We start from the raw sequence: 72,089 nt of genomic DNA on the forward strand, positions 1-72,089 counted from the left end.
AAATGACAACAGTTTCCCAGGACTCAGATCTAGTGCTAACTCCACCATGGCCTAGATCAGTTAAAGTTTGAAATGAAGATGTCACTAGTGCTTAGGAAATAGGTAGCACAATGATGAGACTAAAAAGGGGGAAAGACAAAGAAGTTCTCAGTTATGGTATTTCTTTCTAGGGCTTGTCTAGGTTATGAGCAAAATAAACTGGAGATCTCTAATTCAGAGAACAGGAAATGAACAAAGTCTGCCCTTCTTATAAAAATAGCATCACATCCTTCCTGTGAATACTTTAAAAATAAATATTTTACTTGTTTATGGTGACTTAAGTGCCCTTCTCTATACTCCTTTGGAACAACTCTTACCCTGGGCTGAACCACCTTCTCACTGATAAACCTCTGCACTCCCTCTCACTGTATTTTCTCAGAGTCTCAGCCTGGGTGGCCAAGGAGCTCACATCACCAGATCCAATCTAGAGTAGGATCAATTAGGAACTGAGGAGATACCAAAGTATGGGCCAAGACTGGGTGCCCCATTCTTTCAGCTCAGAAGTACTGTGGGCAAATCCCCTAGGGGGCTGAGCTTATGGAGTTCCACATTCTCCACCTGTGCAGCATGAAAGGCGTGAAAGCCAACCCTGAGAGCATGTACCAGGGATGTGAAATACAGAGAACAAATCTAGGTCTGAGTTCTGGCATTCCTTGGATACCTTGGATACAGAATCCGAACCAGGCTCCAGGCTCTGAGCCAGACACTGTGCTAGGTACTGAGGAAAAAGAGATAAATGGTGAATGACGGAATGGGTCACGAGCCTCAAAAAGCTCACCATCTGTATTATTTTGTAAGATTTCCTCACATGTTTTTGTTTAGCAATTTTATAGTTTTCGCTCTTATATTTAGGTCTATGATGCATCTTGAGTTAATTTTTATATATAATGTAAAGTAAAGGTAAAAGTTCATGTCTCTATATACTGCTATCTAATTGCTCCAGCACCATTTGTTTAAAAGATCATTCTTTTCTCATTGGATTGCTCTAATACCTTTTCTGCAAATCAATTAAACATATATGCATGGGTTTGTTTATGAACTTTCTAGTCTGTTCCATTGATTTGTCTTTATACCAATGCCACACTCTTGGTTACTAGAGCTTTATCATAAGTTATGAAATTAGATAATGTAAGTCTTCCAATTTTGTTCTTTTTCAATTTTTTTTGTTTTTCTAGATCCTTTGCATTTCCACATAAGGTTTAGAATCAGTTTGTCAAAGAGAAAAGAAGAGAAGGAAGAGAGAGAAGAGAAAAGAGAAAAGAAGAGAAAAGAGAAAAGAAAAAGGAAAGGAGAGGAAAGGAAAGGAAAGGAAAGGAAAGGAAAGGAAAGGAAAGGAAAGGAAAGGAAAGAAGAGAAAAGAAAGCCTGCTGATATTCTGACTAGGTTTGAGTTGACTTTCTAAATCAATTCAGGAAAAACTGACACCTTCATAATATTGACTAATCCTACCATGAACATACAAATTTCCTTTTTGGTCCCTATGCATGGATTATCAATCTTTGTAAATATGTTTCTTGGAATTTTTTAGAACACTATCTCTAAAAGGCTCTGTTATATAGCATGAAACATTGAGGACATATATGATATTTAATGTCAAAAGTTAATAATACTGCCCAAGAAATGATATAAAAGTACATCATTATTACAACAAATAATAGAAAACTTAGATCATTACATCTAATTTTGCTAATATGCTTTTTTACTAATAGATTTCCTTCAACTGGTATGTTTGGTCCTCATGTATTTACTCTCCTTGGATTGTGTAAATAAGAAGTCTAGTTTCACTTTTACTGGAAGGATATTCACCTTCACTTTCAGTCTTTCAGTCCCTGAGAGGATAGATTTTCAGCTCTGACATAACCTGTGTGCAAAATTAGATCCTTGAATAGCAGAAAATCTACCTTCACATCTAGGTTCTTCCTAATGGAAACAAGAAAGGACTATAATTCTTTATGGGGCACCTGGGTGGCTCAGTGGGTGAAGCGTCCGACTTCGGCTCAGGTCACGATCTCACGGTTCATGAGTTCGAGCCCCGCGTTGAGCTCTATGCTGACAGCTCAGGGCCTGGAGCCTGCTTCAGATTCTGTGTCTCCCTCTGTCTGCCCCTCCGTCGCTTGCACTCTGTCTCTTGCATCGTCTCAAAAATAAATAAACATCAAAAATTAAAAAAAAAAAAAAGAAAGGACTATACCTCTTTAGATGTAGGAGGATGATGTATGTCTAGGATTAATATTCAACAATTCATACAGAATAGACCCAAACAATTAGGAAAGATGCCCTCCAAAAATAACCCACAGAGCAATTTTGTTACAAACCAACTGAATATAATCCCTGTTCATAGACATAAAAACAAATATCTCTATGTAATTTCAAGTGTCTCACAGGAAGAAAGCTGACCGTCAGTGAAACTTTAATGTATGCAAAAGTTGCCTTCAATTGCCCGCACTTTGATTTTCTGAATCCTTAGTACTTTTGGTCAGTTCCTCCTGCTTCCCAAAGACAAAGTAACATAGTGCCTTTTCCTCGCCACAACACCTAGAACTGTTCCATGCTTCTAATACTGCTCTCCAACAAATCCTAGAATTACAGGCTGTCCATGCTGAAAGGGATCTTAGAAATCACCTAATCCAAACTCTTATTTCACAACCGGGAAAACAGGGGCCTAAGAAAATCAAATTACTTATCCTAAGTCATACCACATAATGCTAATGCAGAAATTGAACTAGAACTCAAGTTTTCCGCCATTCACTGCCTTCAACGTGGTCACAGAATATCCCACTACAGAAATTAGTAGTTTAAGCTATTATTATGTTAAGGTACTAATTATCCCAGGATAATTCCATTTATTTTTTCTTTTTAATTATAGAATACACAAAAATTTATATTTAAAAAATATTTTTAAAGAATGCTCCAGACATTACAATTTAAAATGAAATATATTGAAAGAGATAAATTACTTAACTGCTCTAATGGATCTGGGGTTCCACATGTAGCTATTTTAACATGCACAAATATGTATGACCCTCTCTCAAGATTCAATAAATATAACAGGATAATCACAACCAGCATAAAGAGCACTAAATAAATTTAAATCAATTGACTGAATGTTACCCATCTCCCAAAGACATGGGACAGCAAGTGAAATGATAAGAATGGCATATGATAGCTAGAAAATTCCTCTGTATAAATTATTCTGAGCCAGATTTATTACTTGTCCCAAGATCCTGAGGCCAAAGTCCCTGGCATTAGTTATTATCTTTAGTTGTTCACTCAATTTTGTTTCTTTTGGATATCTACTGTTATCGGTTCCAACTCAAATTTCGAGTAGACAACTCCAGACTCAGATTCTTAATCATAGATGTCCTGTTTGGCATCTGACATTTTGTTTTGTTTAATATTATTTTAACATTTATTCATTTTTAAGCGACAGAGAGCATGAGCAGGGGAGAGGCAGAGAGAGAGGGAGACACAGAATCTGAAGCAGGCTCCAGGCTCTGAGCTGTCAGCACAGAGCCCGACCTGGGGCTCAAACCCACAAACCATGAGATCATGACGTGCCAGCATCTGACATTTTAAAAGCTTGTGAGCCATGAGTTCAATGTTTATTGTATGGTGAGATATGTAGAATCAGAAATTCATCTGCTTTCTAAAAATTATTATTCAATTTATTTAAACTAAAAAACAGGGGTGCTTGGCTGGCTCAGTCAGAAGAGCATGCAACTCTTGGTCTTGGGGTGTGAACTCAAGCCCCACATTGGGTGTAGAAATTGCTAAAAAAATAAAGATAAACTTCAAAAAATAAACTAAAAAACAAAAACTTCTCCCATTTTTCCCAGTCCCCCTGGCAATCCCCAGTCTGTTCTCTATGAGTTCGATTTTGTTGTTGTTGTTGTTGTTGTTGTTGTTGTTGTTGTTGTTGGATTCTACATATAAGAGCGATTATATAGTATTTTTCTTACTCTTAATTATTACACTCAGCCTAATGCCCTCAAGGTCCATCCATGTTGTGGCAGAAGGCAAGATTTCATTATTTTTTATGGCTGAATACTATTCCATTGTATGTATGTATGTATATGTATAAAATATAAACCACATTTTTTATTCATTAATCCATCAAGAGACACAGGTCATTTCTGTATCTTGGATATTGTAAATAATGCTACAATGAACATGGAATGCATATATCTTTTTGAGTTGTTTTCTTTAAATAAATACCTAGAAGTGGAATTTCTGAATCATATGGTAGTTCTGTTTTTAATTTTTTGAGGAATCTCTGTACTGTTTTCATAGTGGCTGCATCAGTTTACATTCTCATAAACAGTGTACAAGGGTTCCCTTTTCTCCACACCCACATTATTTCTAGTCTTTTTTGATATGAGCCATTCTAACAGGTGTGAGGTGATATCTCATTGTGGTTTTGATTTTCTTTTCCCTGATGATTGATGATGTAGAGCTTATTTTCATGTACCTGATGGCCATCTGTATGTCTTCTTCAGTCTATCCAGATCCTCTGCCCATTTTTTTAATAGGATTGTTTGAATTTTTGCTATTGAGTTGCATGAATTCTTTATATATTTTGAACATTAGCCCCTTATCAAGATACATGATTTGCAAATATTTTCTCCCTTTCAATAGGTCGCCTTTTCATTTTGTTTATGGTTTCCTTCGCTGTGCAGAAGCTTTTTACTTTGATGTAGTCCCACTTGTTTATTCTTGCTTTTGTTGCTTTTGCTTTTGATATCAGATTCAAAAATTGTCGCTAAAATCTAACTCCAGGAGCTTACTGTCTGCATTTTCTTCTGGAAGTTTTATGGTTTCATGTCTTACTTTCAAGTCTTTATACATTTTGAGTTAATTTTTGTGTTTGGTGTAAGACAATGGTCTAGTTTTATTCTTTTGCTTGTGACTGTCCAATTTTTCCAACACCATTTACTGAACAGACTGTCCTTTCCTGGTTGTATATTCTTGGCTCCTATGTTGTAAAATAATTGACCATATATGTGTGGATTTCAGATAACATAATATACAAGTTCTCTTATTCCTACAAAATCCTACTCCCACCCCCAGACATACATTTATTTTTAGATTGGTGTGTATCTTTTTTCCTTTGTATTTATATATAGGTATTTCTATATGTAATTTTGTTTTTAAGGTGATTTTATTTTATTTTTTTAATATGAAATTTATTGTCAAATTGGTTTCCATACAACACCCAGTGCTCATCCCAACAGGTGCCCTCCTCAATACCCCTCACCCACCCATCCCTCCCTCCCACCCCCATCAACCCTCAGTTTGTTTTCAGTGTTTAAGAGTCTCTTATGTTTTGGCTCCCTCCCTCTCTAACCTTTTTTTTTCCTTCCCCTCCCCCATGGTCTTCTGTTAAGTTTCTCAGGATCCAGATAGGAATGAAAACATATGGTATCTGTCTTTCTCTGTATGACTTATTTCACTTAGCATAACACTCTCCAGTTCCATCCACATTGCTACAAAAGGCCATATTTCATTCTTTCTCATATCCACGTAGTATTCCATTGTGTATATAAACCACAATTTCTTTACCCATTCATCAGTTGATGGACATTTAGGCTCTTTCCATAATTTGGCTATTGTTGAAAGCTAAGGTGATTTTAAAACAAATAATGTTTGGGGCTCGTGGGTGACTCAGTCAGTTAAGCGTCTGACTTTGGCTCAGGCCATGATCTCATAGTTTATGAATTCGAGCCCTGCATCAGGCTCTGTGCTGCCAGCTCAGAGCCTAGAGCCTCCTTCAGATTCTGTGTCTCCCTCTCTCTCTGCCCCTCCCCCACTCACACTCTCTCTCTCTCTCTCTCTCTCTCTCTCTCTCTCAAATATAAATAAACAGTTAAAAAATTTAATAAAAAAATTTTTTAAAAAACAAATGATGTTGTAACTACCTATTGTTGGCAATTTGGTTTGTTTTTTATATGTGGACTTGCTATTGGAGATCTGTCACTAATATTCTGCAGTGTTCTAGACGGTCCATTATCCATTCCACATCATAGCTTCTTTCTCCATCTTCTTATTATCACAAGGGAGAAGTCCAGAAATGAATTTCCCAGGATCCCTGTGAACTACGGTTCTGGGTTCAACTCTGTCAGTGAGAGGCACTCCCACACGACTGAAAAGGCAGAGCTAGTGGTTATTGCAGACAGATATGGAAAAAACATGAGAGTTTACAGCAGTTTCCTGAAAATCACCTACTGTCCAACATGTAAAAAGCCTTCTGTAGAACAAGGATATTAATGAATACTATTCAAAGAATATAAATTCCAACTATTTCTCTAGACACAGGTTTCAGTCCTTGATCCAATGGGGCCATCATCTGTCATGTTCTATTGTCAAGCTATACCTCCCACTCTCCTTCTTGATTTTCTTTACCTGAGGTTTGTTTTGACTCACTGTCCTTTTGGTTAATCTAGAGGCAGCACCGTGAACCCCATTCTAGTATTTTCTCTCTTTTTTTTTAATTCTAAAGTTAGTTAACATTCAGTGTAGTCTTGGCTCAGACTTTCTGATATTTTCTTAGGGATACTGCTGAGGACATCATTTCCTATATGAAAATCCATTGAGAAATTTCTTTCAGAACTAATTGCCAATGGAGCCATTTACACATATAAAAAATTGATGTATTAATCATTTAACTAATCACTTGGTTGATAATAAAATCAGAGTTAATTTATACTCATTTTTCAGGAACTGCATAGGACAGAGTGGCTCATGTGCATTGTATATTCACTAGGTCTTTACCTTCTACACTAATTTATGATTTCCTTGACCCTTGTTTTTTAATTTACTTATATTTTCCCATTTTTCACAGTTATGTTTGTATTTTTCACTACCTCTCCCAATTAAGAAATGCAATATATGCTAAAGTATAAAATTTTTTTAATACATGTAAGCCCAGGCTTCCTCAGACCTCAACATGTGCATACAAATGGGGAAACTTGAATAACTAAAATATTAATTTAATAAACATTAGTTTATATTCCTATTTATCAAAGTCTTTTTTTAATTTTTTTTAACATTTATTCATTTTGAGAAACAGACAAAGTGCAAGTGGGGGAGAGGCAGAAAGAGAGGGAGACACAGAATCCGAAGCAGGCTCTAGTCTCTGAGCTGTCAGCACAGAGCCCGATGTGGGGCTCGAACTCATAAACCATGAGATCATGACCTGAGCCAAAGTCGGATGCTTAACTGACTGACACCCACGTGCCCTGAAAGTCTTTGGGTTCCTATAAAACACACCATGTCTACTCCCAACTAAATGTTTCTGGCAATACCTAGTAGGTGTTTCACATGGACTTAAACACATCTGTTTTTCTATCAGGAACCACGATGGCAGCTGAACACCATAGACATGTATTTCTTCCCTCAACTGACAGTTCTAGATGAGTACTCAGATTAGCAGGGTAACTCACTTCTTCTTGGTCACTCATGAACCTAAGTTGATGTCTACTTTGCCTTTTTCAACATGTGACTTCCAAGGTTGTCCTAAGTATTGACATCCCAGTCAACTGAACAGTTTGAAAAAAAAAAAAAAAAAAAGGGCAGGAGAAATGTGTGGGAGAGTTTTAGGAGTCAAGCCTAAAAGTAGAATACATCATTGATGTTCACATTTCACTGGATAGAACTTATTCACATTGTCACACACAACTACAAGGGAGGCTGGGAAATGTAGCATGGCCGTATACCAGAAGAAGAGACAAAGGGATTCTGGTAAATAGTTAGCATTCTTCTCTTCAGTATATTTTCTTCTATACTTTTTACTGTGTTTTTTCAACAAAAATCAGAATCACACAAGAAACAAGTGTTGGCAAGCACATGGAGAAAAAAGAACCCTCTTATACTATTGGTGGGAATGCAAAGTAGTGCAGCCACTCTGGAAGACAGGATGGAGGTTACATAAAAAATTGAAAATAGAAGTATGCAGGGCACCTGGGTGGCTTAGTCAGGTAAGCATCCAACTCTTGATTTCAGCTCAGGTCATGACCCCAGGGTTGTGGGATCAAGCCCCGCATCAGGCTCTGCGCTGACAACACAGAACCTACTTGGAATTCTCTCTCCCTCTCTCTCTGCCCCCCCTTTCTCTATCTCAAAATAAATAAACTTAAAAAAAATAGAAGCACGCTATGATCCAGTAATCACACTACTATTTACCCAAAGAATACCAAAACACTAATTCAAAAGGATATATGCACCCCTATGTTTACTGCAGCATTAGTTACAGTAGTCAAATTACGGAAGCAGTCCAAATGTCCATAATAGATAGATGAATGCAGAAGAAGATGTGGTATATATATACACAATGGAATATTACTCAGCCATTAAAAAGAATGAAATCTTGCCATTTTCAACGAGGATGGAGCTAGACAATGCTAAGTGAAATAAGTCAGTCAGAGAAAGACAAAAATCATATGATTACACTTATATGCAGCATTTAAGAAATAAAGCAAATGAGCAAAGGAAAGAAAAAAAGAGAGAGCGAGAGAGAAATAAACCAGACTCTTAACTATAGGAACAAACTGATGGTTACCAGAGGGGATGTGGGTAAGAAAATGGGTGAACTAGGTGATGGGGATTAAAGAACGCACTTGTTATGAGCACTGGGTAATGTATAGAATTGTTGAATCACTATATTGTACACCTGAAACTAATATAACATTGTATGTTAACTATACTGGAATTAAAATTTCAAAAATCAGGATCATATTGTATTCTCCTATATTCACTTAAAATCATATTAAGCATTTGTCTGTTATAAAATTGCTTTCAAGAAATAGTTTTAAGAGGGGAAAGTGGGTGACGGGCATTGAGGAGGGCACGTGGTGGGATGAGCACTGGGTGTTGTATGGAAGCCAATTTGACAATAAATTATATTAATAAAATAAATACATAAACATTAAAAAAAAGAAATAGTTTTAAAAGACAGTATATTATTTTGTCACAGAGCACCTGGGTGGCTCAGTCAGTTAAGTGGCTGACTTCAGCTCAGGTCATGATCTCACAGTTTGTGAATTCTGTGCTGACAGCTCAGAGCCTGGAGCCTGCTTCAGATTCTCTGTCTCCCCTTCTCTCTGCCCCTCCCCTGTTCACACTCTGTGTGAAAATAAATAAATAAACATTAAAAATAAATAAATAAATAAACATTAAATAAATTATAAACATTAAATAAATAAATATTAAATAAGATTTAATAAGCATTAAAAATAAACATTAAAAATAAATGAACATTAAACATTTTTAATAAAATATATGTATAATTTTGTCACATATGTAGTATGACATATTTACCTATTCTCCTGCTGTTGGATATTTAACTTCTTTACAATTTTGACTTAATAAATGAATCTAACATCATCTCTAACCTTTTTTTTTTCCTTCCCCTCCCCCATGGTCTTCTGTTAAGTTTCCCAGGATCCACATAGGAATGAAAACATATGGTATCTGTCTTTCTCTGTATGACTTATTTCACTTAGCATAACACTCCCCAGTTCCATCCACTTTGCTACAAAAGGCCATATTTCATTCTTTCTCATTGCAACATAGTATTCCATTGTGTATATAAACCACAATTTCTTTACCCATTCATCAGTTGATGGACATTTAGGCTCTTTCCATAATTTGGCTATTGTTAAAAGTTAAAGTGATTTTAAAACAAATGATGTTTGGAGTCTCTAACTCCTGCTTGAACTTCTAGGCTACTACTGAAGTATGTACTACATTCACATACTACCCTACTTACGTGTTGAGCTGTCAACCTCCAAGTAACTTCCTTATTCATAAATGTCTTATATTATATTACTGCATTGTTAATGCATCTGGCCTCCTTAACCATTTCTCCCACTTATCATAATTTTTAAATTCCATTCCTCAATTTTGGTTCACAATTTATGTGCACCTATGTTTCAGTCACCCAAATTAATAATAAACATGTTAAGTGGCATTTTTCTCTCTGGAAATAGAGCACTTAAGTATTTTCACATAGTTGGTGAGCAGCACTACCGATATTTCCATTTCTCTTATTCTTAGTAAATGCTATGCTGTGTCTGTGTAGTTATAGTCATTTCCAACACAAAAGATTCTACAAATCCAGGATTACCTCATTCCAATAGAAACAAAGGGGAAAAAGAGTTAGACTTAAGGGAAAACTAAAGTAAAAACCATATCAAGGGGACTTAGAAATAACAAAGTTTTGGGGCACCTGGGTGGCTCAGTCGATTGAGCATCCAACTTTGGCTCAGGTCATGATCTCACCGTTAGGAGTTTGAACCCCACATCAGGCTTGCTGCTGTCAGCACAGAGCTGGTCTTGATACTCTGTCCTCCTCTCTTTGCCTCTCCCACACTTGTATTCTTTCTATCTCTCTCAAAAGTAAATAAATATTTTTTAAAAAGAAATAACAGTGCATTCCCTTCATATAAATATGCCCCTCTTTTAAAAGATTATTGTGGGGGCGCCTGGGTGGCTCAGTCGGTTGAGTGTCCGACTTCGGCTCAGGTCACGATCTCGCGGTCCGTGAGTTCAAGCCCCGCGTCGGGCTCTGGGCTGATGGCTCAGAGCCTGGAGCCTGTTTCCGATCTGTGTCTCCCTCTCTCTCTGCCCCTCCCCTGTTCATGCTCTGTCTCTCTCTGTCTCAAAAATAAATAAACGTTAAAAAAAAAAATTAAAAAAAAAAGATTATTGTGGCATAGAAAACTATCTTTAGAGTCCTAAAAATTGTCATGAAATGTAGAGTAAGATAGAAGGGGTCATTAACATTAAAAATCAATTAAAGACGGGAATCTGGGTGGCTCAGTCAGTTAAGCATTCGACTCTTGATTTCAGCTCAGGTTACGATCTCATATTCGTGGGATCAAGTTCCACATCTGGCTCTGCACCAACAGTGCAGAGCCTGCTTGGGATTCCCTCTCTCCCTCTCTGAGTGCATACATACTACCTCTCTCAAAATAAATAAATTTTAAAGGAATCAATTAAAGAAATTCTAAAATTTAAAGCATTTTCCTAAATCAAATAGCACAAGAGCAAACACATAGCTATTTAAGAAGTACATATAAAGCTGCAAGATATTCTTGTCTCCTAGTTAAACAGCTAGTTAATCACTTTTCCAACTGACGTAACAAGGATGTCCTTGCGTGTATTATTTACAAGACCAAATACATGATTAATAAAAAGAAGCAGTTTAAAACACCCTCTTTTAATGTTTTTGTTATACAAGTGGACCCAGATTTGTGATTAAAACTCGTCAGAGAAGCATGTGAAAAAGTGTATGAATCATTACTGATTTCCTGCCTTGCCCCTTTCCAAAGAAACTCATCCTTCTCCCCAACTAAAACCATATAAAACGTTGACATGTTACAAAAACCATGTAGAAAGAAAGTAATTTGTTTAAAAAAAAAAAATGTTAATCTGTAATACAATGCCTTCTTACCTAAATGCTCATATGTCACTTAAGTCTTTCCTGGAGGTACAAAAGTGATTCATAGTTTCATATAGCTGGAGATAATTTTAGAAAGTCTCTTTTGTTTAAATGAATATGAAGCCTTTTTCCAAGCCTTAGAAATGCTGCTTTCATTGGCATGTTGACTTTTAAAAGGTTAGATAGTCTTTGGTACTTTAACTAGAGTCTTGGGGTGGGGGGTGCAGGGGGTGAATCTCTGGAGACTTCTTTTACCTATATTACTATGACCCTACTCTTTGATGAAATCCAAAGATTGCTCAAGTAAAATTCAATTTTCAAAACTTCCCATAGTGTTGAAACATAGATCCATTTCCAAGTTTTTCATTCAGGAGTCCTTCCTAAACTAACATCCATCCTTTTGCCTTTTTTTCTTCCTTCCACATACTCTGATAATTACATATTAAATTTTCTCCCTCTCCCCCACCACCATTCCCAGCCCCATCTCTATATTCCCTTTATGAAGTGTAAGAACAGCATCTGTCTTTGACGTCTCTAATCTTCCCTTTGAATATCTGCTTCCTTAACTTTGCTCTTTTCTCCAGGAATCTAGCACCATATGCTGGGCCCTGTATTAGTTATCTATTGCTGTTAAACAAATTACCCCAAAACTTAGTGGCTTAAAAAGGTATTTATCATCTCACATCATTTCTGTGGCCAGGAATTTGGATGTGGTTTAGCTGAGTAGTTCTACCTTCAGGTCTCTCATGATGTTAAAGTGAAGATGTCAGCTGGGATTACAGTGTTCTGAAGGCTTCAGTAAGGCTGGAAAATCCACTTTCAATGTGGCTCATTCAAATACCTGGCAAATTTGTGCCAATTGTTGGCAGAAGGCCTCAGTTCCTCACCATAAGAAAGTCTCCACAGGGCTGCTTGAGAGACCTCACAACATGATAGATAGCATTCCATAGAATGACTGATTTAGCAAGTAATGCAGTAGCTTCAATGTCTCTTGTGACCTAGCGTTGGGAGTCATTTCCACAATGTCCTATTGGTTACAAAGGAAACCCTCATTCAAAGTGGTACAGACAACACAAGAGTGTGACTAACAGGAAGTAAGAATCACTGGGGCCATTTTGGAAGTTACCACAGACCCTAACTGTGCAAGGCCTTCCACAATGGCCTGCCTATACTCGTCCTGATGGGCCTCCAAAGCAAATCTTTAGCACAGTTATCCTCCTAGTTCCCTATTCTTTACTAAGGGTAGCTCTGCTGATCAGATAAGATAATTTTGTTAATATGTTCAGAGAATGCTGCAGGGAAAAAGTATTTATTACTTCTAACTCACATTTTCCCTCAGATTAGAGAATAAAAGAGCCAAGGCCTTAACTAAGCACTAACTCTAGTGGATGAAACATCAGGTATGCTACAAACAGATGGGGAAATGTCCTTGTATTAAGTCCTGGAAAATCTCACCACGTAAGCATATACCTGCTTCCACAACTCCTAAATCCAAGTTTGTAGGGATAATAGGATAATTCTGTCACAAACTTGTACTTCAGCTCTCTGACTTTTGGCTGAAACTAAGCAGACAATGCTCTGATCCCTGTGCACACTTGTGTATGCTCCGAGTCTGGCAGAGTAAGCATCCAATAAATACTAATTCAACGAAAGAAGGAAGATCCAGACAGACTTGATTTCTCAAAAAATGATAGCACTGATGTAGTTACCCACCTGCTTTCCAGAAATTCAAGAGGTACAGCTTCAATAAAGAAGAGCAGAAGGAAAACAAAAGAAAAACTGTTCAACACACTTTAAATCAATGCAACACAGTTACCATTAAAAGAGAACAATTAGAAGCAAAGCTCTCTGAAATTAAAAAAGCTGGACAGGGGATGACTTCATTCAAGTTATGTCTTTGAGATTAAAAATAAAAGAATTACAAACAGTAATTATCAGCATCCAACTTGGACATGCACTTTGCATGCATTAGCCACCCTCTTTCAACAACCCTGCAGAATAGATATTAGAAACCTCATTCCAAAAGAAAAAACAAGAGGCAAATGGCTAATTAGAGATAGGGCTGAACTTTAAATCCAGGTTTGTCTGATACCAAAGCACAAACTTTACCTTTAATTCTATGGTGACTAACTTGTTGTTGCCTCTAATCAAAAACCAGGTTCACAGGTTGTTACCAATGGAATTTAAGGAAGACCCATGGATCCTCTGTCATCTTCCTGGGCTCAAATGTACAGGTATTGTCAATTGGCTTAGGGCAACTGTAAGCCTGCCCAATAAGCAAACCTGCCAGACCCAGGGACTTTACACGGTTCATCACTGACTATAAGCTTTCCTGGAAAGTACAGAAAAGATATGACAGGGTCAAAGCTAATCTCAGCACTGAAGCCTGTAAACTGTGGTGTACAATTTGATTGGAGAGAGTAGAGAAGAATGCAATATTTATATTTCTTAAAAAATAATAAGTTAAATTTACTTTTCTCTATTGCGTATAGATATATGCAAAGGGTTGATTTCTCTGTATATCATTATTTTTTTTATTCTGTAGCCAACATTCATCACTGCATGAGAATTCTAAGCTATCATAAAGGATTTTAATAGGAAATAGAAGGAAATTATTCTCCAGACTCACAAACGACCACCAAGCACACAACCTCCGAAGAAAAATATCACCTATAACCTACAGATTTAGAGTTTCAAGAATGTTAGAAAAACATAATGTGCTGAATTCTATCATCTGATTACTCACTGCTGAACAACACTCAAATCCTTAAGAAAGGGGGAAAATTAAGAAACTCTCCTTAAGAGAATTATTAATAAACTAGCAATCCATCTAATCCTCATAGCAATCAGTAAGAAATAGTAGCTTTTTATTTCTTAAAATTTCATAACAAACTTTTGAAAGCGTTTTCATTCTCTTCTTTGCATGTCTTTGAGAGATTGTCTTAAAATTCAAGTTATCTAGAATTTTAATAACTTTGTTTCAGCTTTTCCCTGGCATTGTGGAAGATACAAAGAAACATAAGATTTGTCTTTTTCTTTACAACAGTGGTTCTCAAATGTGAACATGCATCCAAATCATATAGAAGGCTTGTTAACATACAGAGTGCTGGGCCCCACACTTGAAATTTCTGATTCAGCAACTTTGGGTCGAGACCTAAAAAATTATAGTTCTGACAAATTCTCAGATGTTGCTGATTGTATGGTCCAGGGACTACACTTGAAGAACCAATGCTACAGAACTAAGTCTCCAGTCCAGATATGGGGGCAAGACATAGACATCTGTGAAGTAAAGGGATTCTCTACAGCAGCATAAGATCAGGCACAAACTCAGAGAGACAAGGTGAGAGAGTGATGCAAGAACTCTAAGGAGAGAGTGATAGCATGGGTACTAACCATCAGAAAGGAAGTGAGACTGAGGTTAGCCCTCACACTGAATGAGTAGGAGAAAGAGGAAGAAGGGCATCTCAGACCTAAGAACACGTATTGTTTCTGGCAAAGCAACCAAGCCACTCTGAGAAGAGATTTTCCACTGGTCAGCAAAGGCTGATACATTTAAAAAGGTATGCAAGGACCAAAGAATGCTGAGAACCAGTGAATGCAAACTAAAGGATTCATGGGCTTTAGGAACCACTGAAGGTTATTTAATAGAAGAGTGATGATGACTGGGGTACCTGGGTGGCTCAGTCGGTTAAGCGTCTGACTGTGGCTCAGGTCATGATCTCACAGCTTGTGAGTTCGAGCCCCACATCAGATTCAGTGCAGAGCCCACTTTAGATCGATCCTCTGTCCCCCTCTCTCTCTGCCCCTCGCCTACTTGTTCTCTCTCTCTCTCTCTCTCTCTCTCTCTCTCTGTCTCTCAAAAATAAATAAAACATTTTGAAAAAATATGATGAGTTTAGTGAGGAGGATTTGGGTAAGGATTAAAAGGCAAAAACATACACTTTTTTTTTTTTTTTTTTTTTTTTTTGAGAGAGAGAGAGAGGGCAAGGAGGGGCAGAGGAACAGGAAGAGAGAGAACCTTAAACAGGCTCTATGCCCAGTGCAGAGCCCATTCTCACAACCTTGAGATCATGACCTGAGCCCAAATCAAGAGTTGGACATTTAACCAACTGGGTCACCCTGGCACCCCAACAACATACACATTTGATTGAAGCTCAGAGAGACTAGAAAGGGAAAGGCACGAGCCAGATGGTAAATGCTGTGATCTAGGCCTGACGCGATAAAAGCCTGAAAAGGGTTAAGACAATGAAAAGCAAGAGGAAGAGACAGATTGAAAGAGCTACAGAACTTAGTAACTTACCTTGATACGAAAACCAATGTAAAGGAGAGAGAGGGGAATCAAAGTTTACTGAGGTTATGAACCCTATAGACTGGGAGAAAGCTATAACAAAATATTTTACTTTGTTGGACAATACCCAAATATTTCTGCTGACAATACAGTATCAGAAGGTACTGATTTTTAGGGAGGAATGGGAGAGTCTATTTTGGCAAGTTTCAAACTTTCCCTAATCTTACAGGGTCAGGATTTCAAGTCTGAATCTCATTTGTGTCCAAACCCACCTAAACTCTTTAAAAAGTGATTTCCTGCTTTAAAGAGAAAATATATATATATATTTTAAAAATTATTCAAAGGGCTTAAATACTTCTTAGACATCAAACAACCCTTAAGAAATAATATTTTGATGATTTAAGTAAAATTAATCAAAAACATATGGGTTGAATTTCCCTTCAAATACACATCATATTTAGAAAGTAAGGTTAAGACTGCTTCATAAAATGAGCTTGCTCTTTTATCAAACCCAAAATGGCTGAAAAACTCTTCAAACATCCAAATTCCAGCCAGGTTTGTCGTACCCTGGTTTCTGTGTTATTGAATATTGGAATCTTTCAGGCAATTTTACTTCTTTTAGTCAATGAATCATGACATTGGTTTCCATTAAACATAATATTTATGGACTGTTTTGACATGTGCATCTGCAAAATAAGGTAATGCAGTTGAATCCATTGAATGCTCCAGTGAGAGCTTCCATACACATACAATAGTGCCCATTGCTTTCAGTAACCTATGATGGTGGTTTTCATATTTGGCAAGAGAGACTGTTCTCCTGAGTAAACCCTCTTCCCTAAGGAGCCATAAGGGAAGCTAACTAGCTTGCTAGCTGTGGCTGATTCAGCACCCCCACCACCAACCTGCATGCACATGTGCACATGTGCACACTTGCACACACACACACTTATACACAAAACAGCAAAACCGAATACTTTTTGTGTTTTCCTTGTACATTCTGATTTCTCTTTAGCACAAATTCCATTTCCCTTATCTTAGACTTTGTCATTCCCTAAACCCGGTTACTTATCTTCCCATACTTCTAATCACCTTTCTGATTCCTGCACTGCATTCCTTCAAAGCCTTGCTCCTCCTCTGTAAAAATAGGTAATAAAAGGCTATTCATTAGATAAACAAATCTGTAATTTCTTCACACACCAATGTTAGGAAGACCCTTATGGGTCACTTAGTTCATCCCCCTTGTTATCAGCCAAACTGAAGAGAAGTCCCCTACAAGACACAGCTGGTCAGTAGCTGAGCCAAGATTAAAATGCAAGCCTCCTGACTTCCTTTCCATTTTTGTTCCCATTACACCACATCACCTCTTGGACACCAGCTTTCTAAAAGTGACTGCATGACTCCTGAATGACTGTCTTTTTCTTTAAATCAAAAATGAACCATTTCCCTAGCTGATTGTTCAGTCATTTGCTCTTAACATTCTGTAACTATCCCAGCTACGATGTTTATGATCAGCTTTCCTAGAGGATGCTGAGGGCAGAAAAGGTATTATTGGTCAAAAAGGCATTGCCAGGGTGCTCCTATCATATTTCATTATTTACTACTGCTGACTCAACTCATGCCTAGAGCTAGATCTGCTCCACACAATCACACTTAGTTTAGGGCAGTGATTAGCAACTGGGAGTGACTTTTGCACCCCAAGGGACATTTGTCAATGTCTGAAAGCATTTTTGGTTTCCAAAACTGAGGGATGCTACTGGCATCTAGTGGGTAGAGGCCAGGGATACTGCTAAATCTACAATGCACAAGACAGCCCCCCACAACAAAGAATTATCCAGTCCCAAATGGCAAAGAGCAGTTGGGGCCATTTTTTAGGAGAGGGGTTTGTTGTAGACATCTATTCAAGAATTTCATGGGGCACCGGGGTGGCTCAGTCAGTTAAGCATCTGACTCTCAATTTGGGCTCAGGTCATGATCTCATGGTGGTGAGATTAAGCCCTGTGTTGGACTCTGTGCTGAGCATGGAGCCTGCTTGGGACATTCTCCCTCTCTCTCTGCTCCTCCCCTGCTAATGTGCATATATACTCTCTCTTTCTTTCTCAAAATAAATACATCTTTTATTTAAAAAAAAAAAGAATGTTAGATTTCTAGGCTTGCAGATAATAGCTAGACCCTTCTGTCTTGGAGCATTCATTCAGCACCTATTATGTGCTAAGTAAGCATTGCACCAGGTACTGCTGCCAAATCTACATTAGAAACATAGAATGCTCTTGTCCTATGAGGTTCTAGATACAGTGAAGGACACAATCTTCAGCCAGATATGTTCGTTAGCATGCTACATTACAGACAAATAAAATGCTGAACCTTTGAAAGGCATGATGTGCCTCACCCGTTCCTGGGATCAACAACATCCACTTGGACCTGGTAGAGAACTTTCAAAAGATGAATGCGGTGTCAGTGCCCTGAAGCCATCCAAGAACAACTAGACAGGCATCTGTAAAGAATGCTTTGCAAAGTGAAAAATGGCCACATGGTTTCTTTTGTTGTTGTTGTTGTTGTTGTGCCAAGTGAAAAACAAACTATGTTTTAAATATTTCAAGAAAGAAAAGTCTCCCTTTGATACCATGTCTTACTCACTTTCACCAAAATGTCATCCTGTCAGGCTGGGTGCTATCCGGGACATATCAAAAGCCTCTTTTATCAGTGTTATTCCTACTTTGAACACATTCCTTTAATTTAAGTCAGTATGACTGGTTTGTATTAAAAAATTGGAAAGGTTCTTAGGTTTCAGACTGATAGTAAATCCATAAAAAAGCAAATGGCTTTTCCATTTCCGGGAAATCTAATTAAATGTTGTGAAAACAAATGTGCTCTGGTGTGGCATATAATAGAATAATACTGAAGAATAAATATTGAGTGTCTGTTGTTCAGTAAGCTCTTTGAACCCTGAAGAATGTGAGAAAAATACCTTTCCAAGCTAGGGATCTGGAAACAAGGAGATAAAGAATGACAAATACTCCCTTGAAGCTATTCCACATCCTCCATGCTATAGAAACTCTAAATCAGTTTAAGGAAAGACTCCTCTACAGGCTCAGGTAATACAGCTCTCCTGCCAGGTGGCAAATTTTGTTATCTGAGTGGTTTTATCTCACCTACAGTCCCTACCAGAATCCTCAAGGGAGAAAAAACATATGCCTGGGGCTTTCATCTCCCTCTCAGCCCATCCCCCCGCTAACACCTCACACTCAATCTGACTTGGTAATGGTAGATCCCTCCACAAGATGGCGGTCAGAGTTTATCTCTGTTTTCAGTGTCTATCTTGACAAAATATTTGTGAGGTTCAGTGGTGGTGCCATAGGATCTCTTGGGGATGCATGTGGTGTTGTAGTGACCCATAATCTACACTCCTACCTTTCCTACCAACCCACACACAATCTAAACAAAAACAAGGTGTTTGCTATGCAAACACAACTTTGAACTGTGTTCTTTTCCAACCAGATTGCTGCTTATAAACCCATTCTATAAGTGACATTCTATGCTGGTGGCGGGGATTTATATTTTTACAGAAAATTATACCTATAAACCTCACAGTTTACAAGCTATTGCATGTACTATCACATTTCACAGTTTTATCATCCTTCTGACTCCCTCCTCCCTATCCTCACCATTTTTGAGGGTTCTTACCACAGTTACAGAGCCTGGAGGAGGGCATCATGCACTTCATTGTAATGACCTGACCAATAATCCTGCCCACTCCATACCTCCTTTCTAGTCTGTTAAACTGGGATTATGCTTAAAAAGAAATAAGACTACCTACTCTTCTGCCAACCTAAATTCACAGTGAGCTCATTCTCAGCAAATCTGAACCACCCCTTTTGCCTTCTGCTTTAAGAAGAGAATAATTGTCAGCGACTTTTGTACCAATAAGAGGAGTTTTGTTTTTTTTTTAACTTCAGTATAGTTAACATACAGTATTAGTTTTGTTTCTTGTGTACAATACAGTGATTCAACAGTTTCATATATTACTCAGTGCTCATCAAGACAAGTGTAATTCTTAATCTCCATCTATTTCACCCATTGCCCCACCCAACCCCCCTCTGGTAACCATCTGTTTGTTCTCTACAGTTAAGAGTCTGTCTCTTGGTTTGACTCTCTTTTTTTTTTTCTTTGCTCATTTTTTTTCTTAAATTCCACATGAGTGAAATCATATGGTATTTGTCTTTCTCTGCCTGATTTATTTCATTTTGCATTATAGTCTCTAGCTCTACCCATGTTGTTGAAAATGGCAAGATTTCATTCGTTTTTATGGCTGAATAATATTCCATTGTGTACATATATCACATTCATTTATCCATATCCTTCTTTATCCATTCATCTATCTATGAACACTTGGCTGCTTCCATAATTTAGCTATTGTAAATAATGCTGCAATAACATAGGGGTGCATATATCCCTTTGAATTAGTGTTTTTGAATTCTTTGGGTAAAAACCCAGTAATGCAATTACTGGATCATAGCATAGTTCTACTTTTAATTTTTTGCAGAACCTTCATACAATCTTCCACAGTCGCTACACCAGTTTGCATTCCTACCAACAATGTAAGAGGTTCCTTTTTCTCCACATCTTCACCAACACTTTTTCCTGAGTTTTTTATTTTAACCATTCTGACAGGTGCAAGGTGATATCTCATTATGTTTTTCATTTATTTATTTATGTTGAGAAAGACAGAGAGAGCACAAGCACGAGTGAGGGAGAGGGAGAGAAAGTGAGAGACAGAATCCCAAGCAGGCCCCACAATGTCAGCACAGAGCCTGATGCAGGACTTGATCTCACAAACTATGAGATCATGACCTGAGCTGAGATCAAGAGTCGGACACTTAACCGACTGAGCCACCCAGGCACCCCTCTCATTGTGGTTTTGATTTGCATTTCCCTGATGATAAGCGATGCTGAACATCTTTTCATGTGTCTGTTGGTCATCTCTATGTCTTCTTTGGAGAAATGTCTGTTCATATTCTCTGCTCATTTTTAATTAGATTATTATTTTTTTTTGGGTGTTGAGTTATACAAGTTCTTTATATATTTTGGATATTAACCCTTTATTAGATATGTCACTTGTAAATATCTTCTCCCATTCAATAGGTTATCTTTTAGTTTTGTTGGTGGTTTCTTTTGCTGTACAGAAGCTTTTTATTTTTATGGTGTCCCAACATTTTATTTTTACTTTTGTTTCCATTGCCTTAGGAGACATATCTAGAAAGATATTGTTATGGTCAATCAGAGACATTACTGCCTATGCTCTCTTCCAGGTTTTGTATGGTTTCAGATTTTACATGTAGGTCTTTAATCCATTTTGAGTTCATTTTTGTGTATGGTGTAAGAAAGTGGTCCAGTTTTCCCAACACCATTCGTTGTAGAGACTGTCTTTTCCCATTGCATATTCTTGTCTCCTTTGCCAAAGATTGATTTGACCATATAATTGTGGTTTATTTCTGGGCTTTCTGTTCTGTTCCACTGATGTAGGTGTCTATTTTTGTGTGAGCACCATACGATTTTACTGTTTTGACTACTACAGCTTTGTAATATAACTTGAAGTCTGGAATTGTGATACCTCCAGTTTTGTTTTTCTTTTTCAAGATTGCTTTGGTTATTCAGGGTCTTTTGGGATTCCACAAAAATTTTAGGATTGTTTGTTCTAGTTCTATGAAAAATGCTGTTGGGATTTTGATAGGGATTGCATTAAATCTGTAAATTGCTTTGGGTAGTATAGGCATTTTACCAATATTTGTTCTTCCAATCCATGAGTATGGAATGTCTTTCCATTTGTTTGTGTCATCTTCAATTTCTTTCACCAAGAAAGTTTTATAGTTTTCAGAATTTACATCTTTCATCTGTTTGGTTAAGTTTATTCCTAAGGGGGCTCCTGGGTGGCTCAGTTGGTTAAGCGTCCAACTCTTGATTTCAGCTCAGGTCATGATCTCACGGTTCGTGAGTTTGAGCCCCACATCAGGGGCTGACAGCACAGAACCTGCTTGGAATTCTCTCTCTCCCTTTCTCTCTCTGCTCTTCTACTCATGCATGTACACTCCCCCTCTCTCCCTCTCGAAATAAATTTTAAAAAATGCTTAGGTATTTTATTATTTTTGATGCAATTATAAATGAGTTTTCTTAATTTCTCTTTCTGCTGCTTCATCATTGGTGTATAGACAAATAAAATGAGTTTTTAAATTTTCTATTTTATAATCAACCCTCTTTCTAGACATAAGTAAGTCACCTACTATCCTACTAACTCACTCAGATTTCTATAGTGCTTAATAAACTGCCTCACTGATGTATTAAATCAGCTTTGTTTTAACTGGCAAATAGAGTTCTCATGTATGTGGGTCTCCACAGCTGGAGGATCCTCTTCACCCAAATAACAACCTAGTCACTAGCATTCGGTCTAGTCCTTTCTCATAATACCAGTTGGCTCAGCTGTGTCTGTGTAATTCTATCTGTGTGTGTCTGAATATGCCCGCTTAAATGTGTGCAGTGGAAGGTCATGGAAGCTGTCAAAGGTCTCTGATCTAGTTGAGTGAGAACATCACTACAATTAAAGATAGAGTAAAAAACCATTCTATATTAAAATGCTAAATTACCTCAAAGAGTCTTTATTATTAGTTCTATAACCTTAGGAAATAGTAGCATAAGCAATAATTACTGACTTAAATATGTAAACAGTTACATTTAAGGATAGAGCAATAAATTACTAGAGAGATGAAATGTTATGCCATTTTCAATTTTTCTCCCTCTCAGGTGACTGACTGATAAGCAAGTGCCACACAACCCTGTATTAAGGAGGTAATTCATCTAACAGCTGTAACATCTTATGGCATTTATTTTCTCTACAAGTCTTCATTCCCACCAATCAGACCACTCTTAAGAGGGCAGGTACTATATATTGTATATTGTATTGTGTTCTCTGAAATCCCAATACCTAGCATTATGCCTACACAATGTCAGTGGTTATTAGTGCTTGTTGATTAAACAAATGACTATGAAGAGCTTTTCTAAATTAAAAAAAAAAGTTTTTAAAAAAGGGCTAAAGATAAGAGATAGATAGATCTCCACTAAACACACAGATTCCCCTCCATGTTTTATTCAGAAAATTATAAACCAAAACAATAATGAAATATTTTCATCCATCAGGTGACATTTAATTTAAATAATTATTTAAATACTAGGTCTTGACAAGTAGAAACAAGCATTCTCAAACAGTATGTATTGACTCAATTTGACAATATCTATCAACATGTAAAATGTGCAAATTCTTTGATCTAGCAATTCCACTTTCAGGACTCCATACAGAGAAAAACTCAATATGTGCACCAAAGTAGGAGGTTCAATAAAGCATGGTTTATAATTGAAATAAAATGTAGAAACCGATATATGTCTCTTAATATCCACTAATAGAAGAATGGTAAATGAATGATAGTCCACCACATTATGAAGACCTTGGGTCTTACTACCATCTTCCGTAGTTCATTGGGCATTCACATGCTTAAAAAACAGTACTTCATGGTGGATAGAGATTTACAGGTGTGAGCATAGAAGCTGAGAGTGATTGAAAGGTCTAGAGTTGGTAGTAAGAGAAGCAGAGGCATGAGAGAAATTTGGTATAAGGCAGAGAGGCATGCTAGAGGCATGCTAGAGTTAGGTGGCTAGTAACAAAGCAAAAGAATGTGATAGCTAGGAGACATAGAAAAGTAGGCAGACAATGAGAAGTATTTGGAAAATAAAACAGAAAGGATTTGGAACTATATAAGAAAAGGGAGTGTCAAGGATGAAGCCTAGGTTCCAAGGCTTGCATAAGCAAATAGATAGTGGTGGTTTTCCCTGAACCAAGGAGCACAAGAAAAAGAGAATTGGGGGTAGAGAACAGTCAATAGAGTTCTTGAGGTTGATCTTCAATATGTCCAGATTAAATGAACGTTCTTTAAAACAACCAACTAGAGATACTAAGCAGGAGCTCAGAAAAGCAGTATAGGCTGGAAATGTAAGCAGGGACATCACAGACATATAGATGTGTGGGTGGTGCCAAGTAAGACAGAGAGGTGCAGAACAGAAACAAAAATGAGTGGTGGTCAGTGGCAAAAATTACCTAATTAGGCAATGACAATCTGGTGACCATAAAGTCCACTGAGATAAGGACCAACTGCCCTCTAGTGGAATCCAAGCCATTTTAACAGCCCGCACCAGGAAATACATTGAGCTTATTTTCAAATGACTGTGAGCAGAAACACTGCAGACTTTCTATGGAGGAGAATAGACTTCAAGGCAAACCACCTACCTTCCTCCACAAGGCTCTGGATAAAATAAAGTTTCTCTCTTAATGGAATTCTAAAAAATAAAGCTATTTAATAATAGTCTACAATACTTTTTTCATAGTCCAAATATCTAAAATTTTCTAAAAATCAAAAGGCATTTTTCCTAAATTCAAGTGCAAAACCTGACTTCACCTAAACTCATTTGTTGGCCAAATCTGACTTGACTTTCCATGAGGCTATTCACAGTCTTCATTTGTCTCTCTCCGTATAAATATGCATTTTATTACACAAACTTGATTGACTATGGATAATAGTCCAGACCCTGATGAGGGTGTCACATAACAGTAAATGTACCTTATTGCCTTTATTTAAAAAAAAAAATCTACAGTATAAAATCTAAAATCTCTAAAACATAAATCTAAAAATCCGAAGTTTCAAGTAGCCCTGAGGTTTTTAGCTAAAAGATCAGGCAGATTACCAATGGCAGAAGATATCCTAACATTTCAATTTCTGATCACAAGGATGTTCAAAAAAGAAAAATTACCACTGAGTAAACAAAAACATATGCAAGCTCTAGCTCTCTAAAGTTCAGTAGTGCAACAAAGAATCTTAGCTAAAGTTGCACTTGTCAGCATCAAGTTTAGTCATTGAATGAGCTGCCCCTGTCCTAATTATGTGTGTGTATATGTGTGTGTGTGTGCATGTGCGCACGCACACACACACACACGCAAGCCCAAAGGTGTGTATATCATGCTTATGAATCAAGACTCAGGCACAGACTGTAGATGCCTTCACCCTCCCTGAGCTGCAGGGCGAGGTCAGGGTACTCCCTGCTTCAAAGTCTCCAGGAAATATACAATGCAGTGGACTTAGATCCCATATCCTATATCTAGTTTTCTTCTTCATGTGAATCTTAAAAACTGAGGTGCAAAAAATCTAGATGAAGATTCTACACAATCATTCTCCTTTTAAAAGTACACAATAAACAGTAAAAAGCATTTTTCCACTAAAATCATACTGACGCTCTGAAAGGCCCCTCAGTACCGATATCAAAAGATCTATGATAATCTCATTCCTTGTGCTCTTCCGATAGTTGCATGGCCCAGGGCCAGAAGCAAGTCAGGGCAGAAATAATGTCAAAATTTTTTATTTTATCTTCTGTGTACTAAAAACAGACTAATTTAAAGTGCAACATCCTCTCCCAAAAGGCTGTACCTTAAATTCGTTTAGAATTGGAGACTTTTACATGATGTTTATCTATTCATTCAACACATATTTATTGTGTGGCTACTAGGCACCAGGAATTGTCCTAGATTTAGTGAACAAGGCAAAGTCCTCTCAATTCATGTGTAGGGTGAAGAAATAACAGAGCATTTTTCCCATTTTACAGATAACAGAAATAAGATTGGAAGAGTCTACATGTCAACAATAAAAGTAATGGAACCTAACTTGTCTGCAGACCCTCCACCATAAGTCTCTGTCTACTGACTCGTCTCCCTCCACGTGCCCCACTGCCCTGCAAACAGAGGCCAAGACAGACACCAGAGATAATAAGGCCTAGAGCAGAGGCAGAGGTGAGCACAGGAGGAAATCACAGAGCCAGCCAGAACACACACACGTGAGCCCCCAAATGAGAGGAACAGCACAACGGCCCCAAAGAAGCCAAAGCGGGGGAGGTTTAGGGAATGACTATGATTCCCAAAGCCAAACCCACCAAAATCCAAATCTAGATTATTTTTATGTCTTTTCCTACAATGAATAGAGTGGTAACATTTATTTATGGCTAGTATATTTATTATGATTTTCCTCCAGGGCTGTCTTAGGATGAACATTTGAGAATGGTCTTCCTCTAAAAACTAGGAATAACACACTTGATTTTAAAAAGTGCCTTTTTTTCATGCCAGGATTCTCAGGGCACTTTGTGAGGGTACCAGATTTCCAATGAATACTAGCTAGATAGGAGGTGTTTCTACAGCCTCTTGGAATTTCCTGAAGAAAGAGAAAGGCAAGGAAGGGGTCACCGAAGGCTACAGACACATTGTGTAAAGTCTGTATTCATGCATATTTTATAGACAGGTATGGTAAGAGCTAGAAATGTTACAGTTCTGTAAGCTTTTGGCTCCCAAAGGATTGAGACTGGCCAAAAATGCAGGCAAACAAAATACCAGCTGAAAACTCCTCTACAAGAATGCTTTGGAATATCACACCTGGATTTTGGCTCCAAGCCACCACAAACAGAGTATGTGGGCTTACTGGCATTGAAACAAGAATATCCGTGAGAGAAATCAGGGCAGTCAATGGCTTAGGGGCCTGATAATGGGATATGTTTTGCCTCTTATCTTCTGGCTCATATTCAGCCCAGGTGGAAAGTAACTAAAAATGGCTACCTCATTGTGGCCCCTGGGCTTAGGCGTCTCCACTCAGGTCCTAGTAAACAAGGATCCACCTCCCTCAAACAAAAGGCCCAAAATTAGAAACTAGAAGCAAATGTCTAACAGATCTGCCAAGAATTCAATGGGCCATAAATAACAACAACAACAACAACAACAACAACAACAATAATAATAATAATATATAATCAAGAGAAAAAAGAAAGAATGGGGATAAAAAGCCTCCTCATCCTAACAGGTGATTTGAAACTGGCAAAAAGCTATCCTTACGGTAAATCCATCTGGGGTATTGAAGAAAGGCTTGTGTAGAGAAGCACAGTTAAGGCATGAGGTCAGTTACCACATTACAAGGTAGTCAGCAACATGTCAGCCTCAAATAACTCTCAGGTGGAAGGAGATGAAACATAGACTTAACTGGACACCTGACTAATACATGAATGTTTGGAGCCACTTACTTCATCACCTCACCCATAAAGTTGTCCTTCATTTCCAAATTCCTAAGCTACTACCATGCTTCTAGGTCAAGTTTTCTCAACCTCAACACTAGCACCATTTTGAGGTGGATAATTCTTTATGGCTGTTCTGTGCATTGTTGAGCAGCGTTGCTGGCCTCACCCCACTAGACAGCAGTAGCAGTCCCAACCTATCTTGAAATTGTGACAACCCAAAACATCTCCAGACGTTGCCAGATGTCCCTGAAGGGGAAAATGTGCTCAGTAAAGAACCGCTGCTCTCAGATAAAAGACCAAATGAGGTAGTAAAAAGAGCATGAGCTCTGGAGCCAGCAGATATAGGTGTAAGTCCATATCTCACTTTCTGTCTATGTGACATAGGGCAAGTTAGTGACCATTCTGGGCCTCAGCCCCCCATATGTGCCACTACTACCCTGTCAGGAGATTGCTAAGATTAAATGAGATACAGCCTGGTGCATGGCAGGTGTTCAGTTTTCAGTTTCTTTCCCTCCTGCTAAGGCCCTCTCAACATACAGACACCTTCCATATTATTCTAACTTCTCTCCCACTCCAGCTGTCCAACAAATTTCTTAATTCTTTCTCCAGTCTGCCCCAGTGCATAAACACTGACCTGAAATCAAAGACTTGGGAATTATTCCTTAGCTTTGCACTTACTGACCAGATGAACTAAGAAGTTATTTAACCTTTTTTGGATTCTCTAATATTAGATCAGTATTATCATCTTGGTACCTACAAAACCGCAGGAGGTTATTGTTCCCCTGCTCAGAAGCCCAACCTGGCCTACTATTGCTGTGTGAGTCATGGAAAACATGGATTGCAGGCTACCTTTACTCAACCAAGTTTACGTCTTATTTAATTGATTCACAAACATCTCTATGCATTAAGATGTCTTGAGAAGATTTTCAAAACAAAACAGAGGCTCCAGGCACCACCCCCAGAGAGACTTACATAGGACTGAAGCAACTATGGTTTTTTTAAACTTCTCAGATGAGGCTGCCAAATGGTGAGGATTGAGACCTATAGTCCTAGACTCAGACTCTCCAATCTAGTTAAGTGCACCTGCTCACCATCCCTAATTCATGAGTAACTCCCTCCCACCTCCAAGCTTTACACAAATTATTGTTATTATTATTATTAGCACCTGCACTGCTTCCCAACTTTTCTCAGCCAGTCCTTGGCTTTTCCCTCTTTCAAAACTAACTCCCTCAGGGAATGTCTAGTTGGCTCAGTCAGAAGAGCACACAACTCCTGATCCCAGGGTTGTGAGTTCAAGCCCCATGTTGGGTGCAGAAGTTACTAATAAATAAAATTCTTTTAAAACGAAAAATCTAACTTCCTTCAGAAGGCTTCTCTAGTAGTAGGGCCTGCTCACCCATGAAAACTCTTCGTACATCCATGATATGTGGTTCTTAGAAAATGGAAGTTTACTTTTGATCAAAAATAAGCATTATAAAGTATTGTTATATATTACTGTACTTCAGAAGAGAAATTCTGTAAGGGCTTCTGCAAAGGACATCAAACATTAGTTTGAACCCTTCTTGTTGAATGGTTGTTAAAGACAGTTTAGGAGTCATACAAGAAAAGACCATGTCGTTAAAATCTACAGTTTATCAACACACCTTGCTCACCAGACATGGCTCTAAATATATTGTTGGAATAAATCAGAGTTCCAAGTCGATTGATTACTTGGATAGAAACATTCATTTGAATAAATAAATTATGATATGTTTGTTTTGAAAAAAGTGTCACTATCAATCAAAACATCTTATTACTTTAAGTTTAATTACTATTACTAGCTTGAAGGCTGTTTGATTAGTGATTCTCAATGAGGGGACATTTGGCAATGTCTGGAAATATTTTTTATTGTCACATCTGGAAAAGGGGTTGCTACTGGTCAAAAGTGCCATGGTCAAGAACAACGGATTCGATTTTTCCATGGCTCTATGGCATGCTTTATTGTATATTTTGATCTGTTCTCTCTTTAGAAGACATTTCTTCCTCATCATACCACTCAGTACAGAGCTGTACAGATGAAGGCACCAGGGGAAATGCTATGTGACTGACTAGCAATTTTTTTTCTGATAATCGGAAATCCCCATTAATCAGAGGTCACTGTCCCAAGAAGAAGGTGTGACAGACAACAGCAAAATGTTGTGGTTTGGAATGTGGGCTCTGAAGTTAGCCTGCCTGGGTGTGAATCTCAGCTCTGTCATTTACCAGCTATGTAACTTCATATGATTTACTTAACCTCCCTATGCCTAGATTTCTTCTTCTGTAAAATGGGAGTAATACCATTTCTTACCTCTTATTATTTTTGTGAAAGTAAAATAAATTGTAAAGTGTTCAGTGCCTAGCATATAAGAAGCACTCAATAACTTTCAGTGGTTGTTATGGTCATCACCACCACCACCAACATCATCATCATCATCAAAATTAAAGAGTTACATATTTGCGGAGAGTACAAAGCCAAATAAACTCATGTCTGAAATTGATAGGGCACTAGAGCAGTGCCCCTTAACCTTGACTGGATATTAGAATCACCTAGGGAGCTTTTAGAAAACCGCAAAACCCAGGGCCACACTACAGACCAATCAAATCAAAATTCCTAAGGGACCCAGGTATCAGTGCTTTTATAAAGCTCTCCATGTGATCCTAAGCTTGAGGACCACTGCACTAAAGTTATTAACAAAGTATATCTCTCAATGGGATGACAAAAGAGCGTATTAAGAAAAGAAACAAAGGTTTGTGAAAGAAGTAAGAGATGGGGAATAATCTTGAGTTAATAAATGCACTCAGATTAACAGAGATACAAAGATAAGTATGCCACAGTCCTTAACCTTTGAATAATTTAGAATCCCTTTACCAACAAAATATATACGGTGTTATGGGAGCAGGAAGAAAAAAGCACTGAAATATGGCTATATGAGAAAGTGACAGCAAAGCAATTTATATTGCGTCGAGTGACACAAGAAAAGTCCTGTAGAAAGTTGGGGAGGTAGGAACACCCAAGATCGTTTAAGACTGGAGATATGTCACCTAGAATAAGGTGACAAAACTTTCAAAATTAAAAAGCAATCACACTGATAGTTCAAAAAGGAGTTCCAAATAACAAGGAAAAGGGATTTGTTGTTATTTTTTTAATTAATTTCACAGAAATGAAGTACTTTATTTCCTCATCCCAGAAGTGCAGCAAACCAAACATACAATCTTAAAAACTGGCCTAGTCCGTTGAGCCCCATGTTTCAAAATATTGTGCCAACGCTGTACAGGATAACAACCCCCAAGGAAACCCATACTCACCAGTTTAAACGCAGACCACTAAATGACCAGTGCTCAATCAAGTGAATCCATTAATGAAAACAAATGGACACTTTCTATTCTTACCCCCAGAATCAAATACAGTGGATAACATTTTGCATACAAAAGACTTACTAACAACCAGGACCTAACCACCTTTTAAGGGCAATAATACCAAAAAACACTGGTAACAGAAACTTACAACCTGTTGACCTGGGTGTTAGTCTCTGGAACACTAGAGTTCTTTTTCTTTAATTTTGCCTTCCACTTTAACTTAAAATAAAAGCATGTGGAATCTTTACTTGGTAACCACTAAAACAAGTGGTTCTATATACTGGAAGAAATTTTCAATTTGTACATTTGCCTCTCCAAAGCCCTATTAAACAACAGCTAACTGTGGGAGCAAAGCCACCCCCGCTCACTGGAACCAGACACAGCCTTGATATCTTGTTTTATGTCTCTATGTGCATCCTATTATGGACCTATGTAACAATGCAAGACCACCACACAGGGTGGGGAGGGGCTTGAATTATAACAGCTGTGGTCACAATGCAGGAACTGCAGCTCACTGTGAAATTCTCCATAACTCTGGATCACAATTAGAGTAGCACCTGTGCAAAACAGGTTTTTTCTGATCCCCTAGAAAGCCCTCTATTTTATGCAGGCCCAAATTGTGTTTGTTGTTCTTAAGCCAGTTCCCTGCCTTGGAATTTAGACAGTGGTTCCACTGCTCAACTTCATCCCTCTAAAGCAATCCAAAGAGTTCATGGGAGATATATCAATGAGTCAGTTCATTCCTGCCTCACCCAACCTTTCTCTATGTGACTCCCTGGGAAAGAGAACTTTTCCAGGGATGAAAAAGAATATCCTTTGTCTATGACACAGAAAGGCTTTTCATGAAGTCAAATCTTCTACAGAATTGATGGCATGGAGGAAAACTGGGGGAAGGGTGCGACCCCTCCATGCCAGTAGGACCTACTCCACAAGTGAAAGAGGCACAACTGCATGCCCCAAAGGAAATGGTCACCAAAATTGAGTCTATCACTTAATGCTGAAAAAATGTATGTGGTTTCTGCTTAAAAATCATCAGAAGAATGTCATTCTTGGACACCACTGAAAACATGATTAAGACAACTCTTCAGAGGTCTATAATAAGGACAGGAAATGTCAGAATCAAATCTTCAGGCTCAATTATTCATCTCATAAATAAATTTTGAAGATGGGTTTATCTTATGAAAGTTGAGAAGTATAGTGTTTAGCAATTATGCAAACCCTGAACACTTGGCTCCCTGAAACCATTTCTGTTAGTCTTGGAATGCTCTCTGGATCCAAGTAGCTGACAACGTTTTTTATTATTATTATTAATAACACAAGGCTTTAAGGAAGGTATGAGCTCTTTAAGTGAGGAAAGAGACTCTGGCTTAATTCCATTTTCCAGTCTTACTATGGACCAATGGTTGCTAATTTTCCACTTATGCTTTGCTCTTGTCTCTTTTCTAGTAATAATAATTCATTATTCAGTGCAGATGAATGCAAAGTCAAAATATTGGGTCCTTTAAGAAGCCTTACAAAAATATTTGCACAAAGGAAAATCAGTTAAAATCTCAGTAGGTAATAATTGGAATAATTGTTCTCCTGGCATGCTTGGCCACTGAGAGTACAGCTACAAAACAGTTCATTGCTATTTCATATTCATCATAAATTATCAGAGCAAGCATGCGTCCCATGGAGAGTTTTGATGAGGTTTCCAGTACTTTCATGGTCCTCATTGTTCAATATAGTCAAATAGACCAAAATATATAAAGCTCTGTGAAAAACAACAACAAACAAAAGAATAAACACAAAAAAACACCTGCAAGCGCTAGGCCCCGCCCTCTAGGGGCTTACATTTGCACATAGCTAGCAATACATGTTTAAATGAAATGCTTACTTTGCACTCAGCATTGTGCTAGGTACAGTGGAGGTTCCAGAAGTATGAAACATGCTTCATCCTCAAAGAAGAGTGCAGTGGAGTTAGAGACAGGAAAAATGCTGAGAAGCAGATCAGCAAGAACTGGAAGAAAAAAGTTCAGGCAGAGGTGTGCCTTTAGGTAGGCCTTGAAGGATAGATAAGATTTGAATGGAAGAAAGGCATTTAGGCAGGCAAAGATAAAAATGTAAGGCAGAAATGAGTATGGCAGTCACATGGAACTTACAAGGGGATTCCCTGCTCCCTTTTTTTTCTGGTCTTATTAGAACCATCTGATGGGGACAAGGTTAAAATTATTTGAAAGAATTTTGCCTCATCTACATGAACTTCCTATGGAAACAGAAAGAGAAGGGAGCCTTTGAATGGGGGGAACACTGATCGCTTGGTGGATTAGAGATATCTGTGTCTGGGGAAAAAAAAGTTGAAAGGATTGTAATTATAATATTGTACATAAAGTGCTGCCGTGGAAACATACAGTCCTGGAGCAGGAAGATTCCCAGGAAGACATGACTCCTTTTACTCAGCTAGGTGACCACACACACACACACACACACACACACATATCTATCACAGATCTGGTTAAACCTGGCTGTCAATTATACAGACTATGAAAGTTCAGAATTCTGGGTAATGTCCAAGTTTCTCTCCTCTCTGGCTTCATTCATATATATTCCCACTGATTCCACACGGAACCTCTTCATTGGCTTCCACCAAAAATCTGTTCATGCTCAAGCGTTTCTCGAATTTATTACCTTGATTACAACTTTAAAGTCATGAAGAAACTGCATTATACAACATGTGACCCTCTGTCATTGGCAGGGAGTCCATCAGTACCAGTCTCTCCTTTCCTCCCCTCTAAGAAGTGAGCAAGTTCTTTGCTTGTCTAGCTCAAAAGAGTTCCATCCATATCCCTGGAATCTCCTTCTATACACCCCAAGCACTTTCCCTAAATGGGACGTTTACCCATCTAAATGAATTCTAGTGAATGTACTTTTCTCCATCTTATTAAAGTTTCCCCTAAGTGAAGGTGAGAAGGGGAATATTAGCAGCCTTTATGACTTTACCAAGTTCTCCCCCAGAGGAAAAGGTGAGGAGAAGACAAAGCATGTTGATTACCTGGTTCACAGTTTCCCTCAGTAGCACAGACCTTCTTCGCTCCAAGCCTCAGCATCCTCCATTCTTCTCCTCTGGCCTTAGAGGAGAAAGTCCAGTTTCCAGTCTCTTAAGATCCTGTTGGAATCCTTTTCTGGCTTCACCTCTTCATTAACTTGAGGGGTCTCTCCCACTCAGCCCAATCACACAAGGCCCCTTCTGGTAGCAAAGGTGAAAGAAGTCTATGAATGCAGCACTATTGTTAATACAGTCAACAGCGCCACGCTTAAGGGAGCCCCAGGAAGGTGGTAAAATTCCCAATCTAAACCGTATGCCACATTTTCTTCACCCTCAGAGTCAGAGACCACCCTGTAAGGGATATTGTTAAATGGGCACCCCACTCTCTGCAGCTTTTCCTTCTAGGGCCTCATCAACATACAAAAAATGTTAAGTGTTCATATGAGCACCTTTATTCATGGTGCTGGAGTAGTCGACCTCTCTGGCTTCTTTCATATTTCCTGAACTTGATTCCTGGAACAGCAATGGTTTTTCCTGCTGGTAGAAGTTTGCCACAAAATGTCTCTTTTCTCCATTAACAAAACCACACTGCATACCAGGAAGTCCTATGTATGTTCTTATGTCTCTTATACTGACAGAAGTTACCACCCATCTTGTTTGTAATTCAGCATATACCTGGCTTCTTTCCGAAATAGCCAATATTAAACAGTGTACTTTCCCTGAAGGCTATATTGCTTATCTCAGAATGGTTTCCACAACTTTGCTCTAAATTTAAATGGAATCTCCAAAATCATCAAAATTTTAGCCAACCCAACAAACCCCTAATCTCCCTATACAATGCACCCTACAGTTTAGACGTCAATTTAAGGCTGTACTCTTGGTTCAGGTCTGCCCCTAATTCAATGATACTGGACAGGACTCCAAAATGAAACAGATGTCAAATAGGGAACTTAGAGATGTATTTAAACTTGGAGAAAGCCAAATTCTATAGGACTGTGAAAAGCAGAGTCCTCCTTGTGATTCTTGTGAGTGCTTCAGACTGGTTTCCTTGGGCTTCTGCTTCTATACTCCCACACTAGACTAGGCAGGAAGCCCAGTCTATTTACTGGTTTCTACCAAAACCTACTCCTAACACCTTTGTGAGAATTTGGGAACAGTTTCGTGGGGCAGGATCATGTGCCACTGTTCTCCTTCTCTATTCTCCCTCTCTCTCTTGCTCTCTCTCCTACTCTCTCCCCAGAAACAATAGAAGGAAAAGAATATGAAGGCAGAGAAAATGTGCCCCTTGAAGAGAAAACAAGGGCACATAGTAAATTAGTGGGACAAAGCTAAATCCCTCCAATGGAAGTGCAAAGGGGAAAGATTTCTGATATAAATATTTTTAGAACCAGCAAAAGGAAATACTGAATAGTGATTGGTGACTGAAACTGAATCTATTAAGCTGAACCATATGACATTGCTAACATTCAATTGTTTTTGTCCTGTGGAAATAACAATGCCATATGATTCAACCCAACCTAAATAACCAGGCAATTCAGTAGATGATTACTCAATTTGAGGAGGATGGTGGGAAATAATTGTTTGATATGTGATTCATTTATTTTTTTGCCTAGCAGTTTTAAGTTAATAAAAATACAAGCAGAGATTGAAGTTACCACTAAACCATAACAAGACCAACCGTTTGTATTTGTTTACATCCTTAGTATTTATCAAATATATATTAAATTATATTTATAATTATATGTAAATTATATAAAGTATATATTAAATTATATTTTATATTACATATATTATGTATTAAATGTACTATAAGTTTATATTATATAATTTATATTAAATTTTAAATTATGAAGCCAAGTGTACTATATTACAATCTCATTAACAGTCAAGCAAGTAGCCACTTGGAGGACCAGGTAGTTTTTTCATTTTAATTTGTATATAATAACATGTCCAAGTTCTATGGAGAGTAGAGTAGAAAAGACGTCACAGTTGTCATTCAGCAAAGGCCAGGGAATAAAATGACAGATGAGTCCTATGTTGGATTTTTTCCTTGCTCTAAAATGAAAATAAGATGGGGGAGGGGAATTGCTAGAATTGGGTGTAGGAAAACTAGTATATTGAATCTATATCCAAATAGAAACACAACTCTTATCAGAGGAAAATATTGCCCATGGAAGCACAGACATCGCTATTCTTCAACGCAGCCCACTAATGGAAGAGGATTCTGTGCCAGTGAGTATAAAGTATAATAATACCATAACTATGTATATGGCTAGCTTGAGAATTTCTGTTTTGCAACTTTACTTGCTCCAAGAAATGATAAGTTGAAGTTTAACAAATACAATAATTTTTGGTCTTTGTTTATTTCCTTTTAAAAGAAAAAGAAAGAACAGAAACTTCACAGTTGGGAATAGAAAATACCTTATGGATATGGATTTTACTGCAAGCTATGCATCTGAGTTAAAGATGTTAATGCCGAATTCGCCCACCAAGATCAAAACTCCTACAAAACTCTTCCAGCTGCAGCATTTATGGCTCCAGGTTTTGTTTCAGAAAGTGAGGAATATGTTCCAGCATTATGATCTTATTTCTCTTTCTTGCCTGTTGTAAGCATAGCCACAGTCTGCTCTTTTAATGCTATGGAAATGTTCAGTTGGCATTGTTTTTCTCACAACCATGGAAACACCTGCTTCCAAATTAATTTATAATCTATTTTACACCTATGGCTGCAAGCCACATCTAGTTGTGTTTTATTTTTTTTAAGAATTTTGGTATAAAGCATACAAGAAAGTTTGTAATGTCTGCTTCTTCTCTTTTCTGCTCTTCATGACATAATGTTGGCTTTTACACATTTCATTTTATGTCCAGCTTTTTAAGATGTTAATAATATGTAAAGATATGTGATATGTTAAAATGTATGTAAAGTTTTTTTCAGTCTTTCAAAGCATATCCCAACACAGATATTGTACACTACACATACTTTTCTTGAATCTTGGTCCCAATTTCTCTTTTTATTTGGCCAGACTAAACCATGCTTTAAAGTATCTTTGGAGTTACTTTAACAAAGAAAGAAATTTGAATGTGCCCTCAATTTCACTAACTTCAAATATGAATGATTCGCTTCTGTAAAAATATTTATTTCCCCTTAGATTTTACGGTAAGGTAAAGGGAAGATGTGTTTAACATATTCCAGATGATCTGATGGAAGAAGGATTATGAAAATCAATTTAACTACTGTTTCCTTGACTTTACAGAACTCTGTATCTAAAACAATATTTAAGCTATTTTAAGTCTTATACTAAGACTGGTATTGAGTTGATATATGTTAATTTTTTAATATTTTTAAATGCTTTATAAAAGTAAGTATTCCTTTTTCACAACCAAGGAAACGACAAAAAAATACAAAAGCGAATCAACTTTAGTTAAACAGAAATATCTAGTCTGACCAAAAAAAAAAAAAAAAAAACAAAACCCAGGCAACTAAAATCAACGACGTCACGTTGTCTTCAAACATCTGTCATTATTACATCAAGAATGGTAATATTATGCTTACTATCCACAGAAAAGCAAAAATTAAAAATGTTCAAGTTTAAAATGTTTACTCCTTTTAGTCCTGAACTGTATAAAGAAAAGAGCAGAGAGGAATGTGGGAATGGAAGCACTTGCTTCCGATAGCAAAACCTGAGCTTATAAGTCAAGGATAACACTATTTAACAATTATAGGTTCCCAAAATGGGGATGACTCATAATTCACGAACATCAAAACTAAAGATGATCATTTATTTCTTTCCATTACTGAAAGATGGTCTGTGTAACTTAAGAATAGAAACAAATATGTTTAGCCTCTAAGGATTTCACAGGGCATTATTATAAGAGGAGACATTTTTGTTGCAGTCATTGCCATCATTTCCCTACAGGTTAATAAATAGAACAAAGAGGTAAGAAATTAACTTTTTAAGCTAGTGTCTTAGGGGCTTTTGGCCAATATTGAATGGTATTCATGTCTTTCTTATTAAATTTCCATTGCAGACGAATACATACTGAGTTACAAGAGATCGTTGATATTTAAGTTTCTGTAATGTGAGATGTGGGTCATAATCACTTCAAGTCTCCTGAGTTATGTTCTTGTTGCTTCACCATTGTTTATCATACCAGCCTGCAAGTTCACACAAGAGTGTCAGCAGAGGATGCCTTTACGATTCATAGACCAAGACTCATGGTTCAATCCCACAGAGTCTCAGAGCATTCTTTGCTTCATTTGTCTAGCTTAGTAACCCTTTTAAATGAAGAAGAAAAGGATTCTAATGTGGAAAAAACAAATATCAGGTACATCAGCAACCCTGACTTTATGAGAAGGGATTAGTAACGTTGCCTTGTAAAATGATGAGGAGCCATTGCCTAATTAATAAGCCATTCCCTCCAGATCACAGTATTAGTCATCTATTTGTTTACTTTTCGTTTCATGTATTATATTTGCTTACTGGTTTTTCCCTGTCTAAAGGGCCTTCATGCCCTGCCACACTGGTCTTGTTCGTGCTAGAGTATAAAACCTCAAGATCAGGGGCTGTGGCAATAGAGGGACACAACAGCTTTACACAGGGTGAGTAGATGCATTCGTTGTGAAATAAACACTTCTACAAAGTCTTTGGTACTCATAAGGTACTCATTATTTGGGGCACTGTAATTTTAATGGCTCATTTGGTGTGGTGAGAAAAATAAATTTTACTTTGGTTATTCATTTCTGGGCAACAAAGTTGGTTCTTTGCTCTTTCAATCAGCAAGCTTCCAGATACTTGTAGAAACTGTCTTAAGATATTGCCAGAGAAGGGGTGCCTGGGTGGCTCAGTCAGTTAAGCTTCCAACTTTGGCTCAGGTCATGATCTCGCAATCTGTGAGTTTGAGCCCCGCATCATGCTCTGTGTTGACAACTCCTCCTTAACCCAGCTCCAAGGTTAAGACCTCAGGCTTTCATCAATTCCTACGTCTTTAAGGGTTAAATAAAAGCTTCAATTACTAGAGTTATGCTGGTGACTCCCCAATATACATTCCCAATCCTAATTTCTCATAAGAATTATTTGCCTACATTTCTCAGAAAATAATGCCACTGTAGTGTCCAAATCCCATATTTCCCTGACAACTAGTTCTTTTTCCAACACCCCCCACTTCAATTACTTATTATTGTAACCTCTTTACCTAATCGCAACCCATTCTCCTTCTCTGCTTCATTTTTCTTTAAAGAACTTACCACCAGCTCATATGCTATAAGTTTTACTTTTTACATTTTTATTATGGGTCTCCCTCTCTTGAATGTAAGCTCCATAAAGTCAAGATGTTTTCAATGTTTTTGTTCACTGTATCCCAGTATGAAAAACATGGTAGGTACTCAATAAATATTTGTTCAATAAGTGAAAAAAATAAGTGGATAAATGAAAGAATGAAGCCATAATTATTCAAAACCTCTAGACCAAAAAAATTAGAATTATATTTGAATCTGATCTCTCATCTGTCCTGAACATCTAATTAGTTGCAAGTCCTATGATTTGTCCTTTTTACATTTCCTATCCACTAAATCTAAACCCTAAATGCCTAACACACACATGGATTTAAAACAAAAAGTCTCTAGGCTCCCTCCATTTCAATCACTTTCTCCAGATGAGTCTTTTTAAAACTTGTTTTCATCACTCTACAGAATACATGTTATCGTTTATAAATTTCATACAGCCTCCTTGGTATAATCTCTAAAACCCTCCATAACCTGACCCCACTTTACTGACACATTCAAATTCCCAATTACTACTCATTGCTCTTGTTTCTCTTCCTCTTAGGCTGAACTTTTGACCAGCCCCTCTTAGATACAATGCTCATTCATACTTTCTGCCTTTACTTAGGTATACTGCCACTAGCTAAAAATGGCCTTCCTTCTCTCTATCTGTGCAAATCCTGTCCATTTCTTGAGATCTGACTCCCAGCTATGTTCCATTAAACTCTTTGAAACCTTCACCAACAACCACAGTCCATATTAATTCCTGCTTTGTCTGGTCTCTGGAAATACATATTGTCTGCACCTCACAGTCCATCGTTCTGTTTGCCAGTGGTTTAATGGCTTCATTGTGGCTCCCCAGTAAGATGGTGAAAGAAAGCTGAACTGTTCTCATGACCAGTCTTAGTACTGTATCCAACCGAAACAGAAGTCCAAAACTCAAAGATATACTTTAAAATATCTTAAATTTTTACTGAGATTTTTCAAAGAGACAGCAAATATCCTTAAGATCCTTTTTTCACATCATTGTCTCTTGTCTTCATCACAGCTGCTCAGTAATCACTCTTCTCTCTTCCTCTCACTTATCGTCTCTACCCTTACAACTCTAGCCTGTACTCCTGCTTTATTTCTCTCAGGGTCCCTTCTTCTTCCTGAATAGCTCTCTGCTCTGTGTCTTGGATATCAATTTAGACTTTGGGGCTCCTTCAAATAGTACACCCCAGACATTAATCAGAACAAAACCCCAGTTCCTGGGACAATTGAAGCAAAAACAAACAAACAAAGAAACAAACAAAAACTCTTTTCCCTTCAAAGGCAGAGAAAAGAGGAAAAGGCTAACAGTATCTAGCAGGTAAATTTTTTTGTTCCTGCCATACTTTCTACCTTGGTGGTTATTTACAAATAAGAACATACTGCATGTTCCCCCAGGGGCATTTTCCATCAGATCCCAAATCTCTCTTACCTCTCTCCTACTCCTGAAGAGTTGGAAGACTTATCTTAACAGAAAACACTGAGCCAGACAGTGAACTCTCTCCCGAAGCTCCAGCTACACTCCCTCTACTAGCAGCACAGCAGTAATTTCCATGCCTCTGATTTCCAAACCACATGTAAGAGCACATCAGATGAGTGCCGTGCTCTAAATCAGCCCTTCCCTCCAGATGCTTTATCCTCTGCTGGAGAAAGATAATCTAGACACCCAGTTGTTTTTCTCAAAGATCAATGGCACTGTTGCATCTGTGGACAAACCAGGTCATGATGTGACAATGGAATAGCCTCAGTGCCATGGAGTATTGCAAGCCCAACCCCTAGAGACATGGGGAGATGTAAACATCCACAGCAGTAGGCTGGTTGCGGGGGAGGGAGGAGAAAATGGTAGACACAATGTGGCAAATGGAAGGGCAGTGGCAAATGCAAGATGATTTTCATGAGTACTAGGGGATACCCCCATTTTCCATAAAACCGGGGCGGGGCGGGGGGGTTGGAAGAACTAAAGTCTGTCAAGAGAGGCAGTTTAAGTACAGAACTAAGAATACAATGATACTGTTTATATGATTCATATTTTACCCCTTAGCTCTGTAACTGGGAAAACAAGGGATAAATGAAAAATAAAATAAGCACATCCATGTCGAAGAGTTCTTGTAAAACTCATAATGTGTGGCAAGTGTGAACACAAGGCCTGGCATCTCACAGGAGCATAATGGATAATCCTCTCCCTCTCTTCTTCCCAACCCCTCCATAAACAGAATCCGTATTTTCCAAATGTTATTCATTAAAAAAATATTCATCAAGCATTTACTAGATATTGGAAATACGGTGGAGAATAGAACAGAAATAATTGTACCTTACTAGAGAGATGGGCACAGAGCACATGCTTAATAAATAATTGTTCATTGACAAGATTAATCCCTAGTAGTCCCATCTCAGAAATCCTTCCACTAGAATCCCCGGACCCCAGAGAGCTCTAACCAGGGTCTGTTGTCACAGAAAGTAGTTAACGTTGACTTTATGCTGAAGGATAACCAAGAGACGGAAATAAAAATATGTGTCCAGGGAAAAAGAGATGACTGACAGAACTAGCTTAAAAATGACTTACTAAAATTTCTATCCCCATCAGTAGGAATAAAATCTGACAAATTGAATAAGGGGTAATATCAACATTTACCAGTAAATCAATCATAAACCAAAGTAGGAAAGGGTCAAACAAAAATTTTTACTAATGAGATTTGTCAGAGTTTTGTGTGTATCATTCGAGTTATGCAAGTTAATTATCATAGTTTATAATAAGCTTTATAAGAGGTCAGTTTATAATTGGATTCCATTTAAACAAAGAATACTGAATAAAATGGAGCCTTATATTTTAAAATATACTAAGTTTTAAAATATACCAATAAATTATGATTTCTTAGTAACTTGAATCTGTTTGGCACAGAAGGACCCATAATATATACCATATCTTCTTGGGTCCCACATTCCAAGGAGACATTTTCTCAGTCAACAAACTATTAACTTCCACTTAACAGGTACCCTTCTATTCTCTGGAGAGATGATGATGACTAAAACAAAATATCATGTGATGTGGCATTTATAGACTAGTGTGGAGAAAGCTAAAGAAATACAATGTAACCAATACTCTGATAGAGTATGGAAAGAACAGTAAAACCTGGGGGACAAAAAGAAATCAGACAAAGTGTCACAAGAAAAATCGTTCTTAAATTAAGCCCTGAAAAATAAATAGGAATTTTTCAGGTAGATGTGAGTAAAGGTGAGGAACAGAAGGGGCACCCAAGCCATGATAAAGAAATATGAGGATGTTCCAGATGGCCAAAAGGCACATGAAAAGATGCTCAACATCGCTCCTCATCAGGGAAATACAAATCAAAACCACACTGAGATACCACCTCATGCCAGTCAGAATGACTAAAATGAACAAATCAGGAGACTATAGATGCTAGCGAGGATGTGGAGAAACGGGAACTCTCTTGCACTGTTGGTGGGAATCCAAACTGGTGCAGCCACTCTGGAAAACAGTGTGGAGATTCCTCAAAAAATTAAAAATAGATCTACCCTATGACCCAGCAACAGCACTGCTAGGAATTTACCCAAGGGATACAGGAGTACTGATGCATAGGGACACTTGTACCCCAATGATTATAGCAGCACTTTCAACAATAGCCAAATTATGGAAAGAGCCTAACTGTCCATCAACTGACAAATGGATAAAGAAGATGTGGTTTATATATACAATGGAATACCACTTGGCAATGAGAATGAATGAAATCTGGCCATTTGTAGCAACATGGATGGAACTAGTGAGTATTATGCTAAGTGAAATAAGTCAGGCAGAGAAAGACAGATGCCATATGTTTTCACTCTTATGTGGATCCTGAGAAACTTAACAGAGGATCAGGGGAGAGAGGAAGTGGGGGGGGGGGGAGTTACAGAGGGGGAAGGAGGCAAATCATAAGAGACTCTTAAACACTGAGAACAAACTGAGGGTTGATGGGTGGTGGGGGAGAGGGGAAAGTGGGTAATGGGCATTGAGGAAGGCACCTGTTGGGATGAGGACTGGGTGTTATATGGAAACCAATTTGACAATAAATGATATTAAAAAAAAGAAATATGAGGATGTAGCAGAAACCACAAACTGAGAAACTACAAATATTAGCTATATATGGTTGTTTCAAAGGGTGAACCTACCAGTAGAGAGTATTATCAATAAGGGCAAAGAAAGTACAACCTTATTCACTATGTTTCCAAAAGATCCCGTCATATAGTAGGTGTTCAATAACTATTTATTAAATGAACAATATCTCAAAGCATAGAGAAGTCCCAAATTACAAAGGATTTTATATGTTGTGCTATAACTTGATCCTCTGTAGGGTACCTTGAAGAATTTTAAGGCAAGAGAATTACATGACTAGATTTGGATTTTAGACATCTAGTCACTAAAGGGGAATAAGAAAGAAAGTAGGGAGATCAGGTTGAAAGTAACTGTAAGAACTGATGAGACCTGGACCAGAGAATAGCAAAGGGCTGAAGAGAAGGGGAATATTGGGAGAATCTTTGGGAAATAGAACTATAGTGCCACAGGACTATTTAGTTGGGGGTATGGCAGAAGAAGGCAGACTAGAATAGCTCTCACATGTCCAACATCCATCACTAGGAAAATACTATTGCAGTTCAACAATATAAGAAATATGGACAAGAATCCTCTATAATACTATTTATTAAAAACATATTCAGGGGCACCTGGGTGGCTCTGTGAGTTAAGCATCTGACTCAGTTCAGGTCATGATTTCCCAGTTTGTGAGGTTGAGCCACAAAGCCTGCTTTGGATCCTGTCTCCCTCCCCCCTTGCACTCTCTCCCCGCCCCCTCAAAAATAAATAGACATTTAAACACACACACACACACACACACACACACACACACACACACACATTCACACATACGTACAAAAATTCCTGGACTAGATATGAAGATACATGTTGGAAAAGTTGGATTGTTTCATGATTTATTTATTCATTCAAGGAATATTTAATGAGCTCCTGCTTTGTGCAAGGTACTGTACTATGTAGTAGCTGGGGCAACACTTGTGAGGAAAAAGCAAATATGGTCCCTACTCTCATAGAGTTTACAGTTTTGTGTGGAAAATAAGCTATCAATTATATTACAGGCAGACAGGTGACAAATCATGTGAGGCTTTAAAGACCATATTAAGGAGGTTATCTTTATCCTAAGAGCTATGGAGGGCCATGGAAGAGTCTTAGGAAGTGAAAGGAGAGAGATGCCCAGATAAGATTTGCACTTGAAAAGACTACTCTGGCTATTGTGCAATGAATTAGGGTGCACTGCAGTGTTAGGAGGCCCTTACAGGGTCCAGGCCAGAGGCAATTGGACCTTAGATTCCAAATTAAAGAACTGACAGTATAACTATTTTGATTGCTTAAAACCAGCTTCCATTCTGATAGGTCAGTGCCTTGTGCCACCTATTAAATATTTTGAATATAAATCCACTGCTAAGGAGGTAGTGGTAAAGATGAAAAGAGGTAGATGGATTGAAGAAGTTCCTAGTAGAGCTGATACCCATTCAGCATGCCAACAGGTTTTACCACTGGTCACCAGCTTCCTCTGGCTATTGACCATCAGCGGTTGGAAAGTAGTAAGGACACAGGAGAAAGAAGAAAGAGCACACCCATATGGCAGCAGTAAACAGTCACACTCTTTCTTATTTCTATTCCCCACACTGGCACTTGGCCATCTCCATTGCCAGGGATAGCAACACTTAGCCTTTGGTTTATACATGAGGAAAATTAGGTGTTAGAAAGTAACATTTCCCCAGGGCACCTGGGTGGCTCGGTTGGTTGGTTAAGCATCTGACTTCGGCTCAGGTCATGATCTCATGGTTCCTGAGTTGAAGCCCCACATCAGGCTCACTGCTGTCAGTGCAGAGCCTGCTTCAACTCCTCTGTCTCCCTTTCTTTCTGCCCCTCCCCTACGTTCTCTCTCTCTCTCTCTCTCTCTCAAAAGTAATAAACATTTAAAAGAAGAAGAAAGAAAGAAAGTAACGTTCCCAGGCTAGTTCTAGCCTATCCTGAAACAAATTGTTCGATGCTTGTTTCCCCACACAGAAAGGTCAAATACGTATTCAATGATACACCTCACATGTGTTGCTCTTTGGCCAACATGACTAAACAAAAGCTACCTGTGCTGTGCAGGTTCTTTGCTTCTCCTTCACTCTGACTTGTGTTCCTTGCGCTATTCACAGTAGCCAAAGTAAGCAGAGCAAATGAAACTCACCAATTTGTTGCTTATTGCAACTCAGCTCACATAAAAGGCTCAGTTGATAGGGGGATAATTAAACCTTTGTTCTAAATGAGCTTATAGGATTATCTCTAGGTTTTAGTTCTCCAAGCCATCTTTGTCTCCAGGTGCCATACATAATCCCACATTGGCCAGAAGCAGGACTGGGGAAGCAGGAAAATTGTGAAGCATAACTAAGGCAAAAATCAATAACCAGACAATATGTTTTTATTGAGCAGATGCTCTTTGGAAGTCATTATTCTAGCTTCTCTAGAGGGTATAACCTATAGTACCGTCAAGAAGCAAACAGTCTTACTAATTAAACACACACACACACACACACACACACACACACACACACACATCTACTAAGCAGCATCAAATGAAGCACAAACAGTAACTGCTTGAGGATCCTGAGGAGATTGAAGTTTGGGAAGTGGCCAGAAACAGGGACAGAGCTGTCAGTGATGGGAAAGGTGACATAAAAAGGAAGTTGAAGGTAAACATAGTCCAAAATCGGTGAACAGAATCTGGAAGGACAGGAAAGGGGTGGGGGGAAACTGGCTTTTGGAAAGATTCAGAGATTTGGGGGAGAGGGTTTTTTTTGGTTTTTTTTTTTTTTTTTTTTTGGTTAGTTGGTTGGTTGATCGTTTTTCAGATATATTTTATCTATATAACTGTAATGTTGGGAGAGGAGTAAGAAGCAGAAAGAAAAGGCCTATATTGTCTACTCTGACAGATAACTTAGTGTTTAAGAAATTTTTTTTCTCAGGGCACCTGGGTGGCTCAGTCGTTTGAGCATCCTCCTCTTGATTTCAGTTCAGGTCATGATCTCACAGTTCATGGGTTCAAGCCCCACATTGGGCTCTGCACTGACAGTGTAGAGCCTGCTTAGAATTCTCTCTCTCCCCCTCTCTCTGCAACTCTCCTGCTCACTCACTGTCTCTCTCAAAAGAAATAAATAACCATTAAAAAAAGAAATATTTTTCTTATTTTTGCTCTTTTTGCCTGTGCTTTTGGTGTCACATCCAAATTATCATTGCCAAGACCAATGTCAAGGAGCTTTTCCCCCTATTTTTTTAGGACTTTTATAGTTTCAGATCTTATGCTTTAAGTCTTTAATCCATTTCAAGTTAATTTTTGTGAGTGGTAGAAGATAGGAATCCAATATCATTCTTCTGCATGTAATTATCTAGTTTTCCCAACACCATTTATTGAAGAGACTATCCCTACTCCCTGAGTATTGCTGGCTCCCTAGTCATATATTGGTCAACTGTACAGGCGCCTCATTTTATTGTGTTCCACTTTACTGCACTTCACAGATACTGTGTTTTTTTACAAATTGAAGGTCTGTGGCAACTCTGTGTCAAGCACCTATTGGCACCATTTTTCCAACAGCATTTTCTCATTTCTTGTCTCCATGTCATGTTTTGGTGATTCTTGCAGTAAGCTTTGATGTAAATATTGTAATTATTTGGGGACGCCACAAATCATGCCCAGAAAAGACAGCAGACTTAATCAATAAACGTGTGTGTTCTGATTGCGCCACCAACCAGCTGCTCCCCATTCCTCTCTCTCTCTCTCTCTCTCTCTCTCTCTCTCTTCAGGCACTCCTATTTCCTAAGACATAACAATATTGAAATTAGGTCAGTTAATAACCCTACAATGGCCTCTACATGTTCAAGTAAAACAGTCACATGCCACATGCCTCTTACTTTCTTTTCTTTTTTTTTTTTTTTTTTTTTTTGAGAGAAAGAGAAAGACAGGGGAAGGGGCTGAGAGAGGAGGAGACAGATTCCCAAGCAAGCTTTACGCTGTCAGCACAGAGCCCAACACAAGGCTTGGTCCCACGAACTGTGAGATCATGACCTGAGCCAAAATCAAGATTTGGATGTTCAACCAACTGAACCACCTAGGTGGCTCTTAGTTTAAATCAAAAGCTAGAAATGATTAAGCTTAGTGAAGAAAGCATGTTGAAAGCTCATATAGGCCAAAACATAGGCTCTTATAACAGTTGATCTGCAAAGCAAAAGTTCTTAAACAGAATTAAAAGTGCTACTCCATGGGGCCCCTGGGTGGCTCAATCAGCTAAGCATCTGACTCTTGATCTTGGCTCAGGTCATGATCTCACAGGTCGGTTCATGAGATGGAACCCCACATCAGGCTCCAGGCGCTGACAGCACAGAGCCTGCAGGGAATTCGCTCTCTCCCTTCTCTGTGCCCCTCCCCTGCTCACACACTCTCTCTCTCAAAATGAATAAATAAACTTTTAAAATAGTAATAAAAGATAAAAGTGCTACGCCAGTGAACACACAAATAAGAAAGTAAAACAGCCTTATTGCTGATATGGAGAAAGTTTTAGCGGTCTGGATAGAAGATCAAACCAGCCACACACTTCCTTAAACCAAAGCCTAATACAGAACAAAGCCCTAACTCTCTTCAATTCTATGAAGGTTGACAGAGGGAAAAACCTGCAGAAGAAAAGTCTGAAGCTAGCAGAGGTTGTTTCATGAGGGTTAAAGGGAAAAGCCACCTCCATCACATAGAAGTGCAAGGTAAAGCAGCAAGTGCTGATGTATGAGCTGTAGCAAGTTATCCAGAGAATCTAGCTAAGATCATTAATGAAGGTGAATACAATGAACAACAGATTTCCAACACAGACAAAACAGACTTTGATGGAAGAAGATGCCATCTAGGACTCATCTAACGAGAGGGGAGAAGTCAATGCCTGGCTTCACAGCTTCAAATGACAGGCTGACTCTCTTGTTAGGGGCTAATGCAACTGATGAGTTTACATTGAAGCCAATGTTCATTTACCATTCCAAAACTCCTAGAGCCCTTAAGAATTATGGTAAATTTACTGCCTGTGCTCTATAAACAGAACAACAAAGCCTGGATGACAGCACATCTGTTTACAGCAAAGTTTACTGAATGTTTTAAGTCCCCTGTTGAGACTTACTGCTCAAATAAAATGATTCCTTTCAAAATATTACTATTCACTGACAATGCACCTAGTCATCCAAGAGCTCTGATGGAGACATACAGTAAGATTAATGTTGCTTTCATACCTGCTAACACAACATCCATTTTACAGCCCATGGATGAAGGAGTAATTTTGTCTCTCAAGTCTTCTTAGTTAAAAAATACACTTTGGGGGTGCCTGGGTGGCTCAGTTGGTTAAGTGTCCGACTCCAACTCAGGTCATGATCTCATGGTTCAAGAGTTCAAGCCCCACAGTGGTCTCTGTGCTGACAGTTCAGAACCTGGAGGTTGCTTTGGATTCTGTGACTCCCTCTGTCTCTGCCCCTCCCCTGCTTGTTCTCTCTCTCTCTCTCTCTCTCTCTCTCTCTCTATCTCTCTCTCAAATAAATAAACATTAAAAAAAGAGGGGTGCCTGGGTGGCTCAGTCGGTTGAGTGACTGACTTCAGCTCAAGTCATGATCTCAGGGTTTGTCGGTTCGAGCCCCACATCACGCTCTGTGCTGATGGCTCAGAGCCTGGAGCCTGCTTCAGATTCTGTGTCTCCCTCTCTCTCTGCCCCTCCCCAACTTGTGCTCTCTCTCTCTCTCTCTCTCTCTCTCTCAAAAATAAACATTAAAAATAAATAAACATTTAAAAAATTAAAAAATAAATAAATACGCTTTGTAAGGCTATAGTTGCCATAGATAGTGATTCCTCTAATAAATCTGGGCAGAGTAAAGTGAAAACCTTCTAGAAAGGATTGACCACCATTCTAGATGCCACTCAGAACAGTCGTGATTCATAGAAAGAGATCAAAATAACAGGAGTTTAAAAGAAGTTGATCCCAACCCTCGTGGATGATTTTGAGAAATTCAAGACTTCAGAGAAGAAAGTAAGTGCAGGTGTGGTGGAAATAGCAAGAGAATTAGAATTAGAAATGGAGCCTGAGGATGTGACTGCCATCTCATAATAAAACTTTTAGAGATGAGGAATTGCTTCTCATGGATGAGCAAAAAAAGTCGTTTCTTGAGATGGAATCTACTCCTGGAAGATGCTATAAAGATTGTTGAAATGACAACAAAGGATTTAGAACATAAACTTAGTTGATAAATCAATGGCAGAGTTTGAGAGGATTGACTCCAATTTTGAAAGAAGTTCTATGAGTGAAATGCTATCAAACAGCATCACATGCTACAAAGAAATCATTCATGAAAGGAAGAGTCAATGAGTTAAACTCCATTGTTGTCTTATTTTAAGCAATTGCCATGGCCACCCCCAACCTTCAGCAGCCAGCACCCTGATCAGTTAGCAGCCATCCACACTGAGACAACACCCTCTACCAACAAAAAGATTAAGACTCCCTGAAAGCTCAGATGATGGTTAGCATTCTTTAGCAATAAAGTATTTTTAACTAAGAAGTATACATTCTTTAAACATAATGCTATCACATTTAATAGACTATAGCATAGTGTAAACATAACTTTTATAGGCACTGAGAAACCAAAAAATTCATTTGACTCACTTTACTGCAATATTCACTTTATTGGGATAGTCTGTAACCAAACCTGCAATATGTCCAGGGTATGCATGGATTTATTTCAACAAATGGGACTACATCAAACTAAAAAGCTTCTGAATAGGAAAAGAAACAATCAACAAAATGAAAAGGTAATCTATGAAATGAGAGAAAAGAGTTGCAAACCATCTATCTAACAAGGAGTTAATATCCAAAATACATAAGGAACTCATACAACTCAACAGCAAAAAAACAAACAGTCCAATTAAAAAATGAGCAGAGGATCTGAAAAGACATTTTTCCAATGGAAACATACAAATGGCCAAAAAATACATGAAAAGATGCTCAACACCATTAATCATAAGAGAAATGCAAATCAAAACCATAAGGATATGTCACTTCACAACGGTTAGAATGGCTATTACTAAAACGATAGATAACAATACCGAAGAGATGTGAAGACAAAGGGACTTTTGTGCACTGTTTGTGGGAATGTAAATTGGTGCAGCCACTATGGAAAACAGTATGAAGGTTCCTCAAAAAATTGAAAATAGAATGACCATATGATCCAGTAATAACACCTCTGAGTACATAACCAAAGGAAATGAAATCAGGATCTTGAAGAGGTATCTGCACTCTCATGTTCACTGCAGCATTATTTAGAACAAACCAAGACATAGAAACAATTTAAGTGTCTATCTACAGATGAATGGATATAGAAAATGTGGAATATATACATACAATAGAATATTATTGAGCCATGAGGAGAAAAAAGGATATTTTGCCATTTCTAACAACATGGATAAAACTTGAGGGCATTATGCTAAGTGAAATAAGTCAGACAGAGAATGTCAAATGGCATATATCACTTTTATGTGAAATATTTAAAAAGCCAAAGTCATAGAAACAGAGAGTAGAATGGTGGTTATCAGGAGATGGGAGTTGGGGAGATAGGGAGATGTTCATCAAAGGGTAAAAACTTCCAGGTATAAGATTAATAAGTTCTGTGGATCTAATGTATAGCATGGTGACTACAGTTAATATATAACTATAATAATAATACTGTATTATATATCTAAAAGTTGCTAAGAGACTAAATTTTAAATGTTCTCACAACATACACACACACACAAAGGTATTTATGTGAGGTGATGTAGGTGTTAACTAACCTTACTCTGACAATCATTTCATAATATTTACAAGTATCAAATCATCATTTTGTACACCTTAAGTTTATACAACGTTATATGTCAATTATATTTCAACAAAACTGGAAAAATAAGAAACTTTTTTCTCACTCTATCAAAGAGTTCTAATCAATCTGTGTTCCTTCTCAACATTCTTAAAGTCTATTGGGGTTCCCAATAGTAACCTTTAACAGAGAGAGTGTGAAAGGTAGGATATAGAAGAATTTCATGGAAAAAGCTCCCCTGTATGGTAACACTTTGAGAACCCCTGGGTTAGAACATATGTGAGAGGCTGTGGCTTGTAGAGTGACACCAATCAGAGATTCCTAGGTGTAAGTATTTATGCTCATGTTATAGTTTGGAAGTTGAAAAGGGAAGAGTAGACTATACCAGAAGTTCATTCCTGGGGGATCTCAGAAATTAACAGGGGCGCCTGGGTGGCTCAGTCGGTTAAGCGTCTGACTTCGGCTCAGGTCATGATCTTGTGGTCCGTGGGTTCGAGCCCCACATCGGGCTCTGTGCTGACAGCTCAGAGCCTGGAGCCTGTTTCAGATTCTGTGTCTCCCTCTTTCTCAGACCCTCCCCTGTCCATGCTCTCTGTGTCAAAAATAAATAAATGTTAAAAAAAAAAAAAAAAGAAAAGAAAAAGAAAAAAAAAGAAATTAACAAACCAGGAGCATAATTATCAACAGACTCCTCAATCTAGAGAATTCTTGTGCAGAACAGCAGAAATTAGCAGCAATGGAATAGCATATCAGAAAGCTGGAGAATTGTGTTGGCATCAGGTCCAAGACATAGCAAAAACCCATAATATGGTAGAAGCTCCATGGTCCCACCAGGTAGGACATTCTGAGCTGGTCCAATTGAGACTTCAAAGCTTTAAACCAACAAAGTGGAACTGAAGGAACCATGTGCCTTCCAGCAAGAAAATGTCTCTGGGGATGGTTTGGGCTCAAAGAGGGAACCACTTCAACACTCAGGTAAAGATCACTAGGGGCCTGATCCTGAGAGAAACCCCCTCCTGAGTAGGCAGTGGATAGCATATTTATAGATCACAGCACCTCTTCTTGCTCATGGTCCCCTTATTCTAGGGTCACATGAGTAAGGGCTGTATCTTAATCTCCCACCTCTCTTGGAACCCTAAATCCAAGAAAATCCACACAAATACAAAGGCAGAAAAGCATTGTGGGCTATAGTATCATGGAACATTTTCATGCAAAAATAATATAAATAATAATAGCTACTCTGTGTTGAACATCTATGGTTATGGGGGTTGTGCTTGGCATATTTCCATATTATCTAATCCATTTTTTTACAACTCTATGACAGAATGAGTATTTTCAGGGCTACTAATAAGTAAGATTCCAATCCCAGCCTGCCTGAAACCTACTGTCTTCTACTGAACTCTAAAGTTTCAGTTCAGAGAAGCTGTTGAAGGGCTTGGTATGACTTGATGCAGAAAACAATAGGAAGAAGAAAAGAAAGGGAATGGCCAAAGTGACCCAGTGGAAAAGCACAAGGCAAGTCTAAATGAAGTGAAAACACAGAGGAGGTGAGGTTACAAGGGTAACTGGCAGTTTTTGAGCACCCACATTAAGGAGAATAGGACATGTAGATGACCACATGAATGGACTGGTAGGCTTTAGGAAGATAAGGAAGAGTGGAAACATAGTCAAGAGAGATACTAACACAAAGAGAAGTTGGTGAGTGTCCCAGGGCTGGGTTCCAACATGACAGGCATACTTGGCTTGACAAACCGGAAAGTGTCTGAAAGAAGAAAGCCTGGATGGAGATGAAAGGAAAGAAACAGACACACCCACCTGCTGGAAAACAGAAATGGACCTACAGCAACAGCAGCTGATACCCAGCATTTTCAAACGGACTGAGCCCTAACAAAGGAGTGACAGATTGTCAGCAACTGTTTTCAAAAGAAAGACTGCAATCACAAGGCACAGGACATATCTGGATCTACACCACATGTCACTAGAGCGAGCACAAATGAAACCCCTATGGGCTCAGTTAAGAGAGTTTATCTCTGAGAATTCTTTGTTTTTCAATGCATTCTAATGGGCTAGTACTGCCATTTCCAAAAGGTTTTCATGTCTCTCATTTTCTTGATGAGGGAAACTAGTCATAGAGTCATTAACCATAATAACACTAACTCTTCTAGGGACTGACCTTGGGGAGAATCATGAAAAGCCTGAAGTTCAGCTTGATATCTCCCATTTACCCAATCTCTGCTCTCCTTCATCACGGAATATTCTTTTGTCCTCCTCAGGTGCCTATCCTGTATTCTAAAGGGTTTTGTTCTCAGAGGGCTCTCATTGTATCATTTCAGAGATTCTAGAACTTCACTGGGTAAAAGAATCACTATGGTTTATTCATCTCCCCACCCTGAGATTCTGTCCAAAGTAGTCTAGACAACTACAGACAAAATCAAACATCAAAACCAGTCACCACATAGTAAATGACCATACCTCTATTCTTCATAAGATTAATTACCTACACCTTTTTCTATTTTATTAATTTTATTTTGAGTTATAACATCTTTTTTACACATTTATAACCACTTGTATAACATAGGTCTTAACCAACATGAGCTGATAACAAAAAAGAAAGGATAATAAAATGTTAAATGCATATTCTATGGGTCACATTTGACCTTTACTCTTTCTACTTTTTCTTTAAGTTTATTTATTTTTGAGAGAGAGAGAGAGCAGAGGAGGGACAGAGTGGAGAGGGGGACAGATGATCTGAAGCAGGCTCTGCACTGACAGCTACAAGCCTGATGGGCGCTTGAACTCACAGCTCAAACTCACAGCTCTAGGTCATGATCTGAGCTGAAGTTGGACACTCAACAAAGTGAGCCACCTAGGCACCCCTATTCTTTCTGCCATTTCCATCACTGCTTTAGAGAAATCTGAGAAAAGATACGGAATTTTATCGAACCCTTGACTGTAAGACAAATCTCTATTAGAACCTCTAGGCCTAAATTTCAATAAACTCCACTAGAGGGCAGTTTTCCAGGTTCGTGCCCCATTAGATTTAATCAGCCAAGACTACTTTCAGTTGGCTAGTTGTTCTTTTTTAAACATATCCCTTTAGTTGGGGAAGGGATGGCAGAGGGGAGGGGTCATAATTCCAAAGGGCATATTTTCAATCCTACCTGTCATTGATCAAATTACCATTTCCAAATTTGGAAATTTTGTTTATTTTCCCAAAACCTCTAAAGATCAAGTATATGACATTCCTATCACATTCTCCTCTGAACCAGAATGCACTTTCTTTAAAAGTGTACTTTATAAAACCAATCATGAATCACTTGTGAATCACATTGTGAACACAGTTAATTTATACAAAGTAAGGCTACTAGTTATCATTTAAAAATAATTAGTAGAGTTCATTTCAAATAAATAACCTTTATATTCTAAGACCTACCTCTTACCTTTTAGAAAAGTTATTAATAGAACATATTGCTAGAACATCCTGAGAATGAATTTTTACAAATTCAGAGAGTTAGGCTTCTAGTTGGGAAAGCTGTGGGAAGAGCAAAAGGGTAAAGACTCTCTAGAACTTCTCTGTTACTCCTTTTTAGAGACTCCACAGAATCTGAATATGTACAAGTCATAAAAGATGCTGGGATTCTCTAACAGTGTTTTCATCTGAGAAGGGAAACTGTGAGTAGCCTCCACCTGCCAACTGTTATTACCAAGAAATCTTCCAACATCTCTCTGAATTGAATCAGGTTCATTCACTCATTCAACAAATATTTATTCAATACTTTCTAGTGCCAGAATGGTGTAAAAGAATCAACAATGCATTAATCAAACAAAATTGACCTCATCTTCATCTTCAATTGGTTGGGATTTTGGGAATGTGATCAAACTAATTCTAAGACTAAGTATTCATAGGTTAAAAAACATATTTTTTTAAATTTTATCCTTTTAGAAGTGAAATTCTGTAACATGACTTTGTTTAGATATTGAAAGTTTATCAAATCATGACCTAAAACTTCTCATCTTCAAGCCATTCACTCCAGGAGAGATCCATTCATCTATCCCTGGAAATGCTGCAAAAATGAACTAAGGGGCACCTGGATGGCTTAGTAGGTTAAACATCTGACTCTTGATTTCGGTTCAGGTCATGATCTCATGGCTCGTGATTTCCAGCTCGCATCAGGCTCTGCACTGACAGCCAGAGACTGCTTGGGATTCTCTGTCTCCTGTCCCTCTCTCTCTCTTACCCCTCCCCTGCTCACAAGCTCTCTCTCTCAAAAATAAATAAATAAATAAATAAACATTTTTAAAAAAACAAATTAGAATAGGGATTCTAACATATTTAAAAAGAACTATAAAATATTATATAATTATTCCTCCCAATTCTCAGCGCCTAGCTCAAATATCATCTCATTGTTAAAATCTTTCTCAAATTCCGCTAAACTCCTACAAACCAGAAATAACCTTTACCTTTGGGGGCTGCAAAGTACTTATCACATGCTGCCTTATATCATGATCTAGGTGTGCAGCTGTACATTTACTTACCTTGTACTGAGTAGCCAATGTTAGAAGTAGTGCAGAGCAGTGCAGTGGTTCAGAGTCAGGGCTCTGGCCCACATTTCCAGAGTTGACTCCCTTTACCGTATGACCCTAGCCTCAGCTTTCTTATCTGTAAAAAAAATAAATGAATAACAGTCCTACCACATGGAATTATTGTGATGATTAAGAACACTACCATAAATCGTCAGAGCCAAGAGCAGCCTAAGGAAATGTGATGACTAAACGTATTGTGGTATCCTGGGTGGGTACTAGAATAGAAAAAAGAAATTAGATAAAAACTAAGGAAATTCAGGGGCCCCTGGGTGGCTCAGTTGGTTAAGCATCTGATTCTTCAGCTCAGGTCATGATCTCATGGTTTGTGAGTTTGAGCCCTGTGTTGGGCCCCTCACTGACAGTGTGGAGCCTGCTTGGGATTCTCTCTTCTTCTCTTTCTGTCCCTCCCCCACTTATTCTCTCTCTCAAAAATAAATAAATAAACTTAAATTTTTTTAAAAAAACTAAGGCAATTCAAATAAAGTATGGACTTTTGTTAATAATAACATATCAATATTGACTCATTAACTGTGACAAATGCACCATACTAATGTTAAGATGTTAATAATAGGGGAAATTAAATGTCAGGTAAGTGGAACTTTTTGTACTATCTTTATGACTTTTATGTAAATCTTAACTACTCTACAATAAACAGTTTATTTAAAAAATAAAAACTAGAATTAGAAAAAATTTTAAACAGTACTATAGGTAAAGCATTTGGAATAGTATATGGACTTACTTTACTTACTCTAATATTGTTAAAATGTCCAAACTATTCAAAGTGATCTACAGATTCTATGTAATTCTTATCAAAATCCCAATGTCAGTTTCTTTTTATGTTTTATTTTTTATATTTGAGAGAGAGACAGAGAGTGAGTAGGGGAGGGGCAGGGAGACAGAGACAGAATATGAAACAGGCTCTAGGCTCTGAGCTGTCAGTACAGAGCCCAACGCAGGGCTCGAACTCACAAACCATGAGATCATGACCTGAGCCTAAGTTGGACACTTAACCGACTGAGCCACCCAGACGCCCTTCCAATGTCAGTTGTTACAGAAATAGAAAAAACAATTCTACAATTCATATGGAACCACACAAGACCACAAATAGCCAAATGAATCTTGAGAAAAAACAACAAAGTTGGAGGTATCACACTTCCTGATTTCAAAATACATTATAAAGTACAGTAATGGTATCATCATAAAGACAGGCATACAGACCGACAGAATAGACAAAAGAATTCAGAAATAAATGCATGCATATATTGTCAACTGATATGCAACATGAGTGCCAAGAATACATAAAGGGGAAAGAACAGTCTTTCAACAAGTGTTGGGAAAACTAGATATCCACATGCAAAAGAATGAAACTGGATCCTTATCTTATACCATACACAAAATATCAACTCAAAATAAAGACTTAAATGTAAGACCCGAAACTGTAAAACCCCTAGAAAAAAACATAAAGGAAAAGCTTTATGACATTGGTCTTGGCAATGATTTGACACCAAAAGCACAGGCATAAATAAATAAATAAATAAATAAGTGGGACTACATCAAACTAAAAAGCCTTTGCACAACAAAGAAAACAATTAATAGAATAAAAAGACAACATATAGGATGAGAGAAAATATGTGCAAACTATCAAGCTGCTAAGGGGCTAATAACAAAAATATATAAGGAATTTTCACAACTCAATAGTAAAAAAAGAACTAATAACCCAACTTAAAAATGGGATAAGAGCTTACATCATTATTTATTCAAAGAAGGCCTACAAATAGCCAATAGGTATATGACAAATGCTCACTGTCACTAATGGTCAGGAAAATGCAAATCAAAACCATAATGAGATACAACATCACACCTGTCAGGATGGCTATTATCAGAAAAATGAAAGATAACAAGTACTGGCAAGGATGTGGAGAAAGTGGAATCCTTGTACACTGCTGGGAGAAATGCAAAAATGGTGCAGCCACTATGGAAAACAGTAAAGAAGTTCCTCAAAAAAATTAAAACAGAACTACCATACGATGCAGTAATCCCACCTCTGGGTATTTATCCAAAAAAATTGAAATCAGGATCTCAAGGAAATATTAGCACGCTTATGTTCATTGCAGCACTGTTTACAATAGCCAAGATGTAGAAACAACCTAAATGTCAGATGAATGGACAAAGAAACTATAGTATATATATATATACACACATATATATATACACACACATATATATATATACACATATATATATACACACACACATATATATATATACACATATATATATACACACACACACACATATATATATATATATACACACACAACGGAATACTATTCAGCCTTTTAAAAAAAAGGAAATTCTGCAATATGCAGCAACATGAACTTTGAGGACATTATACTAAACGTAATAAGGCCACAGAAAGGCACATACTACATGAATCCATTTACATAGGATCTAAAAGAGTCAAATTCATAGAATCAAAGAGCAGAATGGTGTTTGCCAGAAGATGGTAGGGAGGAGGAAATAGGGAGTTACTAATCAACTGGCATAAAGTTTCATCAAGCAAAATAAAAAAGCTCTAGAGATCTGCTGTACAACATTGCGCCTATAGTCAACTATATTATACATTTAAACGTTTGTTTAAAAGGTAGATCTTTACACTTTAGTGTTCTCTCTAGAGTAAAACATTTTCAAAAGATAGATATATAACCCATTAGCAGGAACTCAATAAAAGCTAAGGAGCAACTGGTAGTAGTAGTAGTAATAATAATAATAATAATAATAATAATAGAAGCCAGCAAAAGCTTTTATGTAAAATCGCGAACTTCTTGTTCCTTATGCCTTTTGTTTCGTTTTTATGTTTCTTTTGGGGGTTTTCTTTTTTGTACAACATTTAGCAAAAAGCTGTGACTGTAAATAAAACTACTATTTAAGCTATTATTTTTCAGATTTATGGTTTCAGCATTATATAGGAAAGGGTTTGGCGTGCCAAAAACTGTGTAATGTCTTTTGGTCAGAATGATCTGCGGTGTGATTAAATAGGCATGCCTGAAATGTCAACAGCAACTGTTTGAGAAGCTATGAGTTTATTCCATAGGCTTTCTTTAACTGGGCTTTTTTTTCTGTTTGTTTTGTTTTGCCTTTTTTTTTTTTTTTTTTTTTTTAATCGTATGATTCCATTTGCATAAAACGTCCAGAATCAGCAAATCCATAGAAACAAAAAGTAGATTAGTGGTTGCCTAGGGTTGGAGAGAAGAGAGACTAGGAACTGACTACTAAAAGGTACGGGGTTGGAAATGCTCTGGAATTAGATATCCGTGATGGTTACACAACATTATGAATATACTAAAGCCCACTGAATTGTACACTGTAAAATGGTGAATTCTTTGTTATATTAATTGTGTCTTAATTACCCCTGTAGGTGGACAGATTTGCCTGCAGTCTAAGAGAAAACTGTCCAGGGGCTGGTCTGCAGCTGGGCTATGGCTTCCTTACCTAGTCTCAAAAGGGGGTTCCCCTCCCTTTGCCTAACTCGGAGATGGCCTGGCTCACCTGTGAACGGCGTGTACCTTTATAGACAATGCCCTAGTCACCCGGTCTGGAGGAATCCCAGCTTCCAGTGCTGTCCACACTTCTCCATCAGCACCATCCCGATAGGCAAAGCCTCAAGCCAGGTGGTCATCAGGCTCCTGTTCTGCGTCTGAGGGGCTTCGCCTGCTCATCTGCAGGCTGCTTTTCGAGTTGGGGAGTCTGCTCCCAGAGGAATCTCTCGGTGTGTCCCACAGGGACTGAAGAAGGTATCTTCAGAGTCAGAACTGTCACTGTCTCAAAAGAGGGATGATGGGAGAACGGTGACAGAGCTGGTCCATTTCATCGTCTTGTTAGAAATTTCAGAAATAGCGTTAAGCTCTCTCCTTGAGCCTCGAAAGATGACTCCAGCAGTGTGTCAAAGGTCTGGGAAGCTCCACCATCTCCGAAGGCAAAGTTCCGCCATGGGGGCGGAATTTGAATGCTGCTTCAATACTTTTGCCAGTCTAGACAGAAGGTGATCGTGTTTGACCAGGTCATGGTCTGGCCCTCAGATTTACAGGGCTGGAAATTCCATCATGACCGAGAAGCGTGTTTCTCAGTAGCCCTTCGGAAACTTCCGTGGCGGCCAAAAACGCTGCGCGCGCATCCTGTACCTTGAGGCAGGACTGCGCCTGCGCCTGCCGGAACTGCTGTTTTAATTTGCGATTTACAATTTTTGTATGTACTTCATAGTAACCATTACAGATGTAGTCGTGTTTCATGGCCTTTAATGACTTTAAGGATCTGGGTCTAAATCTCTTAATATGTCATTCTAGTACCTGCACGATTTAATCTTCCCAAACTCCAATCAACGACCTACGCCGCAATCCAGTGCTCTTCATACATTTATACTGCTTATTATTGTGCTTTTGCCCGGAATATTCACGTAGCCATTCTTCTCGTAATGAAGTAATTCCCATCTTTTGAGGTCTTTTCCATGTGTTATGACACTTGAAAGTCTTCAGAAAAAATTAATTACTGATCCCTCCATCCTCCCATAGCATTTTATCTCTAGAGACTATAAAAATTATAATCTTCTGGGGAACACTATGATTTATTCATCTTTATGTTTATTTTTTAATTAGATTTGTTGATTTCAAATGATCCTTTCTTGGAAACGTGATGACCATGATTAATAAAGCTAACAGATCCACACCAAGTGTTTTCCTATCTTGAATTCCTTTGAATTATGTGTATCATGTTCACCACATTGTTATGCACTCGGCTTTAGGTTGCTTTGGGAGAAGTCCATTGCTGTTCAGGTCTGTGCTCTCTACCTTAATTAGATAATCCTTAAGGGATGAGATCACATCTATGTCTTCTTTTGTTTCCTTGTGGGTCAAAGGCATGAGTCACAATAGATGTGTATAATAAAATGAATAGCCACATATTTGTGAGCATAGGCAACCTTCATTTTTTATTTAAATATGTTAACTCTTAGTGTTTATTCTCTTCAATTCTGTTTCCGAGGATTGATGAACCCCAATACTCAGGGTTCTCTCATCTGACCAAGAGTCTGCCTAAAAGTGTCTTGTATCCTTAGGCACCTGAGCATCCATAAAAAATGCTGCTTCACTTTATATAGGGCTTGGGGTTTCCTCAAAGATAACCAAAGATAATTGATAAACATATGTATTTTTTCTTTACAAAATTAATATATTGATTACAAAAATTCAAATAATACCTAAAAGTAGGGAGGCATATCCCTCTTTAATTTCCTAATATTGCAATTTATTGCAAAATGTATAAGACATTTCATTTCTATATACACTGAATGTTTCATATTTATTCAATATATACTTTTTTCTAATTTTTACACTCATATCAACCACTCTACTTAATAAGTAATAGAAATCTTCCTTTATCTATACTTCATCTCTTTTATTTTTATTTTGACCAAGCCATATAAACCTATATGGAAACTTACAGTTTCAATTAAAAATTACAGTTCATTTAAAGCAGAATATGGAATATGGTAAAGAAAACAAATATCCAAATGTCACATCTGTCTTATAGACATGTTCTTTTCCTCAGTGAAGCAAGAGGACCAAGTTCTGTGGTATCAGAGATGATCCTAAAAAATCGCAGAACTTAATTCTTAAACTTAATCCTAACCCACTTTATTTCAATATCTTTGATACTATCGGTTCAAGGTATTCTGTTAGCCTAACTCGGATTCTTACACCAGATTCTTAACAAGTAGGTATCCTGACAAGAAAATTTCCCTAAACTCCTAAAATAATAATGAAGCCAGCATGTTAGATTTGGTGGCAGACTTTACACCAGCTATGAAATCTGCTCTCCACCACCAGTTGAATTTGGGTACATCTATTTGTGCAGTGTGCTAGACAAAACCATGTTTCTAAAAGCCAGAATCAGACTATGCCCAGCATCCTCTTAAATATCAAGCCAGCACAGAAGGCAGTATCATACAACATTGGTGCATTCAGGAACTTCTATATATTCAGTGACTATACTTCTAAACCCAATGTGCAAGAAAATACATTCAATTCCATGGAATTTTGTCCTAGATGATGCAAAATCATACCAATGTAAAAATGTAATCTGAAGCCTGAGGTGATGTTACCATCCTCATGAAGGAAACTTCCAGAAATCCACGGGAAGAATTAAATGCAAATTTCATCTCCTAGGCAACTTTTTCAGAGATGCATGGGTAGCCTTTAAAAAAACAAACAAACAAACAAAAAAAGACACCTTCAAAAAATTCCTTTCTGTAGACATCACCTCAAAAGGACCAAGGCATGGCACCAAGCTGTCAACTATAAAGTAAACCTGTGCACAGTAAGCATCCCTCCAAAGGAAGGGCAGTAACTTGGACTCTCACTTGTTTCCCACAGCAATCTCCACAGCATCACTCATGGGACGTAATTAACATCAGTGGAAACACATGAGTGCCAAAAACAAAGATCCAGAATGTAGTCACTCCATCAGGGTCTAAGCTGTGCTCATTGAATCTCTGTCCCTGGACATATGCATTAACCACAGCAGCTGCACCCACCACAAGCCAAAGAAGCTTGATTAGAAGCAGGGTCAACAAAAAAGTGAGAAGAATGTGTAGAAGTTCAACAGTTAGCGATGCCGAATATCCTCCGACTCCCGGGAGCCATAGCAGGCAACAGATAAATGATGCCGCACACTTCAAACGTACAGAAGCTTTTGTCAACCAAGATTTCATGCAGCCCCACAGGTGAAGAGGCAAAGCCACCGCTGGTGATAGACAGACTGTCTACATGTGTACTTAGACAAGATGTGACTATGTGTCATTAATGGAGCGGCTTTGAGCCCCATTCACACACATGAATAGTAATGCTGTCAGTGGCAGCATCTTCTAATACTAAGAACAAAAATAAATACTTCAACATGAAGTATAGACACAAGCCAAGACAGGTCTCTCTAGAGTTGAATTTTCATCATGGACTAAAGATGATTGATGGCGATGGTGCTGTGGTTAATGGACACATTACTGTATTTCCCATCACTTTTCCAGTACATGTTCCTGATCCCCTTGATTGTTTTCAGCCTTCACAAATGTTCTTTTTCCTGAAATCCCCACTCCACTTTCTCAATTGCTTCAGCTAACCAGTGGTTTCACTGAGCCATCTGTGTGCTTCCTTTCATTTCTGTCCACGTAGCATGTAAGCTTTCATTGTTCAGCTACCTGAGCATTTTTCTTTGCCCCAGCACCCTCCCCCAACCATTTCACCCAGACTGTGCTAGTCTATCAAGATGAAAGCAACACTATGACACTCGGAACAAACTTCTCCTGTCAGATGCACACAGGGGCCCTCTGTTGCACAATCTGCACTTGTCCTGCATGCAATAGAGATTCAACTGGCAGATATGAGATCCAGACTGCAGATCAGAAGGGAGACTGACTTCTGCCCTTCATTTGGGCCAAAGAATACTTATCTCCTTATTTCCAACTTCTTCTCAAGTTGCAGCTAGACCTGGGGAGATGTAAATATGTAAGTAAAACCCAAGACCATATTCACAGGTTATCCCTTTCAAAATGCCAGCACTTCTCAGTTGCCTTATCACAGGCTGATTCAACTGCTTATTCATAAAAGGCCAATAGCAAGAAAAGGCAGCTCAGTGTGTCAGGAGGACTGCGGGAGTTACTGCCATATACTAATCTTTTGTTCCGACACATTGGTGTGTGGGATTAGGCTGTGGGCAAAGTTTCTATGTCTCTCTTTCTTGCAGTTCCAGGCTATCCATAATCCATAGTTCTGCTAAAGAAGTCCTTTCTGGAGCAGACATAACATAGGAAACTTCAACAATTGTTGTTGGTGTTTAATATTTATTGAACACCCACCACTGGACCAGGCTCTCCACTGATGTATAGCTTGCATCTTATTAGAATTTTCTGGGGCGGAGGGAGGGGGGAGGGGGGACACTTTGGCTGAAACCTAAAAGCTCTTTAGCTATTATAAGGGCAACAAGAACACACATTCCTCAAATATCTCCAATTGCTTCCCATAACACAATGCAATTTTCTGCTTCTACCATTAAAAATAGTCATTAACATACTCAACTAAGCCCACTAATAGCTTGAGATGAAAAAAATCACCATGTTAGTACATACTTTTAAAGATTTTTTTTCCAGAAAATGTGTAATATAATTAGAAATACTCATTTTCAACCTGCACAATGTTAGCCCTTGTTTTAGTTGCCTGTCTCTCTTCCTCAGAATCCAAGGTTAGAACCTCTGATGAGCTCCATGGGTAGAGGCCAAGTCTGTCTGCTTTCCTGAGATAGCCCTATCAGGAAAAAGATGCACATAGAAGCCATAACCCTACCATTCTTGTAGAGCTTGGCAATAGATCAGTTTCCTCAGACCCACGAGCCTTCCATCCTGTCCTCCATATTTTCTTTGTTGATAGACAGACCTGGAACCCTGCTCAAAACTCAATCTGCAGGCTGAGAACCTTCCCTGAACACTACTTCCTACCAGCCTTCCTTCTCAGAGCTAGACCTTGCATATTGATAGGAATCTTGGGAAGTTAGAAGTATTTCCAGAATGCCTAGATCTTTGTTGGCAAAGTTCTGCCTGCCTGATTGGACTGGTATTGGTGATGCTCTGAATTATTGCTTTTATACTTGGAAAAACTCTGGATGAACATACACCAAAGCATTAATAATCAGTATCTCTGGGTGGTAAGGAAACATATGATTTTAATTTTCTCCTTTACTATATTTCCACATGTTCTGCCGTAAAACATATTATTTTGTACTGAGGGGGGAAAATGTGTTTTGCTTAAAACTACCAAGATATACCATTACCCTTCTCCTGTGTTTCTGCTTCAGTAAATTCTCCTTTCTCTTTTCCAAATCTAGCCTGGTGAAAAAGAACTTTCTCTCCACAACAAAAAAGGCCAAAATCTAAGAACCAATTCTAAAAGAAACATTGATTGATTTATTTTTAATGTTTATTTATTTTTGAAGGAGAGAGAGACAGAGCATGAGCAGGGGGAGGGACAGAGAGAGAGAGAGAGAGGGAGACACAGAATCCAAAGCAGGCTCCAGGCTCTGAGCTATCAGCACAGAGCCCGATGTGGGGCTCAAACCAACCAGCTGTGAGATCATGATCTGAGCTGAAGTCAGACACTTAACCAACTGAACCACCCAAGTGCCCTGAAAACTTTTTTTAAAAAAGGTTTTAGAATCTTTTGTAACATAAAAAAGTAAGACTTTGAAAATTTTTTATAACATAGGAAATGGAAGATAAGTGATTTATTAACAATATAAAGAATCAAGATTTTCATGGTACCATGAACATTATAAAATAAAAATTTAAGTTAAAATTTACAAAACAATAAATTAATGTAATGTGATTTTTAATGTTAATTTTTTTGAGAGAGAGCATGAGTTGAGGAGGGGCAAAGAAAGAAGGGGACAGGGGATCCCAAGTGGGCTTCCCACTAACAGCACAGAGCTGGATACAGGGCTCAAACCCACAAACCGTGAGATCATGACCCAAGTCAAAGTCAGACTAAACCACCCAAGCACCCCTAATGTAATGTAATTTGAAAACTGAATGAGAAAATGTAAATCAAAGCCACAAAGATGAGAAAGCAGGACACAAAACCAAATGACCTTCAACTTCAGAAATCACCCCCTCCCAACCTATGCACTCATTCTTCCAATGCTTTAGTTGCAAGACTTGGATATTTCTGTATTGATAGGAGGTTACCTTCTTGTAATCTCACAGCTTTTCACTCTACCTGAAAAATATATTTCTTCCTGAAATGGATTATTTATGCTGTGCTGCAAGTTCTACAAGCTACTTTTCCCAGCTGCATCCACCAGTACCAAAGTTCACTCTTGTGCATTTAAATTGTTTTACTTTGAAATTTGTAGATTGCTGTCATTTGTTTCCTCACTACAAAACGTCTTTACATGACTTTAGCTTCAAAAGGAATTTATTATTGAGGGGAGGGGGGACATAGATATTACTTCACACTTATTAAGATGGCTATATTCCAAAAGACAGTTAATAACAAATGTTGGGGAACATGTAGAGAAATTGGGACATTCATACGTTGCTGGTGGAATATAAAATGGTATGAACAGTTTCCAAAATAGTCGGGGGCTCAGTTGGTTGAACGTCGGGCTCTTGATTTCGGCTCAGGTCATGATTTTCACCGTTGGTGAGTTTGAGTCCCTGGGTCAGGCTCTGCGCTGACAGCACTGAGCCTGTTTGGGGTTCTCTCTTTCCCTCTCTCTCTGCCAATCTCTCTCTCAGAACAAATAAACAAACATTAAAAAAATACTGTTTGGAAAATGATTTGGTAGCATCTTAAAAGTTAAGCATAATGTTATCGTATGATCCAGTAATTCCACTCCAAGATATATAAACTCAAGATAAATGAAAACATGTGTCACACTAAAACTTGTATGAGTATGTTCATAGAAGTAACAGCTAAAAAGCAGAAACAACCCAAATGTCTATCAACCGATGCATAGAAAAGCAAAATATGGCATATCCACACAATGACATATTATTCAACCATAAAAAAGTAATGGAATACCAGTACAGGCTACAATATGAACCTTGAAAACATTATGCTAAGTAAAAGAATCTAGATACAAAAGGCTATAGTATGACTCCATTTACATGAAATGTCTAGAATAGGCAAATCCACAGAGACAGTAAGTAGAATACTTATTGCCAAGGGCCAGGGGAAAAGACGAAAAAGAGTGACTGCTAATGGGTACAGAGTTTCTTCTTAGAATAATAAAAACATTTGGGAATTAGATGATAGTAACGTTTGTGAATATTCTACAAACCACAAAATTGTACCCTTTGAGAGTGAATTTCATAATAAGTGAATTATACCACAATGAAACCATTATTTTTTTAAACTGCATAGGAAATATCAAAATAAAGGTATTCTTTTAACTTATAAATTTTTTTCTCTAGCTCTATCCATTGAAATCTCCTAGAAATTTTCCAATGTCACTGTCATAGCAATGAGCACATCTAGCACCCAGATTTTCACCCCTAGTAATGTTATCGATTGAAAACAAAACAAACAGATGAACATAAGGGAAGGGAAGCAAAAATAGTATAAAAACAAGGAGGGGGACAAAACATAAGAAACTTTTAAATACAGACAACAAACTGAGCATTGCTGGAGGGAGTGTGGGTGGGGTCATGGGCTAAATGGGCAAGGGGCATTAAAGAAGACTTTTGGGATGAGCACTGAGTGTTATACATAGGGGGTGAATCACTGGATTCTACTCTTGAAATCATTATTGCACCATATGCTAACTAACTTGGATGTAAATTTAAAAAATAATTAATAAATATATTTAAAAAACAAAACAGGGCTCCTTAAAGAAAGACTGATTCCATGCCTACACAGCAGCAAAGGTATAAGGTCTAGGACAATGTGTGCCATAAAGCAAATAAATTTTTCAAGATTAATAGGATTGCATGAAAAGGAAACAGAGGCTACCTACCTTGAAGGGACTTCCACTGGCCAAAATTAAGATGACTTAAGCTGTAAAAAACCAATGATTGTAGTTGATGGAAAATCACCAAATCTATAACTATTCATGAGCTCATAAATATATTCTTTGAGAACTAATCTTTTAGAAAGAAAAAAAAAATTCAAAAAAAAAAACCCTGAAATCATCAACATCACTTGAAATAGCCATTTGAACAACACCTTACTTTGAAAAAAATGTAAAGGAGGAAAACATAAGCATTTATTCTGCCTCTGCAGTATAAACTAGGTTTCAAAATAATCAATAGCCCTGCTTATAAATACATATAATTTATCATCAACTTTTGTTATATATCATAGATAGATAGATAGATAGATAGATAGATATCCTCCCTAATATTTGAGCAGAAACCAGAAGGGAGTAAGGGAGCAAGCCATGCACATCTCTACAGTAAAAGGTAGAAGGAGCAACAAATGTAAAGATTGTAGGAGAGGAGCATGTTTGGAAACCAGTAAGATTGTGGAGAAATAAAGAACATTAGATGATAGGGTCAAAGAGGCTGTGGGGGGAAATGCCCATTAAACACTGTCTATATCACCTGAAAACAGTGACCCTTCCCCCCCTCTCTCAGTGTATGTAATTACCTCTCATCCCAGTGGATTTGTATGACATCTTAATCACCTTTATCTTTTAGTCTAAGGATGACAAACATGGGTAAATGACACACTTCCATGTGGTAGCCAAAATAGATATTGCTAATTGTTTATAGCCTTAGAATCCTTTTCAGCTCTCGTTAAATCAAATTTACCTAGTTGTCATCTTTGTCCTATAATCTTAGGAAGTGTATATGTGTAAACATCATCCAAACTAAGCCAAAAAGTTGAATACATAAAAAAATACTATATAATCTAATGGCCTCATTGGTTCCTTAAACCTGTTAGCAGTGTCTCACTTGTTCTCAGTTTTAGTGTGGGACCCCTAGAAAGCAAAACCTGAAAGAAGGCTTAAGTCCAAGGTCTTTAGTGGAGAGTGTGGTTCAGGAGTGAATTGTGAGGGATAGAAGAGAGAGGGAAAGGAGAGTTTATACAAAGATGCATTATCCAGCTGACATCACCTTTACTGTGACTAGTTGCTCAGTCCCACAGAATAATCTGAAATCTTTCTCAGGACCAGCTATCTGGGGGATGGAAGGGGGGTATTTATCTGTAATCTTCCATTATTGATATCATGTCAGTTGTTCTGTAGAACGACTCACCTTCTGAATTTGATAGTATCCTGGAGGTATAGTTCTTCTAGCTCCTGAATCTCCTATAAATGATGATTTAGAGCCAATATCTTGATCACATTTGATTTACACATTTTGGACTATAATTCAACATAGGTGATGTTATTTCTTTGCATTGCATTACATCAGGATACACCTATAGCTGATTGCCCTACCTTTGTGATACAAAGATTCACAAGGGGATTTGGATGACAGCAGCCTGATCCTCCATTCTGCTGTGGTTTCTCTCTTAAATTAGGAACTTGTCTGATTTCCTTGGCACCATATAAATGTCAATTCCCCATCAATCATACATCTAATGATTTCACTGTCAATTGGTACTCAATTATACTCAGTTAATTCTTTACACACAACAAATACTGTTTAATGTGTGAATAAATGTCAGAGATAGCTGGAGATGGATTTCTCATCTTCCATTCTCTACATCCCCACTCCAGGCACTGCATCCGAGATGGTAATGCCTACTGGAGACTGAGATCACTTCACACAGGACAAAGATTCCCACACAGTTGTATATCTTGAGAGGGTGCTTGGTCCCCTTTCATCCTATCCTTGTGTAAGTCTTGTATCTTGAGTTGCTGCTACCCTTTAAAGTTAGTACTTAAAAAGGGCAAAGAGGTGGGCGTTTGGGGGAGGGGCTGGCTGGCTCACTCAGTTGAGCATCCAACTCTCGATTTTAGCTCAGGTCATGATCCCAGGGTCGTGGGATCAAGCCCCACATTGGGCTCTGTGATGACAGTGGGAACCGTGCTTGGAATTCTCTCTCCCGCTCTCTCTCTGCCCCTCCCCTGCTTGCACTCTCTTTCTCTCAAAAATAAATAAACATTTTTTAAAAATGGTTTTTAAAAAAAGTGCAAAGGGGAATATGTATTTTCTTGGGTATTGGTCTATGAAACAACCACCCATTCTCATTCATTTGTTTGGTTAGTTCATCCCAAAATGCTTTATATTCTTGGTTGTAATTAGTCATATCTAGGTAGATCTGGCTGTTTCCAGGGTGAGAAAAGAAAACTAATCTTTGTTACCCATAATAGATTTATTCATAAAGATAAGCTTGGCGGGGCACTTGGGTGGCTCAGTCAGTTAGGCATTCAACACTTGGTTTCAGCTCGGGTCATGATCTCATGGTTTGTGGGGTCAAGCGCCACATTGGGCTCAGCACTGACAGAGCAGAGCTTGCTTGGGATTCTGCATCCCCTCTCTCTGTCTCTCTCTGTCCCTCCTCTGTTTGTGCTTTCTCTTTCTCTCTCTCAAAATAAATAAACTTAAAAAAAAAAAAGATAAGCTTGGCAATCTAGAGCATTCAAAATTTCTTGAGTCCCATAGGATCCTTAAACACAGTACCAAATAAAAACCTGCCCCTTCTCCATTATCATCTATCTCCGGAAATGATACCACCACTCACTCATTTATTCATACTGGAAACCCAAGAGTCATCCTTGTCTCCTCCTTTTCTTTTATCCCCCACATTCAGTCAATCAATAGAACCTATGGATTCTACCTTTTAATCATGTCATGAATCTTTGTCTTTAACCCAAGTCTCACCACCTGATAGAGTTCTGCTACTGGGATGTCATTCTAAAAGTTGGCCTTTCTCCATGGCTAGTGCCTTCTAAATCTATCTCTATAGTTCACACAGAGAGAGCATTTTTAAGTGAAAAATGGCACTTACTTAAATATTCCTTACTTAAAATATTCCCATAGATTTCCTCTGGAAAACCAATAAACTCAAGGTTTTTACAATAGTTTACGTAATCTGTGCCATCAACTTCTTCCATCTCCTCAATTTCCACTCTTCCTCTCAAAGTATGTGCTTTGGTCATCACCAAATTTCTTTTAGTTCTTCAAATGATTCCTCTCTTTCCTCCTGAACTTTATAAATATTATTCCACTATCTCCCTCAAGCACCACCTTCTCCTGGCCAACCCCTCCTCAAATGTAAGGTCTCAGCTAAATGTCACTTCATCAGGAAGATCTTCCCTGCCATCTTCTTCACAATTTATTACACATACTGATTTAATATCTGCCGTTTCTGTTATTCCAAAATTCCAAGAAAGCTGCAACTAGATTTATCATATTTGCTTCTCTATCCGCATCACAGGATCTGGAGAATATAACAGATATTTAATAAATATGTGTTGAAATTATATTGGAAACTAAGCCACAAAAATGTTTGGGGCTATTTTTGTTAACATATTTTGTGTGCTTCAAGTGCAGATTTTATGAGTAATCTAGGTATAAAAAAATTATCTGTAAAATTATGTTAAATTGCTTAGAATACAGTAGTAATCACAGAGCAATTTCTTTTTCTCATTACTCCTTGGAAATCCTACAGTAATAATCCCTCCCTAAATGCTGGGCTATAGAGTTTTCCTGACTCAGCCTTTTTTTATGTTTTCTGGAGGGATCTAGGAAATGGTGATAATAATACCTACCTGGTATAAAATACATGGGCAAAACACTTGGGCAGACATTTTACAACAGAATCGATGTAAGTGGCGGTAAACACGTAAAAAGGTACTCACCTAGTCATTTAGGGAAATGCAAAGTAAAACCAGAATGTTGGGGAGCCTAAGTGGCCCAGTTGGTTAAGCATCCAATTCTTGATTTCGGCTCAAGTCACGATCTCACAGTCATGAGACTGAGCCCCGTATTGGGCTCTGCACTGACAGCGGAAAGCCTGCTTGAGATTCACTCTCTCCCTCTCTCTTTGCCCCTCCACTGCTCATGCACACACTCTTTCTCCCTCAAAATAAATCAATAAACATTTTTTTAAATGTAAAAAAACCCACAATGATATATCATTTCACACTCACTCAAATGTTTAAAACTGGGAAAACTGAGGATATTGGTGGGGAGGCACAGCGACTAAAATCTTCCTACTTTTCTGGTAAGAGTATAAAATAGTATAGTTACTTTAGAAAACATTTGACAGTTTCTTATAAAGTTAACTACATGGTTATTTTATGATCCAGCAATTCCACTCCTAGATATTCCACAGCCACCCAAGAGAAATGAAAATATATGTTCTTTTTTTTGCAATAGTCCTAAATTGGAAATGACTCAAATGTCCATCAAAAAGTAAACAAACAAATTGCAGTATTTTCACAAAAATGGAATACTGTTTAGCAATAAAAAGGAATAAACTACTGGCTCACAACAACATGGATGAACCTCTGACTCAACAATCCACTCTTAGGCATAGACCTAATTGTATATACTTCAGTGTTTATATGTGCACCAAATATAGTACAAGAATATTTATATCAACATTATCATAATAGTCAAAACTGAATCAACTCAAATGAACTTCAAGAACAGAATGAATAAATGGTGATACATTCATTTAATGAAAAAGTATAAACTGTTACACACAACAGTATGAATGAGTCTCATAGCACAGTGTTGAAATATATATATATATATATATATATATATATATATATATATATATATCTATATCTGAACAGATAGTTAAGAAAATTGAGATGATATATTGCACGTGCCTGGCATGGAATAGGCACTTAATACATATTATTAAAGAACGAAATAATAGACAGATGTATTTTGGAGTATGTGTGTCTGTTTTGAACTCTCTCAAGACAGTTGCTATAATGGTGACATTGCTTAATTTTGTAAGACACTCTAATACATGGAATTGTTCCAGAGAAGGAACACTGACTGAGGTCTGAAGTGTTCTTGAAAAGCAAGTAGACTGATTAGAGTATACTGGCAGAATAATCAGCCCATTTAGCAGTTGAATCTTTCAAAAGCAGGGTTTGTGATCTGGACTTCATGGAACCCTAGAGGATCTATGCATGGACTTTTAAATGTTTATGGCCTCCTTAAAAATGAAGGCAAAATTTTGGGTGGGTGTATATGTGTTTGTGTCTGTGCACTGTTCTGGGGAGATGGTTCATATCTTCCAATAGCTTCTCAGAGGGACTGTGAATAAGAAAAAGTTAGGAATCACTGCCTAAACATTTCTTCAGGAAATCTGGTGCTCTGGCAAAAATGAAAATGTTGACAGTGTGATGGTTGTGTCATCTGGCTGGCCAAAGCAATGTTTTCTGCTAAAGCAAAGATTAGAAGTCTTGAGGCCAAAATGATCTCAACTAAATGGTTCTTCTACACTGTGTTTC

Source organism: Panthera onca, chromosome A1 (assembly GCF_046562875.1).
Source record: "Panthera onca isolate mPanOnc1 chromosome A1, mPanOnc1 haplotype 2, whole genome shotgun sequence".
In the NCBI taxonomy this organism is placed as follows: Eukaryota; Metazoa; Chordata; class Mammalia; order Carnivora; family Felidae; genus Panthera; species Panthera onca.